The sequence below is a fragment of the Cinclus cinclus genome, chromosome 15, assembly GCF_963662255.1.
Source record: "Cinclus cinclus chromosome 15, bCinCin1.1, whole genome shotgun sequence".
Classification (NCBI taxonomy): Eukaryota; Metazoa; Chordata; class Aves; order Passeriformes; family Cinclidae; genus Cinclus; species Cinclus cinclus.
In genome coordinates, this window is record NC_085060.1 from 1,208,852 (window position 1) to 1,277,946 (window position 69,095).

General features: G+C 50.5%; 3 protein-coding genes and 1 non-coding gene across 7 annotated transcripts; 1 reads left to right on the forward strand and 3 right to left on the reverse strand.

Annotated features, from left to right (window-relative positions):
• Window positions 1-755: 755 nt before the first annotated feature.
• KLF8 (KLF transcription factor 8) lies at window positions 756-5,914 on the reverse strand. 3 transcript variants are annotated; one of them, XM_062502625.1, is made up of 5 exons: window positions 5,874-5,914; window positions 2,402-2,948; window positions 1,668-1,770; window positions 1,436-1,569; window positions 756-1,264 (listed from the first exon to the last, which is right to left on the reverse strand). In XM_062502625.1, the coding sequence occupies exons 1-5, from the start codon at window positions 5,898-5,900 to the stop codon at window positions 1,083-1,085; spliced, it is 993 nt and encodes a 330-aa protein (XP_062358609.1). In that variant the 5' UTR covers window positions 5,901-5,914; the 3' UTR covers window positions 756-1,082. The 3 variants fall into 3 exon arrangements, with proteins under 3 accessions (XP_062358609.1, XP_062358608.1, XP_062358610.1); XM_062502624.1 differs by having other exon boundaries at window positions 1,668-1,794; XM_062502626.1 differs by lacking the exon at window positions 5,874-5,914 and adding an exon at window positions 3,818-3,863 and having other exon boundaries at window positions 1,668-1,794.
• A 3,265-nt stretch (window positions 5,915-9,179) lies between these two features.
• On the reverse strand, window positions 9,180-19,502 carry LOC134049903 (ras-related GTP-binding protein A). Of its 2 annotated transcripts, XM_062502644.1 has the most exons (10): window positions 19,192-19,502; window positions 18,689-18,722; window positions 16,756-16,855; window positions 15,737-15,803; window positions 14,917-15,139; window positions 14,411-14,506; window positions 13,531-13,653; window positions 11,643-11,734; window positions 10,740-10,855; window positions 9,180-9,647 (listed from the first exon to the last, which is right to left on the reverse strand). In XM_062502644.1, the coding sequence occupies exons 2-10, from the start codon at window positions 18,713-18,715 to the stop codon at window positions 9,550-9,552; spliced, it is 942 nt and encodes a 313-aa protein (XP_062358628.1). In that variant the 5' UTR covers window positions 18,716-18,722; window positions 19,192-19,502; the 3' UTR covers window positions 9,180-9,549. The 2 variants fall into 2 exon arrangements, with proteins under 2 accessions (XP_062358628.1, XP_062358629.1); XM_062502645.1 differs by lacking the exon at window positions 19,192-19,502 and having other exon boundaries at window positions 18,689-18,727.
• A 265-nt stretch (window positions 19,503-19,767) lies between these two features.
• Window positions 19,768-19,839, forward strand: TRNAE-UUC (transfer RNA glutamic acid (anticodon UUC)). The gene has a single exon. It is a non-coding gene; the product is annotated as a tRNA-Glu (tRNA).
• A 36,778-nt stretch (window positions 19,840-56,617) lies between these two features.
• Window positions 56,618-67,313, reverse strand: C15H8orf48 (chromosome 15 C8orf48 homolog). The gene is made up of 5 exons (XM_062502969.1): window positions 66,326-67,313; window positions 65,564-65,707; window positions 59,816-60,027; window positions 58,343-58,495; window positions 56,618-57,280 (listed from the first exon to the last, which is right to left on the reverse strand). Exons 1-5 carry the CDS (start codon window positions 66,540-66,542, stop codon window positions 57,164-57,166), a joined length of 843 nt encoding a protein of 280 aa, XP_062358953.1. The 5' UTR covers window positions 66,543-67,313; the 3' UTR covers window positions 56,618-57,163.
• Window positions 67,314-69,095: the final 1,782 nt, after the last annotated feature.

Below are 69,095 nucleotides of genomic sequence, written 5' to 3' on the forward strand. Positions count from 1 at the left end.
GCTGGAAGGCAAGCAGAGGAAAAGCACTTTCCCACGCAGCTGGGAGTTGTTTTCAGCTCCCTGAAGTGCCCCCCCCCCCCAGCCCATCCTCACACCAGTTTCCTCATGCCCACACGGCCAGGGCCAAAGCACCAGCTCAGATGGAGTTTGGGAAGCTCCAACTCCCAAGGAGCCCCCGCAGGGACTTCCCGAGCATGCGAGGTGCTGTGGTCCCCTTCCCACCACCCATCAGCTCAGAGCATCCAACCCCAAATACTGACACCCTTCCCAGCAACCAGGGGGTTGGCTGGGGAGGGATGGAAGAAGCACTCCTCAAAAACCATTATTAAAAAGCAAAGCGTGTGGCCACAGCCGCTGGTTTAACTTAGAAACACTTCAGGTGTCCCAGAGTCTTCCAAAAAACCCGAGAGCTGCTGGCCCTCGTTTCCCTCCCCCCCCCCCCACCCAATCCCACCCCCTCGTAGAATTCCATAAAATCAAAGTTCCATGTTCCACAAAATTTCCCTTTTTGTGGTGCTGATGGTCTCGTTTGTGGGTCACTGTCGGGTTGTGTTTCCCCCTTTCTTGATTCCTCTTCTCCTCCGGGCTCCGTGCCCCCAGCACTTCCCACTTCAGCACGTGCTGAAGGACACACTGAGAGCTGATGTCCCTTCTCCTGCTGGGACAGTCTGGAGATGGAATGGCCAACAGCTCCTCCACGGGAGGCTCATCACTCCCTGCCCGCCCCCCCGCCCCCCCCCCCCCAAGACGTCCTTTCCACGGCTCTCAGATTTTGCCCGCAGGCACTGGGAGAGGTGGGGCACAGGGAACACAGGAGGGGCAAAACGTGCAGGAGGCTGAACGGCCGCTGGGTGAATTCCAGGTGAGGAGTCAAGGAGCCTCCAGGCGAGGACAAACCCAGGAATAAAAACAGCCGGGGACAAGAGAGAAGGGGCAACAGTCCAGAATCCATTGTTTCCCGTCCCCTCCTGCAGCTCTGGCCCCGGCGCTCCCGCAGTCCCCGCCCCGGCCCGCAGGAGCCGCGGGGTGTGGATGGGCGGAGGGAGGGAGGCGCAGCCGGCTCCCAGCGCGGCGGGCAGCGCTCACATCATGACGTGCCGCCGGCGGTGCAGGGCCAGGTGGTCGGAGCGGGAGAAGCTGCGGTCGCAGTCCGAGCAGCGGAAGGGTTTGATGCCCGTGTGCTTGCGGAAGTGCCGGGTGAGCTCGTCCGAGCGGGCGAACTTCCAGGTGCAGCCTTCCCACGTGCATTTGTAAGGCTTCTCACCTGTGCCAGGGGAGCACCGAGGGGTCAGCGGTGCCACATGGAGTCCCCAGACCCCCTCACAGCAATTCCAGACGGAGAATACCCTCGGAACGCCCACCCCTTTGTTCAGGGATCCAGCACCATCCCTCCCCCAGCCCAGGGGGAATCCAGGGACACAAATCCCACCCTCACCTGTGTGTATCCTCCGGTGGGCTTTGAGGTGGGAGCTTTTAGTGTAGACCTTATTGCAGCCCTCGAAGTCGCACTGGTGGATGCGCCGTTTCTTCAGGTCCGGGGAATCGGCTCTGGGTCCCCGTGCCGCCGGCCTGCCGGGAGCAGGGAGAGCTGCAGCCACGGTCCCGGGGGGCTCAGGGGCCATAAAGGGGGATAAAGGGTGGGGAGGCACAGGCAGGAGGACACTCACTCTCTCTGGAGGTCCTGGAAGGGAGCCGGGCCACTCTCAGAAGCGCTGTCCTCGCTGTCGCTGTTCATGTCCATGGGGTACACGGAGCCAGGGTCCATTTTCACTGGAGGGGTCCGGGAAAGGAAAGCTTTAGGACACAATGAGGCAAGGGGTGAGCACGAAACAGAGAGATCCCCCAAAACACCCAGCCCACATCGGGGGTTCAGCCTTCCCCCTGCTCCTGCAGTGCTCCAAGCACTGCCCGTCCCTCCAGAGATTCAAATCCAACTGGGCACATGGAGAAACCCCAAAGGGAGGAAACAACTCGGGGGCACTGCTTTTGGCTGCCAGCTGCTGCCCAGAGCAGGCCAGATTCAGGCCCACCCACCCTGGATAAAGTGGGAAATTAGCTGGGAATATCCTGGGAAAGGGGATTGTGGGGGGCACAGGGAGCAGCTGAGCTGAAACCAGAGCTGCTGGCAGCAGGCAGCCAGTGGGAAGGGCAGGGCGGGCTGCCAGCAGCAGGATGGGTGGAGGACAGGCAGTGCCATGGCCTGTGTGTCCCTGCCCTCCCCACGTTCCCTGGGGGGCACAGGCTGGGGGCCGGCTGAGGGACTTTGTACTAAAGCGGCACACGGTGGTGGCAGGAACACTCCACGGTGAAAAATAAGATCCCCTTCAAGGGTGCCACTCCACGAGGCAGGACAGACACCCTCCACCCCCCAGACTGCAGGGTTCCCCCCAGGTGCCCTTACCAGACCCAGCGTTCTTGCCGTCCCCCCCGATGAGGGGCACGGTAATGGCGGTGACGCCGTCCGTGGGCACGGTGGTGTAGACGACAGGGAGGGACTGCACCACCACGGGGATGGTCTGCAGGTTGCCCATCTTGCTGGGCAGGTTGACGGAGGGGATGGTGTGGATGACGTGAAGGATCTGCTGCCCGCCGCTGCCCTGCGTGGAGGCCAGGATGGAGCCGGGTGAGAGGACAGCCGGGATGGCCGAGGTGGAGCTGAGACCGGAGGGCGGGATAGACACGGTGCTGGGAGCGGGAAGCGGGGGAGCCACCAGCATGGGGGAAGACTGGACCGAGGTCGGGGGCGGTGGCGGCGGGGCCGAGGCCGGAGCCACCTTGGATTTATTGAGGGAGAGATCGACGGGCTCGGCCTGGGGCTGGCTGCAGTCGCTGGCCAGCAGCTCCTCGGGGGGCTCCGTCTTGATGTCAGCCAGCAGCACCGGAGGATCGAGGGGGCCCTCAGCCAGCAGCGCCGACGAGCTCATGGCGGGCGTCGCCTTCTCCTGGCCCTGCAAGAGACCGGCAGTCCGTGAGGAGCCAGGGAAACTGAGGCACGGAGCGGGGGCGCAAGGGGGGTTTTTTTTAACGGGCTCTCACCAACCAACCGACCGGGGCGGTGCCTCGGGGCGGCTCCGGCGGGGCGTGGGGCCAGCCGGGGGTCGCCAGGCCGGGCATGGCGGGGCCCGCCCGTGCCCTGAGGCGGGGCCGGGCCCGCCCGTCCCTCACGGACCCGCCCGGCCCCTCACGGTGACCGCGGCGCGCGCCAAGGGCGGGAACCGCAAGCCCCGCCCCCCCGCCCGCGCCTTTGTGCCGGGCCGGCCCCGCCCCCCGCGGGCGGGGCGGGGTGGGGGCGTGTCCCGCTCACGGGGCGGTGGCGGCCCCGCCCCGCTCCTCCCCCCACCCCCCCCCAGCCTTAAAGGGGCCGCGCCCCCTCATGCTCCCCACCCGTACACCGCCCCCCCCCCCCCCAGCCCGGCCGGGGTCACTCACGCACTGACCCACGGGGCTGCCACGCGTGTCCGCGCTCACAGCTCCCCCCGGCCGCCCGCAGCACCATCTCCCGGGCCGCGCCGGCCGAGGTGCGAACGGCCCCGCGGCTCCACCTGGGCTCGGCCGCGGGTGGAGCTTCTTAAAGGGCCCGGCCCGGCCCTCGCGGGAGGCAACGGGCACGGCCCCACCCGCGGCGCGGCCGGCGCTGCGCCCCCGCGGGACCTCGACACAACCGAGGGATAAGAGGGACCTCCAATCTCACCGCAACCCCGCGCTGGGTCCCGGGGCACGCGTGGGTACGGGGATACCCCTGCCCAAACGAGCCGCTCGTCGCCCCCAACACTGCCCCGGGACCCCCCGGCACTGGCCCCGGGCCCCCCGCACGTACCTGCCCACGCAAGGACCGTCCCCGCCCGCGGAGCCCCCACGCACCGGCCTCGCGCGGCGGCCCCGCCCCGCCACACCCAGCGCCGCGCCCCGCGCACACGGCCCGGCCCCGCCCGGGAGGGGCGGCGGCTACAGCGCACCCCTGGCACCGGCACCGAGCCCTCCCGGTACCGGCACCGAACCTTCCCGATACCAGCACGCAGCCCCCGGCACCGAACCCCCCCCCGGCACCGGCACGGAACCCCCCGCTCACACACGGAGCCCCGAATTCACCGTCCCCATAAAACAGGACCCCCGCTCCAAAGTACCTCCACACTCAGGGCAGGGAACCCCTGCGAGTCCCCCACGAACAGCCAGGGACCCCCCCCAAAACACGCAGAGAGCCACGGAACCCCCAAACACAGCACCCCACGTATCACCATGGGCTCCCGCCCAGATACAGCCGAGAGCCCCCCAAAACACCCCAAAAAGAGCCAGAGACATCCCCCCTCCCCAGAACCCACCTATGCACCTGGGGACCCCCCACCACACAGAGCCCCCTCCAAACACACATCGCACCCCAAAACAGAGACAGAGACCCCCCCCCAGTACCCACGTATTGGGAGGATCCCCCCAAAACGTACACTTAGCCAGGGACCCCCACCAAACACCCCGTTAATCAGCCAAGGACCCCAAAACACCCCCCTCCCTCACACTCACAAATTACCAGCACCCCAAAAACACCTCCACTGTCAGGTAGGGACCCCCATAGTCCCCCACAAAATCCAAGGACCCTTAAAACACGCCCCCAAAAAAGGAGAGACACCGCACGTTTAGTCAGGGACTCCCCCACAACTGCCCCCCTCCTGGCAGACCCGCCCCCCAAAAACACACCAGGGATCACCCCCAGACAGACACCCACCTGCCCCCCGCACCTGGGAACCCCAATGTCCCCCCAATGTCCCCCCAGACCCCCCCTCACACACGGGGGGTACCCGCAAACAGACTCATGGGGGGTGCAAAAAGGACACCCCGTCCTCCCCTGGTGGCCCTCCCCTCCCCAAATTTGGGGGTTCCTTGCACCCGGGAGTTCCCCACAAACAAACTCACTAGGGGGGGTGTGTGCTAAAGGGACACGCCGTCCTCCCCTGGGTGACTCTCCCCTACCCAAATCTGGGGGTCCCTTGTACCCCAAAGCCCCGGCTCGCTGCCTCCCCCGCCCCCCAAATTCCACCATCGCTGACCCCTCGCTTTTATGGGTGAATTCCTCCGTCCTCAGGCTGGTGCACCCCAAAACCCAGGCAGGAGTGAGGAGTGGGTGCTCCCCTCCTCAAACCCGCAAAACTTTGGGGTGCTCCCAACACTTCGTGTCCCCAGCACCCCGAGAAGAATCAGTGTCCCCCTTTTTTTACCCTAAAACAGCTTAAGGAGGGATTTCGGATGACCTTGGGCGGGGGGGGGGGAGCGTGGGAAAACGCCTTCCACAGCCCCCCAACTAATCCCCTTCCCCCCGTTTTGTCCCCAGCGTGTCCCCAACCCCTCCCCCCGCTGCGTGTCCCCCACCCGTGGGCGTGGAGGGGTCACACCCCGCCGCCGCCGCCACACCCCCCCGTGGAATTTCCTCCGCGCTCCACCCTCCGCCAGCGGCCGCTCGGGATACGGCGTGGGGTAGGGGGGGGGGGGGGGGGCACGGAGGGGATACAGAGGAGGGGGGATCCCCGCGGGTGGGGGTACGGGGAGAGGGCTGGAGCCCAAATGGGGTCTGGCCCTTTAAGAGCAAAGGGCGTGGGAGGGGGGAGGGAAGGGCGGGGCCGCCGCCCGGTGTGACCTCCCAGCCGCGGGGGGGCGCCCTCCCCGGAAGCGCACGGTGCGTGAGGGAAGGGGGGGGACACCCCACGCGCGACCCCCGCGTGAGGGGGCGAGGAGGGAGGGGAGGCCTGAGGGGCCGCGGGACCCTCCCCCTCCATCCCTCCCTCCCTCCCTCCCTTCTTCGTACTCCCCTCTCCCCCCCTTTGGACCCCGCGCTCCCACACCCCCTCATCCCCCCACGCGCGTCCCGAGCCCCCGGCCCCACGCACCGTCCCCCGCGCCTCCTCCGAGCGCATCCCCGGCCGCCGCCGCTGCCCCCGGGGCGGTGCCGGGTGGGGCGGGGTGGGGCCCCCACGGGCGGGGAGGGGCCGCGTGGGGCGGAGCTCCCCTCCCCCACCCTCTTTTTTTTTTTTTTTTTTTTTGGGGTGGGGGTGCTGCCCCGCCCTTGAGGTGACATCATCGGCAGCCAATGGGCGGCTCCCCTCGCATCCGGCGTTGCCATAGGAACGCGCAGGATTTGGGGGAGGGGGGGTGCTGCACCCCAGTTTGCTCCCACTCCCCCCCCCAAACGGAGGGCACCCCAAAATCGGGCTGGGGGTGCTGCTGGGGGGCTGAGACCTGGACAACTTGTGGCAGTGATGAGGGGGAGCAGAGAGGATCCCCCCCCTCCATTTGGGGTCCTGTGGTCCTCCTGCACCCCCATCCACAGGGGCTTGGGGCACCTCCAAATCCGAGCACCCGCGGGTGTCCTGGGGGGCCACTGTCTGCAATCCTCCCCCAATCTCTGCCTCCTGAGCCTCCTTCACCACACAGGTAAGCCCCCAAATACTTGGGGTCCCCCAAGGTGGCAGAGCTGGGGGAGCCTCTCCAGAAGGCTGCAGCCGTGGGGGGCTGTGGGGGTCTTGGGGAGACCCTGGCCTGGGCTGGAGCTTCTCCCCCACTCATCCCACACTCCCTGGACCCTGCTGGTTTTCCAGCCTCTTGCCCCAAGGGGACCTGGCTGCTCTTTGGGATGTCCCCAACCCTGAGATGTCCCCACCCTGTGCTGAATTTGCCAGGGGTAGGCCCAGGCTGGGTTAATCACCCCATAACCGCCCCCCAAGTGCAGGACCCCAACCCCCAGCTCTGCCCCAGCTCATCCCCAGGGATGGGAAATCCTGGGGATGGGGACTCAGCCAGGTGTCCCCTACTCATGATGTCCCTGCCAGGGGTGACTCAAGGAGCAGGTGATGGCCACCAAGGTGGTGACCTTGGCACACACAGAGCTCATCCAGGGTGAGGAGGGGACCCCTGTGAGCCCCCGCTTCTGCCAAGCCACCACACCTCAACCAGGACCAAACTGACCTCTTTTTTTGTTAAAAAGCCCCTTCCCCTACTCAGGAAACAGCCAGAGAGGCACCAGGACAGGCTCAGGTAGGGACCCTCCCTCAGCCAACCTCCTCTGGGGAGCTTTTGGGGACCAGAAAAACTTTTGGGGGGGGGGGATGAGTGCACCCTACACCCAAAGGCACCCCCACCCCAGTGTCACCGAGCTGAAGGAGGCACAGGTGACCTCCCAAAAACCACAGAAGAAAGGGGAAGTAGGACAGGGGTTCCCCCAAGGTCCCGTCTCCTGCTCTCCCTGGCAGCTGCACATCCCCGAGGATGGATTTGGGCAGGAGGGGTTGAATGGTGTGGATGCTGCTCACGAGGTGCCTGCAAGCCACAGCTGAGCAGTGACAATCCAGGGTGACTTTGGAGAATCTGCCACTCCCTGGATGTGTTGGAGGAGCTGGTTCCAGCTGGAGAGCAGCGTGTGGCCACCACAGCCCTGTGTCCATCCCCCCAACAGCTCCAGGGGACAATTCTGTGCCACAGAGGAGCAAAAACAAGTGGAAGCATCCCCAGAGAAACCCTCAGGAATTGTCGCCCCTAAACAGCTCATCCTGGGGGAAACAGCCTGGAGCTGACCCCACTGGAGCCATCCATGCTCCGAGGCAAGAAAGAAATGATCAAAAAATCCTGGAAGTAGCTCCAAGACAAGCCCCGGGAGCACAGCCTGCCCTGGGGACCCACAGCAGCTCCAAGGGGAAAGGAACTGGGCCAAGAGGGGATTTATTCAGGAACTTGGTGACACATGGCATCAAGTTTCTCCTCATTCCAAGGTCAAGTGCTGAAGGAAAAGGTTGGATCACAGCCACCTCATCCAGGTTTAGGATGATGTTTGTGTGAGAAACATCTGGAGCAGGCATCTTTTTTTTTTTTTTTTTTTTTTTTTTCCTGAGGAGAAGAGAAAGGTGGAAGAGTTTTCCAGGAGGTGGGATGAGGGTGCTGAGCCTGACCTCCCAAATATCCCTGCTTGGAATGGAAGGAGCCAGAGCAGCCCCCAACCCAGGCTCCCAAAAAGGCCTGGAATCTGCTTTGGGAAGGGACAAAGGACACAGCTCAGTGCCATCAGAGCAGGCAGGGCAGGTGCTCTGACACAGCCACCCGTGTTTGTCACAGGCTGTCACTTAATGAGTGCAGTGGCACCTTGGCCACAGCAAAAGGATCAGGCTGATTCCCAAAGAGCCCCCAGATCCATGCACCTCAGGAAAAGGGATTTGAAGTAGAACAGCAGAACTTCGCCCCAACCCTCGCTGGGTCACTGTCCCAGAAGGCTCCAGCCCGGCCAGGATTTGGCTCCTGACAGCTCTGGCCACCTGTCCCTTTGTCACCTCTGCCCCACTCCTCATTCCCCCTTTGACATCATCCCACTTCCATGCGCTGCTTCCAGGTTTAATCCTTGAGGAAACCCAGCGGCAACTCCTGTCACCATGGCAATGAGGCAGCATTCCCACCGTCCCTCCTTCTGCTCCCAAATCTCTGCAACTGCGGCCTCTCCCGAAGCCCTTCCCAGTGGGATGGGATATTCCAGAGGCTTCAACACCCGCCCCATCCTCCTGCTCCGAGGGCAGGCTTGGAGTGTGGGAAGCCGTGACATTCCCAGCAGGGTCTGATCCCAGCCAAGTTCTGTCGGGGCTCGTTCCACGATTCCCACTCCAGTTATTCCACACCTGCATCCCGGCAAACAAACACAACCTCCGCTCATTCACAGCTCTCCAGCGGCTCCCTCGGGAGCAGCTCCCGTGGCACGGGGACGATTCCCACGGGAACTCCCCCAGGCCGAGGCACGGCAGCTGCCGGGTGGGCGGTGCGAGACGCGGGTGTCCAATTCCAGGGGGATGGAGCAGGGCTGGGAGCTCCTGCGCGGAGCCCCCAGGTTCCCCAGCCCTTTCGGCTCGCCGCTCCCACTCCTCGGCCTCGCCCCGGTGGATTTCTCCCCTCCCAGCGGGTGTGTGGGTAGGGATACAGGGAAGAGCCAGGCACGGAGGCACCACACCCTTTTTTACACAGCAATTCGATGGAACAAGAGGGAAAAAAGGGAGGGAGACGCTGCCAAGCGATTCCCAGTGAAACTCTGAAACGGCTTTCAGCCAAATCCCCCCAGAACCGCGAATGGAGCCATGCAGCTCCTACAGCTCTGCTTCCCAAAGCCGCCTCAGGATTTGGGAGAAAGCAAACCCACACTTCGCAAAGCTCTCGGATCTGAAATCCCTGGTAGCAAAAATTTATTTCCATGACCGAAGACGAGGAGAAATTTATAAACTTATTCTAGCAACCATCCAAGGAAGCTGTAAATATCCCATCACCTGGCAGCCACGCATCCACGAGGGCTCTGCCACACCCCCTGGGGGCACATCACCCGTGTCCTGCCTCCTTCCCCACCTTCCCGTGCCAGGGAACTCCAGGAAGGTCCTCAGCACATTCAGCCAACCTCCAGCTCTAGTGTCCAACGTGACAAGGAGAAAAAACAAGCAGCACACTCATTTCAAAGCCCAACAAAGACATGGACAGTGTTAGATTCTCCTAAAAAGAAGTAGTCCCGATGTGTTTTTTCTCCCCCCAAAGCCCCAGTGCCTGGGATCAGCGCATGAGCAGGCTGTGCTTTGGTCCATCCACCCTCTCCAGCTTCTCAAAGTGTTTCCTGGCGTTCCGGATGTTGATCAGCGTGGCTGCGGAAGCTGCGACGGAAAAGGGAAAGGGGAGATAAAAACAAATTAAAAAGGGGGAGAGTCACCACATCCAAATTCTGCCTGGCTTCAACAGCTCTGTCTGCAGGGTCTGGGGGCATCCTGCTGCTTCCCAACCAGGCAAAATCTACACTGGGATGGGCTGGACAAAATGTAATGGGAGATGGTCTGGATAGAATTTAATGGAGGAAGATTTGGGCAAAATTTGATGTGGGATGGTCTGGATAGAATTTAATGGGGAGTGGTCTGGATAAAATTCAGTGTGGGATAGTCAGGACAAAATTCGATCTGGGATGGTCTGGGTAAAATTTAATGGGGGATGGGTAAAAATTAATAAGCATGGGAAGGTCTGGGCAAAATTCAGCATAGAATAGTCTGAGCAAAATTTAATGTGGGAAGGTCTGGGCAAAATTTAATATGGCATGATCAGGGCTGTTGCTGATCCCAGAAGAACATGAGGAAAAGCCTCTCCCAGGGAGAGCTGCTCATCCCAGAGCTGCTCCCCAGCCCAGGAATGCCCAGCTGGTGCCTCACCCCAACACTGTCCCTAATTCCAGAAGTGAGGAGGGCAGGGAAGCCACAGCAGCAGGCCTGAGGAGCCCTGGGCAGTGTCCCTGGAGCCCCTGAGCTCCCAGCAGGAATTCCAAGGGCTGTGTAAACAGGGATCTGCTCCCAGGGGCTGCGGGCTGGCACTGCTGCACTCCTCCTTGGGATAAATAGATGCTGCTAAAATTAGAGCCTGTCCACCCCAGACAGCCCAGGCAGCCAGAGCAACACCCAAACATGAGCCAGCTCTGCTTCCTCCCCAAAAATCACCGGGGCTGTCAGCTCCCAGCTGCCCAAAATAGGTTTTAGGCACGACCTGCTCAGCCAGGTCTGGTTTGGTGGCTCCCTGTGACAGCAGCAGCAGCAGCTCAGCTGTGCCACCACCTCTGCAGGGTCCTGCTCACCCTCAATCCCTCTCTCTTCATCAGTTCTGTAATTAAAAACTATTTTTTAATGAAAGAAACACGGTTTGAACTGGGTAATTTCACCTTTTTTGAGGTTTTTCTGAGTTTTTTTTTATTTTTGGCTCTGACTTACGTATGGAGGGGTCTGACATGACCACCATCACGTAGGTGTTGGATGTGAAGATGTCAATGAAAGCAGCAAAGTTGGAGTTCCTGACCTCCATGCTCTGGAAAGAAGCTGCCAGCTTACTGGAAAACAAGGAAATAAAGGGGAATAAAAAAAGTAAATGAAGAGATTTTGTGCCCACGTGGCCAAAATCCCTGGTCTGAGCTGTTGGGAAGAAGGAGGAGCTGGAATTCCCACTTGGCAAGGTGTGGTTATAGCAGGGCTTTGGCTGGCCTTAGTTTTAAAGGGAAACTTCCTCAGTTTTGGGCCAAATGAGAACAGTATCAGCTGATTGTGCATTGAATGAAGGAAATTCCAGACACAAGCCCCCTGAGCAGGCCTGCTCCCTAAGGATACCAGCTCAGCCATTCCCAGCTGGATACTCTGGATGAGCAGCAGAAATAAGCATAAACAGGGAACAGCTGGAGACATCAGAACATCTGTAAACCCCCCCAGAAACTTCTCCATCCTATCCAGCTCCACACAGCCTCAGGATGAACCTGACTGTGCAGCTTGGGGGCTGCGTAAAGCCCAGCTTCCCACTTTTCCACTGAAAATAGGGATAAACCATGTCTACAAGCCCTGTCCTCCCCCCTGGAGCAGAGCTCTCCAGTTGCCATTCCCAGTTTGCAAGAAAAAACACTTTTGATCAGTTCAGCCCTGGAATTCCTCTGCCTTGATCCAACATAAGGAGGCCTGGAATAAAACAGCACCAAACCTCTCCCACCAGAGAGGTTAAATTAATGTTTCATGATTTGTTTTCCAACAGTATTCCACCCTGGCATTCCAGCTGCTGAGGAGTCAAACTGGGATTCTCTGGAAAAAGCTGGGATAGCCCTGATCTCCTCAGTGCTGATGAGAGCAGCTCACCTGCAGCTCAGCTTGAACTGTTTGATGATGTTGCTGATCTTCTCAAACCTGTGCACGTCCCGCTGCTCCTTGCACTGATAGTGGGAAATCACCTGGAAAAGGGGCACAGCCAGTCAGGGATTCCAGCCCAGCTCTCCCACAGCAATTCTGGGAAAGGCTAGGGAGCAGGGCAGGGATTCCCTGTGCCTGACTGCATGTTGGGAAGTGTTTACAGCAATTCTTGTAGAGAATTTCTTGTGGAGAAACTCAGTGACAGGATCAGCACACACAAAGGATGGCACAGATCTGCCAGGTGACACCACTGTCCCCTAAGGGCTTTGCCTCAGCAGCAATTTAAATCTTGATCCAAAAATAGGTGGAAACAGAGGAAAAAAAAATGTGTCCATCACCTTAGGAACGGGCTAAGTGCTGTGATAGATTTTCCCTCAATTTAACAGGTTTTTTAGGGTTTTTTTTTCTTCTTCTTCTTTCTCTTAACCATCACTTTTTAAGCTTTCCCAGTTATTCCCACAAACAGCTTTAGCCACATTCAAGACTTGCAATTCCCAGTGTTAAATTTCCTTCCTAAACTTCCCAGATGAGGTTTTTTTCACTACAATTTAAACACCATTTCAGAATAAAATTTTTGGAGTAAGATTTCCCAAAGAGATTTTCAGAGGAAGATTTCCCTTCAAGAGAAAAGAGTCCTGGGAATGTTTAAATACATGAAAATAAGGAAGGAGCTTTTTAAGAAGTCACCATTGCACTTAAATTAGGCACAGAATTTTTGTAGCAAAGATAATTTCTTTCAGTTAAGAATGTCCTTTTGACAATCACACTGTCACACACCCCAAGGTGGAACCATTTGTTATCTCCAAAAGGTCAAAAAGCAGAACTTGCCAGGCATGGCAAGTGTTTGTTTCTGATAGTTTAAGGAGGAAGAAAAGTCATGGCTCCTTTCCCAAATTCCCTCCATCCTTTCCAAATCACCAGCAAGGAAAACGCTCCAAAAAATTCAAATATTTCCTTCAGCTCAGCAAGAGTGAAGAGCCCAGCCCAGCAATCAGGAATATGGACAAACACCAAGCTGGTTTTATCCAGCACCTCTGCAGAAGGATTGGGAGCACAAGGACCTGGAAAAGCATCACAATCCCATGGCTGATCCTCCAGCCATGCTCTGCATTTGCAGAGCATCAAAACTCCAAAGAAATGAGGTCCAGCTCAAATACCCCAGCAGGAGGAAGTGAAAAGGTTTGGTTTTGAAGCTACAAAAGGTTCCTGCCTTGTGCAGAGAGGGATTCTCAGGGCAGTCCTACCACAATGAGGACATGAAACACTCCCAGTTCCTGCAAAAGGAAACCCCAACCAAACCAGCTCAGCTGCTGCAGGGGGGAATTTTGGAATGGTCCCACAGGCCCCAGTGGCTGCCTTCAGAATCCCAAGGTCTGGATCAGGGCATTCTGCACCTCCCAGCTCCCATGGAATCCCACAAGGGCTTGGCTTGGAAGGATCTCAAAGCTCATCCAGTTCCAACCTGACACCTCCCACTGTCCCAGGCTGCTCCAAGCCCTGTCCAGCCCGGCCTTGGGCACTGCCAGGGATCCAGGGGCAGCCACAGCTGCTCTGGGAATTCCAGCCCAGCTCCTCCTTATCCGAGCAGCCAGGAATTCCTGCCAAATATCCCACCCATCCCTGCCCTGTGGCAGTGGGAGCCATTCCCTGTGTCCTGTCCCTCCATCCCTTGTCTCTCCAGCTCTCCTGGAGCCCCTTCAGGCCCTGCCAGGGGCTCTGAGCTCTCCCTGGATCCTTCTCCTCTCCAGGTGAGCACCCCCAGCTCTCCCAGCCTGGCTCCAGAGCAGAGGGGAGGGAAAGGGAGGCTCCATCCAGGGAATTCATCCCAGGAACTCACCAGGAACGTGGCTCTCTCAAACAGCAGCACCTCATCTGCCTCGATGATCTGAGCAAAGTTCCTCAGGTTCATCTCCAGCTGCTGCACGTTGGGGATCAGCTGATAGACAATGCTGGACCAGGCCTGGACATGGAGACACAGAAAGGTCCCATCAGCTCCTCTCCTCCTCAGCCTCTCGTGACAAATCTGCTCCCAGAGGGATCTTTGGCACTTCTGGGTGCTGACAGCCTGGGCAAGGCTGAGAAGCTTCTCCCCCTCTCCGTGCCCAGGTCCCAGAGGGAGCCCAGACCTGAGGAGACCTTTCCCTGGCTCCAGTTCTTCTCCAGCAGGCAGAGAAACTACAGTGCTGCTGAAGAGACTTCACTCATCCCTGGTTTAACTTGGGAATGCTTCTGTGTCTCTTTCTCCCACTCGAGTTTCCAGAGATTTTGAATCCTGAGCAAGGTCAGCACACAGATGGACACTTGGCAGCTCACCCCTGATCCAAACAAAGTTCCACCTTATCCCAGAGGGCCAGGAATAAGCCCAGGAGGGACTGGGGGTGCTGGGATCAACATCTGTGCTCACCCACACTCGGATTTTCCAAGCTCAGCCTCCCCTCCCTGCCCAGCTGCTGACCCAGCTGTGGGGCAGTGCCCAACCTCACCCTTCCCGAGAGCCAGGGGATATCTGAGATGCTTGTCTGCCAAATTCCTGATATTTACCACACGCTCCTGACTTTTTAAAATGAATTCATTAAACCCAGGATTCATTTGGGTTTAATTGACACCCTGCAGAAGCAGCTGCTGCAGAGCTGAACACACCAGCAGCAGCTACAGGGATCCTCCTCCTGCTCTTGCTCCAAGTGGGAAGGCAGATGTGGAGAGGAAGGTGCACCAACCTTGTAAAGTGTCTCATCCCAGATGGAAGTTCTAAAACAAACACATTCCAAGGGCCGGGAAAGGCGCTTCAAGTCTTCCTCACGCTCCTTAAAAATCTGGGAAACAAAGAGAGTTTAGGGATTGAGTGTGAATGTTCCTACCTGTGCTGTAGCTGCTGTATGCATTTATGGGATGAGTTTCACATGGATCTCTGGGATACAGCAGGGGACTGGCCAGGAACCTTCCCAGGGAGCAGCAGGGCCAGGGATGTCTTGCTGGAAGACCCTAAAATTGTCTGGGTTGGAAGGAGCTGAGGTGTGCTGGGAGCTCTGGAACCAGGCAGGAAAGGCTTCTTTTGTCCCTAAAAATCACCACTGCTGTTCTCCACTGGATTCTAGGATGACACACTTTTAAAAAAGGCAGGAAAAGCTCTGAGCATATCTGAGAAAACCTTCGAGGAACAGCCCTGAGGTGTGACCCACATGGCACAAGGGATGCATTTCCATGGCAACCACCAGCTCCTCACCAGATCCCGCTGGTCCTCCTGCACCAAGTCCATCTTGTGCACCAGGCAGAAGATCTTGGCATCGGGGGAGTTCTGGAGAATGGCCTCCAGGCAGGACTGGTAGTAGTGCATGTCCTTCTCCAGCTCCCTGCTCTCCACATCAAACACGTAGATCAGCACCTCCACGTTGCGGAAGATGTTGTCCCTCTGGCTGGTGAAGTAGTTCTCCATGAAGGTGTCCTGCCTGAGGGAGCAGAGCAGGACATTCCCTTTAGAGCAGCTCCTGCCTGGCATCAGGAGTTTGTGGGAAATGCCTCCTGCCAGCAAGGCAAGGCTGGGATTTGGAATTGCAGCTCCAGGCTGGAGCTGTGTGCCCTGAGCATTCCCAAAGAAAGCTGGAAGCTCCTGGAGAGCGTCAGCCCCCACCCAGTCCCACAGGAAGCTGAAGCTTCCCCCATGTCCTGCTGCTTCTGGCTTTAAGGAGCTGTCTGTGAAACCCCATAGACGTAACCCAAAACATCAGTTCAGCCTTAAATCCCAGGATTTAAATCTCCTTTAACTCTGGCTGAGCATGGCTGAGATGATGGAGCTGAAGAGGGGACAGCATTCCTTAAAAAAAAAGCTGCTTCCAGGAGCCACAGGATCAGCCTCCAGCATGGCCTCTCTGCACAAATCCCATCTGGACTGAGCTGGAGATGAGAAATTCCAGCACCTCAGCAGGAGAAGAGCATTCCCTCAGCACCACCTCATCCCAGGGAGAGAAGAATCCACTCTGTTCCATCCCTGATTCCCCACAGCCTCCCCCAAAAGCTGGGAAAGGCCAGGAATAATCAGTACCTACCCTCCACAGTCCCACAGGTTCAACACCAGGTTTCCCAGGAATCTAACGTGGGAATGCTCCACATCAACTGCAAAGAGACAGGAATTCACTGCCTGCACCACACACCCGGGGCAGAGCAAAAAATCATGGGAATCAGCACAAAATCATGGAATGGGTTAGGTTGGAAGGGATTAAAGATCTCATTCCAGCCCCTGCCACCTTCCACTATCCCAGGTTGCTCCAAGCCTCGTCCAGACTGGCCTTTGACACTTGCAGGGATGAGCATTCCTCACAAAACAGCCCCAGTTTGTAAAATGCCACAAAAACACCATTTCCCAGAGGAACTCAGGCCTCCCTGCCCATTGCTCTCCTGAGAAGTGCAGCTCCCTTCAATCATACATTCCTGATCCCTGGGATATTGTCTGAATGACTCTGCAGGGCTTGAAGCCATCTTTATAAACAAAGCAGGAACACAGGGAATGTAAACTTCAGGAAGAGGCCAAATTTATGGCAAAGAGGAAAATTACACCAATCCCTGACATTAAATCCTCCCAGACCCTTCCCAGTGAGAAGCACCAGATCCCAACAACTCATCCCCTTCTTCCACAGGAATCACTTCTCGCTCTTTCCCAACAAAGGCTTTGGAAAGGGAAAAAGGCATTCATTAAGCCCAGTGCATCATCCTGACACAACCATGGGGACATTGCAGGATCCCTGGATACAGCAGCAATGTTCCACCAACACAGAGGAGGCTCTGACAGCTGTAGCTGCACCAAAGGCTGCTTCCTCATCCCAAAAAAAGAGGGAGTTAAGGATAAGAGTTGAACAATAAAGCAGCAAAGCCAACCCCAGCACTGTCTTTCCCTTCCCTCCTCTTCCTGCCTGTCCCTGGCTGATCCCGAAGCTCCCAGCAGGGTGTGGCAGCTGGGAGGACCTGCAGGGACACACCCGACCCAGGGATGTCTGCAGGGAACGGCCCTGCCCCTCTAATGAGGGGGTTGGAGCCCTGGCATCTGGGAATTGGGCCGGGAATTCCTTACTGGTGGCCCCCAGGCGCCGCGTGTCCCGGGCGATGTAGTTGGCAAAGATAATGGATCTCATGCTGGTCTTCCCAGACCCACTTTTACCCATCAGCAGCACCTGCAGAGAGGGAAAGCAGGAAAAATGAGTTCCCACAGAGCACTGAGTCCTTCCCAGCTCCCTGGAGTTGACACCTTACTGCCAAAGCCACCAAACACAGGAGTGGCACATTCCAGCTGGGAATGCACCTGGAGAGAGGCAGAGAGGAGCGCGTGGGAATCAGGACAGACATCCCAATCCTGCTGTCCCTGTCCATCCCAACCCTGCTGTCCCTGGTCACTGGGCCGTGGTCAGATCCAACACTTTTTTCAAAAAACATGGAAAGGACTCAGGAAATTCCCAGCTACCTGATGGCTTTGGTGGCACCAAAGGACTTTAAAGGTGAGGAACAGCTTTGTCTCAACCCTTCCAGACCATATACAATCCTTCACCCCCTGGTTTTCCACCCCAAACTCTCTGTCCTGACCAGAAAGGGTTGGGAGGGACCTTAAAGATCTTCTAATGCTGCTCTTCCCACAACATAACTGGTTTTCTTTTCCCCAAATACCAGGGACATTCCCAGTTTCAGGTGCCAGAAGACCAAAACAAAAAAATAAATGGAAAAGTAGATGAGACAGCCCAGGTCAGGGTCCCCAGAGCAGGGGAGACTCTTTATGGCTCCAGTGACGCCTCTCCAGAGGAGACTCTTGGCTCCATGAGGTCCCATCCCTGCAGACCTCAGGGGAAAGGAGAGGCAGCCAAAAAGTAGGGAATGCAGGGGGTGCGGATGAGGGGACACAGTCACACCAGAGACAGTCACACCAGGCAAGGCTTTACATTGCGATCTAAAAATAAAAATTAAACAAAACAAACCCATCGGCGGCAGCCAACGCAGCCTTGCTCACAAAACCCAGCTGTTCAACGAGTTCCAGTTACGAAGCCAAAACCAGTTTTTGGCAGCAGCCCTGCAAGTCTCCCATCCAGGAGGGATTTCAGGAGAACAGCCCAGGTTCCCTCCCACCCTCACCCTGGGACAGGAACTGCCACAGGCTCAGGATAAAAGCAAGGCAGAATTCCCCAATTCTGAATGCTCAGGTCATTCCTGCAGCAGCTCCAGGCTGGGAGTACCCTGGCCAGAGGGAAGCTGCCCACAGGCTCCAGGATTTGGCAACAAGGAGTGTTCCTGGCTGTTCCACATCCAGGAAGGCTGGGGAGGCCATCCCAGCATGCTGCCTTGTCCTGTCCTGTCCTGTCCCCTGAGCTGATCCCAGAGAACAGCCAAGATCTTATTTCACAGCACCAGCACAAAATCCCAAGCAGAAACTCGATGCCACCCTGAGGCATGGCCCAAAGCAACCCAAATTCCCAAAGTTTGGGCTGCAGAGGCCTTGCAAAGGGGTCGGCCAGCAGCACGGAGAGCCAGGCAGGGAACCCAATCCCACCTCACTACGGAAAAGCAGCCAGAGATTCCTTTAAGAATTATTCCTTTAAGAGCTCTGGATGTTCTCCTGCTTGGATACACCCACCCCTGCCATTCCCAGAGCTGCTGCTCCATCCCCACTGTTAAATTTCATCCTGCCGGGAGTCCTGAGGGAACTGGGGGCTCCTGGGACAGGAGGGTGCCCCAGGCACAGGGAAGGGCTCGGAGCAGATCCTCCTCCCTGAGCAGGGAGGGTTTTGCAACAGCCCCAGCAGCACCCGGGGAACAGCAACTGCCAGGGAAGGCTCTGCACTGAGCCAGCCCACACCCAGGCCGGGATTAAACCCGGTTTCAACTCCTGGCACTTCCAGCAGAGGATGCAGCGCTGACCCCGAGAGGCTTCCGAGGCACCGGAGCCCCAGCCCGAGGGATGGATACAACAAATGGTGTTCATGCACGGGGATAGAAAACGGAATCTCCCTCCTTCTCTTTACCTTTTTCTTCATGGCTGTGCTTGGCATCACACACCTGCCGAGAGAAGGCCACCTTGGATCGCTGCTTTCCACATACACAGGCTCCAATCCCAATCCCAATCCCAGTCCCAGTCCCAGTCCCATCCGCGGTACTGGGGAAACGCTGACACAGCCCCTGCTCCCTTCCCTTGCTCCGGGCCATGGGGAACTCACACTGCCCCTTCCCCGCGATGTTCCTCAGCCCTTTCCTCTGGATGTCCTTCCATTCCCCGGGGATGTCCTGCAGCGGCACCCCCAGGATTCCCCCGGGATGTCCCACAGCCCCATCCCCACAGTTCCCCCGGGATATCCCGCAGCCCCATTCCCGGGATCCCCCGGGGATATCCCACAGCCCCATCCCCGGGATCCCCCGCGATATCCCGCAGCCCCATTCCCGGGATCCCCCGGGGATGTCCCGCAGCCGCCCCCGGCCCCGCCGGGCCCCGCAGTGCCCGCGCCCCCCGGGCCGGGCCGCGCCCCGCTACCTTCGGCGGCGATGGGCGGCTCGGGGCCGGCTCGGGGTGCGATGCCGGTGGGACCCCGGTAGCTCCGGCGGCTCGGGGGGCGATGCCGGTGCGAGCCCGGTGGCTCGGGGCGGCTCGGGGGACGCTGCCGGTGCGGACCCCGGCAGGCCGGGGCGGCTCGGGGCGGTCGGGGGGCGCTGCCCGGGGCGGTGGCGGTGCCCGGTTCGGGGGGCCGGCCTGTCCCGGGGCTGTCCCGGGGCTGTCCCGGGCCTGTGGCGGTGCCCCCGTCCCGCCCCCCGCGCTCACGGGACCCAGCGCTCGGCCACCGCCGCCGGTCACGTGAGCGCCCGCGCGCGCCCCGCCCTCCCGACCCCTCCGGCGTCACGTGACGCGGGCGCGCGCGGGGCGGCCGAAGGCCCGGCCGCCATGTTGGGTGAGGGCAGCGCCTTCCTAGCAAGGCCGGGGGCGTTTACTGGGGGGCTCCCGGTGATTCCCGGTGATTCCCGGTGACTCCCATGGAACGGCGGGACCGCCCCAGCGATCGGCGGGGCGGACACCAGCGCTTTGGGGCGTGCGGGTAGGGTGCTTTTCAGCGCCTCCCATATGGTCTAGCGGTTAGGATTCCTGGTTTTCACCCAGGCGGCCCGGGTTCGACTCCCGGTATGGGAAGTTCAATCTTTTCCGTCCCGACAGGAAAATCCTCCTCTTCTGCCTTTTTACCAAACCTTCCCTCTCAAAACCCCTTCACGCCTTTTTTTCCCTCCCACCTCTACAGTAAATTTTCTCGGCGTCAAGAGCGTTCTGAAGCGCTTTGCCACTGCAAACGCAAGTGCATTGGAGTTTCAAGTGCATCGGAGCACAGAGCCCGCAGCTAATTAACAAGCTGTTAATTGGCTTCTTCTCTAAATCAAGCAAGGAAATTCCTGCTGGTGTCCCACGGCGTGTTTTAAATCGCCCTGACTTGCTCAAGGCAAACAGGATTGTGCTGAAGATACAGATATAGAAATTCATACATGATATATACATTTATACACGTGGGGGCTCATTTACTGCTGAAGGGATTCCTGGCAGCTCCCCAGAATCTGTGGGACTTGGAGATCTGCAGAGATCTGCTGGGGTTTCTTGGCTTCCAGAGATCCTGGGAGCTCCGGGGCTGCTGCTGCTGCTGCTGCTACAGAGCTGGGGCCATCACCTTTTGTGTCCCCTTAGAGCCATCACCTCGGGTGTCTCCCTGAGCTTTGTCACCTTGTGTGTCCCCTCCCAGGGCCATCAATCACCTCGGGTGTCCCCTTTGAACCTTGTCACCTTGTGTGTCCCCTTCCAGGGCCATCAATCACCTCGGGTGTCCCCTTTGAGCCTTGTCACCTTGTGTGCCCCCTCCCAGGGCCATCAATCACCTCGGGTGTCCCCTTTGAGCTTTGTCACCTTGTGTGTCCCCTTCCAGGGCCATCAATCACCTCGGGTGTCCCCAGTCACCCTGTACTGTCCCCCTCGAGCTCTGTCACCCTGTGTGTCCCCTCTGAACTTTGTCACCCCTCTCAGAGCCACCAATCCCTCGTGTGTCCCCTCTCAGAGCCTCATCACCCCTTGTCACCAAGCCTTGTCACCTCGTGTATCCCCCCTCAGTGCCTTGTCACCCCCTTCCCCAGCTCTGGCACCCCATCCCCTCCCTCCCTCTCTCCCCTGGCAGTTTCAGCTCCAAGGAAATTCCAGCCTGGCAAACCTTTAACTGTTTAATGGGTGGCAAAGGCAGCAGTCCAGGTTTTTAGGCTTTCTGAAGCTTTTTTTCCCCCATCCTGTTCCTTAAAGTTTTTTAATCCAACACGGACCAAAAAAAAGGGTTTAGATTTCTTCTTTAGAAACCAGGAAAGATGTCAGGAGAACACCCACACCCCCTTCCTTTTGGTATTTGATCTTAACAAATATTTTCTATTTACATTTTAAATATCCTTGTCATACCTCAAATTGCAGAGTTCTCTCTGTCTCTGGGTGTGTTCATTTTATATTCACACAAAACAAATCCCAGGAGCAGCTGTGACAATGACTTCGTGTCCCCTAAAACTGGGCCAAGGTCCATGAGAGTTTGGAGCCATTTCACCTCTTTGTTACTCTTGAACTCTCAGATATCCCAAATAAACAGAAAAAAAAAATCCAAATCTGATTAGCTGTGAAGTGGGAAGATAATAAAATGTGGTTTGTTTCTTTTTTCTCTTCCACCACTCCCCTCCCTTCCTTCTGGACCTCTCATCAATTTTTAAAGCAGACTTTTGAAGAGAATTGTCCAAAGTCAGAATATTCTGATGAAATCTAATTCCCTGATGTTCTTGTAGAACAACTTGTCTCCAGTTTTGGAAGTGAGTTTCTGAGCTGCACAATGACAACATTCACTTGCTGCCAGCAGCTGCTCTGAGCTGTCCTTGTCCTTCTGCTCACAGATCCTCTACACTCAAGTTGCTAATTTTTGAAGTTTTATAGGCAAAATTTTCACAAAAGCTGTAAAAAGTGCAGCTCTGGGGGTTGTGCAGAGGTAACCCCATGCTCCAGGAGCCAACTGCAACCCCAGACAAGCACTGAGCACTTCAAACTCCTGTTTTTATAATTATGGCTGCACCACAAAGAGCTGAAAGGGGTGGAGCTCCACTCGCCCTGTATTTGGGATTTAAGGCTGTTTGCACAAAGATTAAAAAATAAAGGCACCAGCACGCCCATCACCTTTAGCAGCAGCACAGGAAAGCAGACAGGAAATTGTGCTCAATCCCAAAAATATCCCGATTTTTTTTAAACTCAGCCCACAGGATCAAAATAGCTCAATCACCAGGTATTGTTTAATTGGCTTCAGTACTGCTCTCAAATAAATCAGTGACCCCACAGAATCCTTTCTGTCAAGGAGAAAAAAAGCCCAAACTGAGCTGCCAAAACTCGGAAGACCAAAACATTTTTGTGTGAAATGCTTACAAAAAGCAGCCTGGGGTTTGCTGCTCTCAGGTAAAAGTTGTGCTCAGGGTTCAGCAAATGCCAAAACTCTTTGTTCCAAGGCTCTCTCTGCCTCCTCTGCGGGGTTTTCTTCACTGAATGTTTTCATCTCTTTTATGGAACAGAGAGCCACAAAATGAGCTGGAATGTGTTTCAGAGCTGTCAGTGTTGCCCCTTATCCGTGGCAAGGGAATGAGGCACCTTTAGAGCTCTGGGCAATTTTAAACTAGGAGAAGTCACCAGCCAGGCCTTCCTTTGTCTCCTTGGCCCCACCCTGACTACAGGGGAGCAATAAATGCTATTTAAATCCAGGGCAGCAGTGCCCTGTGTGTAACACTCGCTCCTTCCAATGCTCCAAAAATCAGCAAAGTCCTCTGAAGGACGCAAGGTGTGCTGACGGGGTGAAATCTTTGTGCCAAATTAGCACAAAATCATTAATTAAAAAATCCCAGACTGGTTTGTGTTGGAAGAACCTTAAAGCTCATCCAGTGCTATCCCTTCCACTGTGCCAGGGTGGCATTCCCTAGGAACACGTGGATGTCACAGAGCTCAGGCTGACAGGAACTGCAGCCTCTGCCACCCCCTGTTCAGCTGGGGGTGACCTCTTGTCCTGCAGTAACTCCAAGGGATCACACAGTGCAGGGGAAAAGGAGGGAACCAGGGAATGGCCAGAGCTCTGTGAACAGGTGAGAGCCTCCAGCACCACACAAATTCCCAGCTCTGCTTGCAAAGCTGCTGCATCCCCAGCCTTAACCATCCTAAATTTCCTAAACATTCCTGTCTTGTCGCCTGCTTTGAAGGCTGCAGAATCCTTCCCCAAACCTGTGGGGATTACACAGGACAAGTGGAGATTGCACAGAGCTGCTAATGAGCTTGAGAGATCTAGATGCCAACCACAGCTTGCGCTTTAACCCTCTGTGCTGTAAATCAGCAAAATATTCACCCCAGCTCAGGGGCAGGGCTGGACATTCCTCCTCTGCATGCTGCCAAGTGTGGGGCGTGTGCCAGCAGCACAACATGATGTGGGGAAGTTCATCCGTGGATAAATCCCAGCCTGGAGCAGCTCCTTCTCTTGCCCACCTCCGACTCTACTTTTGGAGATCATTTGCCACCGGGTTTCTGCGCTTTCTCTGTTGCCTGGAGCTCCAGGACACCGCAGCCGCCTCCTCCACATCCAGCCTGGAAAACTCACCCCGGCACCAGCACCGCACCAGCCTCTTCCACAGCACGTTCCTCAGGGGAGACGTTCCACCCACAACAAGGCTCCTTCCTTTCACCCTCCTAAGGGCCACCAAAGCCACCGTGTGACCACTGGGATCCTTTGGTCTAAGTACCGGAGCCCAAACCCGCTCCCGGACCCCAAAATCGCTCCCGGTTCTTTCGCCGCCTCTTCCCGGAGCACGCCCCCCCTCAGAGCCCCTGTGACTTCACGGCCGCGCCGCCGGCTGCGATTGGTCGCTTCTGTCCCCGCGCCTGCGCACTGCCGCGGCTGAGGCGGCGCTGCTTCCGGGTTGCTGGGGCCGGTACCGGCGTTCCCGGTGCCCGCGGCGTTCCCGGTGCCCGCGGCGTTCCGGCCGGGCAGTGCAGTGCAGTGCAGTGCAGTGCAGTGCAGTGCAGTGCAGTGCAGTGCAGTGCGGTCCCTTCGCTGCCCGCGCCGTGCCGGAGGCGGGGCGGTGCGCACGGGAGCGGGCGCTGCGCATGCGTGAGGCGCGCCGCTCCTGGCGCCCCCTGGCGGCGGCGGCGGGCGCCCTGAGGCGCGGGGCGGGAGCGGCGCCCGGAGCTCCGTGAGGGAGGGATGGGTGAAAAGCAGCGGGATCGGGCCTGGGAGGAGCTCGCTGGGTCTGGGACGGGTTTCCGAGGCAGGAATGAGCACAGACATCAGAAGGAAGAAGCTTTGCCGGAGCTGCCGTGCCCAGCCGGGCTCGGGGGTGTTCCGGCAGGTCACCCAGAGCCGTTCAGCAGTTTTTAGTGACAAAGTCCCTCTGCAGTGAGTGCCCAGGTGCCGCAGGCTCTGTCCGGCCCCACAGCCCAGAGCAGAGACTGGAGGTGAGGCAGGAACATCCCACGGCTGGAATTTAGCAGGACTTTTCCTTCTTCTGCAGGTTCTGGTGACATTCCCCAGACTGCCTTGCTGCTCCATTGTTTCATCCGGTTCACCAGGGATCACTGAGACAATCCCGTTCCCCTCCTGGCACCATTTGTTACCCTTGGTTCCATCTCTAGACCAAACAGGAACTTTTAATTTAATTCAAATGAGATTCTAAAACACTTAAGCATCATTTCACCACCTTCTTTTTGCTTTTCATCTTTTCTTTCCTCTCTCTTTCTTTCTTCATTTTTTCTTTCTTTTCTTTGTTTTTATTTTGCTTTCTCTTTGTCTCTTTTTCTGTTTTTAAATTTATTTTTACATCTAATTTTTCCACCTCTTTCCTACCTCTTTCCCTTTCTCTTTCCCACCTCTTTCCCTTTCTCTTTCCCACCTCTTTCCCTTTCTCTTTCCCACCTCTTTCCCTTTCTCTTTCCCACCTCTTTCCCTTTCTCTTTCCCACCTCTTTCCCTTTCTCTTTCCCACCTCTTTCCCTTTCTCTTTCCCACCTCTTTCCCTTTCTCTTTTCCACCTCTTTCCCTTTCTCTTTTCCACCTCTTTCCCTTTCTCTTTCCCTTTCTCTCTTCCTTTCTCTTTCCCTTTCTCTCTTCCTTTCTCTTTCCCTTTCTCTCTTCCTTTCTCTTTCCCTTTCTCTCTTCCTTTCTCTTTCCCTTTCTCTCTTCCTTTCTCTTTCCCTTTCTCTCTTCCTTTTTCTTTCCCTTTCTCTTTTCCACCTCTTTCCCTTTCTCTTTTCCACCTCTTTCTCTTTTCCTTTTTCTTTCCCTCTTTCTCTCTCCTCTTTTCCCTTTATTTTTCTTTTTCCTTAAGAAAATATTTTTATCTCGCCGCTTGCTGTTTAATGCACAACTCAAATCTTTTTGAAAACAGTAAATTCCATATTTAAGCTCTGATTGCTGGATAGGGAATCCCCCAACACCCTTTAGGTCAAATCTCTTCATGTGATTCACATTTATCTCTAAAAACCACAGGTTCATTATCCAGGGTTCAAGTTCCACCCTCATTGCTGAGAAGCAAAACTCTCAGACCAGTCCCTAAAATTTTGCTGGAAAATGCAGCTTCTCCCTTCTCAAAGTGCTGGAGCTGTCCCATGGGAAAACCTGCCAGAAACAGGGAGCAAAATAAAAATAAAATATCCCCTGGCCCTGAGGTAGGTCAGCACACGCAAATGTCCAGCATCGCCTTCCCAGGCTGAGAGAGCAGCTTTGGCCAAGGAAAAACCCCTTTGGTGCTTTCCCTCCCATCAAAAACACCCCAAAACCCCCCAAATCTGAATGGGATGAGCTGCATAAATCAGGATTAAAATCACATTTAGGGCATTTGCGTCTTCACCCGCTCGGGTGAGATGGAATCCTGAGTTCAGGGAGTTCACTACAGGCACCTCCCAAATTCCCTGGAGGTGAAGGGTTGAGCTGGATCCTGCTGTGGGGGGCTGTGGGGAGAACCCTGGCTCCCTCCTGATCTCTGAGCCCAAAGGGGCCATGCAAGCTGCCCAAGGAGGATCTCCTGTGGATTTTGGGATTCCCTTGTGCTCACACGTGTCCGGAGCTGCAGGGAGCAGAAATTAAAGACAGAAATCCCCTGATTTTCCCTCACCATCCTGAAATCCTCTCCCAAACCACCTCAAGGAATGTTTCTGGTTTGTTTTTAGGGGTGCAGAGGGAGGCTGGGTTAATGCTAAAGGACTTCTGTTATTCCCAAATTCCAGAGCTCATTCCCACTGATTTTTAACCTTTCCACACCGATGGATTTTCACCTCACCCCAGCAGCACCTCTTGGTTTGGCAAATTGGGAACCTGAAATCAGAGTAACCAGCAGCCAAGGGCTCTTTGATCTATGCCACGGGAGACAGGAGGGAATGAAGGGCAGGCAGTTTCCAGCAAATGGGCAAAATTCCTGCTCCTGATCCCTAAGTTTGCCGTTAGCAGCTCATTATTTAAGCAGTGCCTTCCTTCCCCGATTCACTCAGACACTCCCGAACCTTTCTGGAAAGCTCCTCCAGTCTCAGCAGGTCTGAGTCACTTGGAATATTTCCTTCTGCATTCCTCAGAAGAGATTTAAACAAATTACATTGTAACCTCTGGATTTTAATAATTGCAAAAGCTGCAGGGGAAGAAGTAAAAGCAGAAGTAAAACCACTTTGCACTTATTACGAGTTTACCAACATCATCCATAACGTTTAAAACCCCAGCAACAATAAACCCACACAAACACTCTTCCCCTAAAGAACAACCCCCATCCTTCCACAATGCTTTTCCTCCAGATTTAGCAGGGTAATGACACGAGATGGAATTAGCACAACTCCAATAACAGCATTATTTCTGTGTTCTTCACCAGCCCGGGGCTCTAAAACGATTCTGATGTTGGGAGGATGGAGTTTAGTTTTCAAACACACACCAGCAGCAGGTCTTGAGCACATGAGCCTGGAGCGAGGCATTCAGTTCCTTACTTGTGCCTCTTGAGGGAATTTTGGTTCACTTGTCATATTTGGGGCTTTTCTGGTCGACGAGACATGCCAGGCTTCTCCCTCCTGCCAGGTTCTTTGTTCCCCCCATTATTCCTGCCAAGCAGCTCAGCTCTTTCTTAGCCAGGGAATTGCTCTGGAATTCAAGCACCTGGCAGCTCCAGCTCTGTCTTCCCACACTGATTTAAGCCTGGCCTATCTCCTGATCTTCAGTCATGGGCTCTGTCCTTCAGGAAAAACCAAGCCCAGCTACACCTGACAGGAGAGTTGAGCCCAGCCTTGAGGGCAGAACCGATTTCAGGCTTTCTTTGCATATTTTCTCAGCTTCACATGAGCTGGACTCACCCGGACAACCTCAAGCTTCCACCCGAGGGGAAGGAAAATGAGCCCGAGCTCTGCCCTGGTTTGGCTTGCTGGGGCATTGTCAGGCTGGTGAGCTGGGAAATTCAGGATCTGCTGGGGGCAAAGCAGCTCCAGGATGGATCCTGAGCCTCTCTTGAATTTTGAATTCTCCTTGTGCAGCAGCCACATTAAAAAAAAAAAAAAAAAAACAAAAAAAAAAAAACCAAAAAAAAAAAAACGGGTTTGAAAGCTTTTCTTTTGCAGTCCTGCTGAACAAGAGCACTGAGGGAGCTGCTGGGTTCTATTTTCCAAGGATTTTATAGCCATAGAAACCATGAAATCCTTCAATATCCTTCAGCCCCTGCTCACTCTGAAGGCAGAGCTGAACACCCGTGGTTTAATTCTTGATGCTCCAATTCTGCCCAGTTAAAAAAACCCAAAACAAACAAACAAACAAAAAAGGACACTGGAATATTTATCCCTTTAGAAAACAAATTAACCAGTAATGAAAGCAGTGGTCCCTGAAAACCTTTGAACAACATAAATTAAAGGCACCCAGAAGGTTGAATCAATAAAAGTGAGCCCAGAAACTGAAGGAGATAAAAGCAGGGAGGGAAATGAAGCTGCAATATTCCAGCTCTCAATCCAAGGGATAAACAAACACATGGCACTAGAGGACGTGGATTAACGTGACCATGGTGGGGGCTCTTGTTTGGATTTCATGATCTTAAAGGTCTTTTCCAGCATAAAATCACATTAAAATCACATTTCCCTGTGATTCCAGTAGTAAATAAATTAAATTAAGTTAATTCCACTGTTTAAATAATGATCATTTCTAGAAAATTCCAGCATTTTCTGCCTTTTTCTCCTGCTCTGGGACTGAGACCTCTCTTGACTGGAGCAGCACTGGGAGCCACAGGCTGCACATCAGATAATAGTTAATATTAGTTAGTTAATTTAGTTAATATTTAACTTAAGTAGTTCTTGGATTGTCAGCCACCTACTAAATAACCTGACTCTTTTACCTCCAGAGGCACAATACAAACTAACAACTTCCAAATTAATTTACTTTCTACTAAATTGTCATACTATAGTATCCACAAAAGTAACAAAAACATCACAAAGGAGACAAGATTTTCTAACTATAAACAAAAAAAAAATCACATTTTAATGCTTATAGTTTTTCCATCTATCATTTCAACCAATCACAATAAAAAATAAGTTTTAATACAAGCGTGGAGCCCTCTGCTTATTGTTCCAACAAGAACTCCAATAACCACAACTATTACTTTGCCACCTAATATAATAAAACACCTCATAAAAGACAAAAAAACCCCAAAACTAAAAACATTTAAACATCAATATAAAAACACTCTGCAGGTGTTTTTAATCCATCTCTCTCTCCATGTTTATGGAATTTGGAATCTCGGCTCCAAAGCATCTCCCCAGTTCTGCATCTCCAGGCCAGATCTGAGGTGAATGATCCCCTCCAAGCCATTCCAGTGGCAATCAGTTCCCAGAAAAATAACTCCTATCAAATTTAGGAGCCTTCCCTTGGGGAGGGAACAGCCATTTCCCCTCCTAGCTGTCATTCTTTTTCATTTATGGGCTGAATATGCACGAAATCTGGCAGGCTTCAGGTAAAAAATGAGCTGTTCATGGCAAAGAGAGCCTCCGTGGATAAAAAAAAAAATATATAAAAACCACCACAAACTGTTGGAATCAAGATGCAGTTAATAGGAGCAAAAATGAATAGAAACAGACTCTAAATGTAAATGAACATTACATCACTGCTGGCATTTCAGCTCCTTTTCAAACACAGAAATAGAAGCAGATTTAACTTGCAGAAGGTTGCTGTGTTCACACAGCCTGAGCTGCTTTGGGGGCACAGCCCCGAACCTTCTGCTCCCCAGAACAATTCAAGATATGAGAAATGAGCAAGAGGTGGAAAAAAAAATCCCAACTTTCTCGTCAAAAGAGGTTGAGAAAAATATGATTCTACTCCTTAACCCTGTGGGGATGGGATTTGTTTGTGCTTGCCAGCTCCAGTGCAGCTCACTCCACCTCAGGCAGATTGGAGGTGAAAGGAAATAATTCAATTGAAGCCCAGGAGAAGGCTGGGCTCTGAATTAAGTGACAGAGATGACAGGAAGAGGCAAATTACCTCCAATGCGATTTTAGCAGCAGATTTCCCTCCCAGCTGTCACCTCAAATCCTCGAGATCCACGTTGGCCACACGAATTCCTGGCACAATTTCCAGCCTGGAAATAAATTTGGAGTGCTCTTGGAGTGAGATCTTAAAGCTGGAGCACTCCAGGAGCACCTGCTCAATCCCTACCCCCAAATACTGCAAATCCCACCCCAACTCGGGGGCCAGAACCCTCCAAATTCCTCTGAGTTCCCAGTTCCATGGGACCCTTCCCTCTGAGTGAACTCCTCTGCTCCTCGAGCTGTGCCAGGGGAGGCTCAGGTTGGATATTGGGAATAATTCCTTCGTGGAAAAGGCTGTCAAACACTGGGACGGGCTGCAAGGATCCTGACATGCTCAGGTCCTGGAAAAGTCCAGGGAAAAAGGAAAATTCTGCAGCTTTTAACATGGTGCCTCATCCTCCAGGTATTTTGAGTGATTTCAGAGAATGAAGAGTTAAAGGGCAGCAAGCACAGAAGACTTGAGGTGATTTTCCCTTATTCTTACCCACCTCAGACATTCAAATCTGTACAAGTTGAGGTTTCAAACCAAATTCCTCCCTGTGGGAAGGAGGAGATGGATGCTGGGCTCCCAAAGGAAGAGTGACAGAGGGAGGGATGTTAATTTAGGAAGGATGGCACACTGACATTTCATCGTGTCTGATATGGCAGAGAGATCTCTTTTTTTTTTTTTTTTTTTTTTTAAGCAGGAAGAGCTTCGATATTTCACAAAATCTGTGTTCCCTGTGATTATTTGTAAAGCATCGTGGATGGGCTTGGCACTTCCCTGACAGAAACACTGGCAGGTCCCTGCCTGGAGGGATCTATAATTGGAGCAGAGCAAGGGAAGGTGGTGGGAAGAGTGGATGGGAGGGCAAGGATGCAGCAGAGGGAGATCAGGAGGAGAATTAAGGATTTTTTTTATTCCTTTCTGATTTTTTTCTTCTTTTTTTTTGGCTTAAGATCTGAGTCAACTTCCGATTTTATTTTTTTCTTATTTTTTTGCTGCCCCAAACTTTTCTCTGGCCGTGACTGGAACAGAAAATCAAAAATGTTGAAATTCCTCATGGAATAAATAGAAGGATGATGTGGGAACAGCCTCACTTGGCCTGGAGGAAACATTTCCCTGCAGGTTTTTTTTTATTCTGGAAACAATTCTGGCCCAAAGAAGGGAAGGCAGAGAGGGACGTGGCCAGTGGGATGGGATGTCCCCATGTCTGGTTGTGGAAGGCTTGGGGTGGGATCCTGGGAGGTGCTTAGGAAATCAATCCCTGAATTAATGGAATTTCTGCTTTTTCCTGCCTGGATAATGGAGCACAAAACCCTTTCCTGACCCTGCAAGGACTAAAAAAAAAAAAAAAAAAAATCCCTGAGCAACCACCCCTCAGAGCTACACCCAGCCAGAAGGGGAAGGTGCCTCCAGCTGCTGGCTGCCAGATGGGGGAACATTTTGGGATTTTGGGAAAAGCATTCCAACTTTTCCCTGCCCATGAGGAGGTATCTGCCCCCAGGGAGCTGAGCTGGGACAACCCCACTACTCCTGGAGAGAAATCTTTAGGGTTAGCTGGGGGACGACAGCACCCGCTCCATTTCCTGCCCTTGGGGACACCAGCCTGAGGTGTCCTGGAGCCCCAAATCCCACTGGAACCACCTCATTTTCCACCCCCTCGGATCCAGTTCCAGGGCAGGATGAGCACGTGGAGGACAAAGCTGTGCTGCAGCCCAGCCCTGGGTGACAAACATCCCAACAACAACCGTCAGAAAGGCTGAGCTGAGGGAGGTGCTAATTAGATTAGGTGGTAATTAGCAGTGCTGCTCCCATGGCTCAGCCTTCAGCTGTCACTCACCCATTCCTGGGCGAGGGAAACTCTTCCACCTCCCTCTTCCTGCAAAAGCACAGGAATCCTTGTCCCTGGATGTCCCCTGGGTATCCCTGGATGTCCCTGGGTGTCCCCTGGATGTCCCTGGGCATCCCTGGATGTCCCTGGGTGTCCCCTGGATGTCCCTGGGCATCCCTGGGTGTCCCCTGGATGTCCCTGGGTGTCCAACCCCAGGCTGTGGCTGGAGTCCTCATCCCTGGAAGACTCAAAAACTGTGGATGTGGCACTGGAGGACAGGGGTTGATGGTGGTTGAGCACTGGGCCTGATGATCCCAAAGCTCTTTTCCAGATATTCTCATGCAAATGGAATATTTCTGTTAAATAGCAAAGAATTTAGAGCTCATTGAGCAGTTACATTTCAGTCAAAACTCTGGAAACAATCTCTTTGTGAGGTTTTTTAAATTCCACCTTCCCTCTGCAGCATCGATCCAGTGATTCCAACATGGATCTCGAGTCCCCTTTCTGCTTTTTCAGTCCCATTTTCTGATTTCCAGGTGACATCTCACAGCTCCAAAAGCTTTTGTAGACTTACTCCAACTTAGACTGAGCCTAAAGTGAACTCGAGCACAATGTCCAGGTGCACTGGATGCTCTTGGAATGGCACCAAAATCTAATCCCATGTGTCACATCCCATTAAACTTCTGCTCCCTGAATTAGAAAGGAACTTGAATGGTTGGGAAAGAAATCCCCAAACCGTGAGCTGAGAATGAGTTAATGACTTGGAAATCATCAAAACTGGAAGTTAAATGGATTCAGAGCTGGTCTCAGGGGCTGGCACAAGGAGGGGAAGTGATTCTGCACTGGTTCCTCCACTAAGGGGGTGCAGGAAAGCTGATGGCATTCCCAGCTCGTGTGAAGTGCAGGGAAAAGAAATCCAAAATGCAGCAGCAGGTCAGGAGAGCCAGCAGCTGCCTGGGAACACTAGAGGGAGCAGGAAAAGGAGGGAAGGCAGGAAAGGAAAAACCACTCCAGCTTCTGAGAGGGCTTCTGGGGAAAAGGGAAAGGCAAGGGAAGGGAGCCCTGAAATTTGGGGAGCACAGGAACAAAGGGATGTGCAGGACAGGAGGGACAACTTGGGATCTCCTTTGGCACAGCTGAGAGGAATGAGGGATTTGTCTTTACAAACAAGAGATAAAAGAAACAATGGGAAGGATTCCACTGATTGATGAATGAAATATATATTATATATATATTTGCCTTTACAAAAAGGTTTGCTGATGAATGAAATTGGATATCGAAAGATGAAAGAAGCCATGGGGGAAACCCACGAATTCTGTAAGAATTCCAAATGAGAAGGGAGGGTTGTACATTAGAGGGCAATGTCAGGTACCAGGTGTTCTGGGAAGTCTGAGCCTCCCAAGTACCTCGGCCCATGGGGAAAGAGAGGGAAATGTGGCAGGAAATTGGGATAAAAAGGAGGCTGCATCCTCCAGAAATGTGAGAGATCCCAGGGGAAACACCCGTGGCTCTCCCTTTATTCCAATAAAGGACTCCTCTGTCTCCTTTTTGGCCATAAACCTCTGGTGTTTGTGGCTGAATTTTCCTGACACAGGTGAGCTGGATCCCTCTGGGCACACAACAACTCTGCTGCTCCTCTGGAAAAGATCCCAGCTCTCTGTGATACCTTAAATTTTAGCTTTTCTGCTTTCCAGACTCTGTACTGCATTAGTTTATAACTCTGAACATTCAAAGTGTTCCAAGTTCTGCTCACAGCTCAGGCACACAAAACAATCCTTTTCCAGCCCCACAACCAAGGACACCGCTGCAGCTTCAGCCCCAAAAAAGTGCAAAGAGCAGAGAATTGAGGAGAGAATCTGGGGGGGTGGGACTGCAGAACCTGGAGCTGGGATGGGACAATGAACCCAATGTGGGAATGGAGAAAAACTGATAAAAGTGTGAGAACTTGTAACCAGGAGTGGAGGCAAGAGCCTCAGCTGGGCTCTTGCAGTGCCCAAGGTGGATCCTTGGAAGGATTTTAATAAATCCCTGCTTTATTCCTCTAACCCTGTCCAGCCTCCATTCCAGGGAGCCTCTCTGGGCATCACAGCTGGCAAAAGAAAAGCAGGAATGAATTTTGCTGCCTCTTGGTGAGGCAGGCAGAGCCCGCAGCCCCGGGAGGGACAGATCCACCTGCTTCTATCTCAGGTTTGGGCTGGAATTTCTCTGAACATCCCAAAGCAATTCCAGGCTTTCCCCACTCTTTGTCTCTGTGAAATGCAAACATCTGCACCTCCCTCTCTTTAAACAATCAGGGTATGGCAGGGCTGCTCTCTCCACGGTTTAATTCTCTTTTCTAGAGGCATTAGGAGTTGTTTGCACCTCAGTTTTTCCCAGCTCTGTGCTTTGCTCCTGTGTTTCCAGCAGTTTCCAGGAGCTCTCCCTGAGCTGCTCCCTGCCTTGTTCAAGAGTTCATTTTTTTTGGAAGCAGCTCCAGGCACCGAGGAGATGCTAATTAGTGTCCAGGCAGTTAATTTGGAGAGGGGCAGGAGAAAGGAGGGCTTTAAACTGCTCCAAGCCTTGTTCCTCCTGCTCTGGGAAATGTGAGCAGCACCTGAGCAGGGTTTGGGGCGCAGGAGGTGAATTTGGAGATGAATTCTTTCAGGTGCTCAGCAGATGCTGGCCATGCTGTGAGGATGGAGCCTTCCTCAGCTCCTAATAAATCTCAAACCACTCCACCACAAAGGTTGGCACAGCCTCCTGAGAAGCGGCATTTTAACAGGATTTTTTTTTTTTTTTTGAATCATTAACTTTTGTTTGCAGGAGCGTTCCCCTGCAAAGTGCTGGATCTGCATCCCAGCTCTCAGCACTGAAACCCCTCAGTGCTGCTTCTCGTCCCAAAAATGCTCTGGAAAAAGGAGATTTGTCTTCTTTGGGTACATTCTGAGAAAGCCTTTGGAAAGGATTTATCCCAGTCTTAACATATTAATAGATATTTTTATTATTATTATTATTATTATCATCACTAGAACTTGTAAATAATAATAATAATAATAATAATAATAATAATAATAATAATAATAATAATAATGGAAAATCTACATATTAGCAGCTAGCAGGGGTAGCCCACACAATTCCATGGAGGTGACACCAGTCCTTTTGTGGGAATCTCAGCCCAATTCCCAGCTTTTAGTGCCTTCTGCTGGCACTCATCCCACTTTTGGCAGAACTGTGCAGCTCAGTGGTATTAAAGTCAGCAAAACTCTCAAGTATAAACTAATTTTCCATTTTTTTTTCCAGGAGGGAACGTTCCTGAGGTCAGCCCTGCACCTTTTGCTGAGGCAGGATTTCATCCTCCCTTGCTGGCACAGAGCTCCAAGTGAAGGAAAGTGCCCCAGGAAATCTGTTTTGGATAAATCCAATCAAACTATGCTGGGGGAAAGCAAACACCACAAAACCTGGGATTTGCTGACACAGGGGCTTGGCTATCCCACAGCTTTTCCTGCTCCCGGGTACCAGAGTTATCCGAGATTTCCTGAATAGCTACACTAGTTAAAAAAGGATTTTTTTTTTTTTTTTTTTTTTTTGCCAGCCCAGGTGAAGCTGCATAAAGGTTTGGAGTGGCAAAATGAAAAGAATCTCAAATCCCACCTTGGAGTGAGATGGTGCCCTTGGATCACAACCCCAAGGAATGCTCCAGGCTGGGGAAGAGGGGCTGGAAAACTGGGAAAGGTCCTGGGAGTGCTGGGGACAGCACTGGGCACGAGCTGGGTGTGCCACAAACCCCTCAGTGACACTGGCTCTGAAGTGGCTTTTCCCTCCCAAGAATTGTGAATCCACAGCCCAAGCCACGTGCACACACAGCAGATATAAATTGTATTTTTATTCCCAGCAAGTGCTTGGGAATTAAAAAAAACAAAACAACTCAGCACTAAAGCTTGATATCCAAACAGCAACACAGAAGTTATCAAACAGCTGTGGAGAGGGACAAAACAGAACAAAAATAAAGCAGAAAAGGAGTAAAAAAAAAAAAACAAAAAGGAGAAAAAAAAAAAAGGCAGAAAAGGAGCAGAAATTCATCGTGCTTGCCTCGATTCCGAGGGTGACAGGGGCTGCTGTGCAGGGAAAACTGGGAATTCAGCACAAACCTCAAATATCCTGCTGCAGCTCAGGAAGGACATGGAAATCCCCCCGCAGGAATCAGCATTCCCCCAGGAACAGCCAGGTTTAGCCCATTTTGTATTTCCAGCTCCATTTCCTTAGGGCTGCCCAGAGAGGTGGGATTTGCCCTTGGATCCCTGGAATGTGCCAGGTTTGGAGCAGCCTGGGACAGTGGAAGGTGTCCAGGCTTTAAGGTCCCTCCCAGCCCAAAGCACCCTGTGAATTCTATAATCCTGGAATTATCATCATGGAGGTGGAACTGGAAGAGCTTTAAGGTCCCATCAACAAAAAAAACCAAACCAAAACAAAAAAATAAGTAAATAAAATAAAAACCCAAAAGCATTCCTCGCCTCTCTGTGATCTTGGAGCTGTTGGTGAGTTGAAATCCAGTTTCAGAAAAGCTCGGAGGGAATTGTGTTTTGGGAAGAGCAGAGTGGATGGAACAGAGGCACAAGAGCAGTCTCCTTGGGCCACCCCTTGTGACAAAGAGCAGGATCAGCCTGGCTTAGCACCTGGACACTCACACCACTGGGGGATGGAAACGTCCCCCCGCTCCTAAAAAACCCCAAACCCTTCCCAGGAGCCTGGGGTGGGACTGGGGGGTGGCCGAGGGGCCTTGGGCACAGCCTGGAGCACCAGGGGCATCCCAGCGGCGTTCCCAAAAATGAGCCTTGACTTCCTCAGGGAGCTCAGCTCCGTCTGTTCCCAACATCCACCGGCAGCCCTCGGCCACTGCCTCTTCCCCGGGGGAAACCCCCCTGATTCCACTCTGTGCCTGGAAATGAGGCTAAACAGGGCAATACTGGGCAGGACCCGAGCTGGAACGCTCTGGGCATTCTTCTCTTCCCAATCCTGTTCTTTGTGAGCCCTCCCTGGAAGGACACGGCTCAAGGCGCCAGCTCCTTTTCTGGGGGGATTTTTGTGCCCAGAGCTCGTCCCAAGGTGGCTCAGGTAGCCTGGGACTCCCCACACCTCATCCCTCCACATTCCTGTCTCAGGGGATGGCACAGCCCTGCAGCAGGCAGCGCGGCCTTCGGGGATTCCTCCGCTCCAGAGGAGCAGGGAAGGGAACATCCCACCCCAAAAGGGAACATCCCACCCCAAAAGGGAAGGGCTGGGGTGCTTGTTTGTCCCAGAGAAGGCAGCACAGCTCTCTCTCCCAGCTCTCATCCCGTTCCAATAAAAGCTGCCACTGGGATGTCAGCAGCAGGGATGTGAGGGGCTGAAGCTGGGGATGCTCCCAGGATCTCATGGAATCGTGGCAGGAAGGAGCAGTCCTGGCTGGAACCTCCGGGGTCACCTCCAGCCACACCAGCCCCTGCTGGATGTCCTGCAGGACCCTCGCCCCTCTGGGTGGGTGGGAGGGTGGAGGAATCCGAATTTAGAGCAGCAATCCCATCTCTGTTCTCTCTTGCCCTGCAGCCCGTTCCTGCTGCCTTCCCTCCTCAGAGAGAGCTGAACACCTCCCTGATGGAAGGTTTCCGTGCAGAACAAGACTTAACCCACTCCTCACCACCAAACTCGGGCTCTGCTCTGAGCACGCGTTGCTAATTTATTCCTGGTTTTACCAACAAAATGCATTTTTGATTAACTTAAGGTCCCAATTTTATCTTGACTGACTGGTGAAAAAATTATGAGGAAGCCGCTGTGCTGTTAAAAATGTTGGTTAATTTGGGATATGCAGTTTGGCCTCGGCAGGAATGGGGACAGCAGGACAGAGTAAGGGACAGTGGGAATGAGAGCAGAGATGGAGGCACAGCAAAGTGGGGAAAACAGGAATTTTCTGCCGCAGAATCCCTGCATGGGTTGGGTGGGAAGGGAGCCCTGGGACAGCAGGGAATAAAAGGGAATTCCAGGAATCATCCTGGGATTCCAGGAACCCTTTCAGCACTATAAAACAAGACCTGGTGTGCTGCCTGCTCTCTGTCCCACACTTCCAGGATCCTCATCCTTTAACCCCAGCTTTTTCCAGGAGGTTTTTGATCCAGCAAAGGAGGAAACCCATCAGCTCTCCAGTCCTCAGGACTGGGGATTTATGTAGACGTGCACAGGAGTGGAGCTCAGGGGAAAATCCAGATTTATCTTTCTGTTGTGGTGTTGAATTTCACGGACCCAGAAATGTTCATGGTGAGGAAACAAAAGTGTCAGCACAGGATCCAAGGTTGTTTGTGCAGCCCCAGCTCCTGACACTGGTCACCCCCAGCTGCCTTCAAGCTGCTTCTGCACACACAGAGCAACAGGAATCCAGGAAATCTGCCCCAAAAGGGAATTTCCTCTTTGCGCTGCTCAGTTACAGCCCCACAATGAAAACCACTGCTGATGGTTCTGGGTGATGGAATTCCCAGCCCCACAGGGATTCCCAGGAATCCTTCAAGGTTTTCATCCTCAGAGCACACCTGCAGCAAGGAATTCCTCGAGGGAATTCTGTTCCCTGTGCAGCAGCATTTCTGTGCATTAATATTACCTGCGATGCCTTTCAGTTCCTCTGGATTTCTCCCCACTCTCCCCAAATGGCAGCTGAATTAGGAATTCAGGTTTGTGTCTTTTCTGTGCCCCTACCACACCCCCCTTGCCTGCCTCCTTCCTGGAATAAAGAATTCAGGAGCTGCCAGTTTTCCTCAGGAGCCATTTCAGAGATAGGGGAGCAGCCTGAGAATTCCAACAATGCCTCAGAAATCTCAGACCTCATTCCACATTTCATGCTCAGGCTGAATGCAATTAAAATCAGCGAGACTGATAGATCAGCAGTGCTGGCTAAGCCACTTTTACATTATGAGCTCTTAACTGATTTTTTTTATTAGGTCAATTTTATCTCTCCTAATAAATCCAAACCTTCCACTTAGGATGGAAGGAAGAGCAACAACCCCACACAAACTTTCTGCATGATGAGCTTTCATTTCACTCTGTTTGCCTCTAAATTTTGCTCTTCCCCTGCAGTCAATATTTATAACTTTATCCAATGAGGAGGAATTTGATTGCCTGGTGTCGATGGGAAATCTTGCTTTTAATAATTCTGGTTTTAATGCCTCCCTGCTCAGCTGGGATTAGGAAAAGCCAAATTCCTGATTCTCTGCTCCAAGGGGAGATGGGGACCCATTAAAGGTGAGGAACCTGCTCCAATCTCTGCAACCTTGACATGGAAAAATCAACATTTCCCTGGGAATGATCTCCTTGCATCACCCACCTGCATCCAGGGACACCTTCACAGTCCCAGCTGCTCCAGCCTGGCCCTGGGCACTCCCAGGGATCCAGGGGCAGCCACAGCTGCTCTGGGAATTCTATTCCAGGGCCTCTCCCCACCCTCACAACCCAGAATTCCTTCCTAAAGTCTTCTTGTAGTCAAGGTTTTCCTGATTTTCTGGGAATGGTAAGTTTTCCTGGAGGAGGCAGAGCTGTGCCATATCAACACTGCCCCTGGTCAGCAGCTCCCCGAGAGCCACAAAATTCAAATTATTGATACAATTCCTGACCTGTTGCAAGCCTTAAAATAGAGGAGATTCAGGAAGTGGCAAATCTGATAGTGTGAGGAATTTGAGTGGATTAGTCACAGTGGATTAAGAGCAAGCATTTGAAGAAAAGCTTAAATGTGGCATAAAAATATATTAGAATATTTTCAGACATTCCTTATGGGCTTAGCTCATTGGCAAAGTGTTGGGGAGAGTGAAATGTAATAAAACCAGAGGAAAAACTCCCCTTGCACCAATGCAAACAGGGAGGAATTTGCATTCCCAGGTCTTTGCATATGTATATGGGTGAATTTATATAAATATGCATTTAGACACACATTATATATAGATTTTTCACTTGACATCAGACACTTCAGCAAGAAGCAGCATATAAAAATATATAAGGAAAGTTTCATGGAATGCAGGAGACAGAAAACTTCAGCCAGCAAGGAAGAAAGAACTTGGGGATAAAATATAAATCAGGGGTGACCAGGGCTGGAAAAGCCTTTGGCAGGTCTGGTCCTACCTGGCAATGCAGAGATAAAATCAGATCAATGCAGAGATAAAATGTCACAAAATAACCCCAAACACCTGGAGCTGCTGGGCAGAGGGACAAACCCTTCCCGTGCTGAAATCCAGGCCAAAAAGTTCCACACCAGGGCACAACCCCCAGGTTTTCCTGGGGAAATCTCCCATTTCTCTGTGCTGGAGCAAAGCTGCCAAGAGCTTTCCCTGCACTCACGGATTTGCCCCACAAAAAAAAAAAAAAAACAAAAAAAAAAAACCAACAAAAAAAAACCAAAACAAAATTCTCCCTCCAGCAGAAGCAGATGTGGAAATGTGGTAATTTCACCACTTAAATAGTGGTGCATTTTCTTCTGTCTTCACTCAAAGCCAGGATGAAAAACACGAAGGAGATGAATTTTCTCGTGTTGGGGCTTGGTTGTTTATTAAATCTTACCTAAAGTACAAAGAGTTCTGCAACACTTCCAGCTACCAGCTAAAAGTGAGAAAAATGGAGCTGAATTTAGCTGGTTACAAGGTCTTTTAAAGCTAAACAGCCCAACAGAGAACTAACACCTATATTGTTAATAATTTTGACTCAACAACCAAACCCCTGTGACCCGCAGTACAGCACTATCCAACCAAAAACTGCCACCTGAAATCATGAAGAAGGAAAAACATAGAGAAAGAAAACACCCAAAATCTTCCACCTTGTCCCATACCTATTACTATATTGTAAAAACCTCCAATGTAAAACCCTTCACCGTGTGAAATCATTCACTTCTGTTTAACCACACACCCCTGATTTTAACTCCATCACTCAATTTTGGAAATCTTCTCCAAGGCCTCAGGCCAAAAGCAGTGTTCTCCTGGGGGTCAGTGTCAGAAAGCTCCAAAATTCCAGCTTGGAGGATTCCAACAGAGCTGCATTCCCTGGATCTTCTGGGAGCCACGGGAAGCAGGAGCCTGGGACAGCTTCCCCCCTTTTCTGGGGAGAGGAAAGCAAGGGATGGGAATTTGTGTCCCAGCCAGGGACTCAGCTTTGCCTTTGGGTGCTCTCTGAGGTGAGGGTTGTGCTCCTGGTGTGATGTCCTCATTTACATCCTCTCTAGTCCAGAGGCTTCATTAAGGAGCTGCCAAGAATGAACATTTTGGCTGTTGCAGCCTTCCAAGTGCCAAGGCTGGATGATTTTCTGCGAGCTGAAGGAAGGGAAGTCCCTCTGTAGGCAGCTGCCACTTGTTCCAAACACCCTCCCCTGGGTTTTTATCCTCCCTGGACACACCAGTGGCACTTCCCCTGGTTCCCAATTCCCTTCCATCCATCAGGTGTCCTGCTTTGGGATGGATTTTCTGTGGGGCAGGATGGAATTTCCTATGGGCAGCAGAGGAGGGAGCCAGCCTATTTTCCAAAGCTCATTTCTGTCTCAAAGTGTGGACATGAGGAAGGTGGAGAGGGTGGGATGTGACTCCGAGGCAGATGGAAATGCACAAGAACAGTTGCTTAGCACCTATAAAAGTCAGGCCCACTCCTCCACAAGAGATGTGTGTATTTAGGGATCCACACTTCGGAATCCACGCTTGAATTCTGCCCTCTGAATAACCCAAACCCATCGCAGCTTTTTGGGAATGTGTGGTGAGGAAATAAACAATGATATTAAAATCCTGCTGCGGCCCTGGCAGCAAGCAGGGGATAAATTTTGTGTTACCTAAAAGCTAGCCATAAATGGATGAAAAAGAGCAGGAAAAACCCAGTTCCACAAGGATTCCTCAAGGAATTCCACAAGGATTCCTCAGCCCGTGGGACAATGGGGATGAGGCAGCAGCTTCCAGCCTTTGTCTGAGCAGGAGATGCAAATTAAAGATTTGAGAGCAGAGGATAATATTCTACCTGGCCCTTTGGACGTGGTGCTTTGGGATGGGTCGGGGACATCCATTTCCGTGGGGCTGGATCAGCAGGACAGAGGCAGGAACGGGAAAAGAAAAGGATCGGTGCGCTCGGAGGCTGAAAACATTTCCTTCACATTCCACTCTTATTTCTTGATTAGGAAAACTCACCTGATGAAAGGAGGGCGAAATCACCTTGTTTAATGTCCAGGGAAGGGGAGGGAGCTGAGATCGCCCCCGGCTCGTCCCGCCTTTGTCTCGGGATGCTCTCCCTGCATCTCAGCGCCGCTGGCCGTGACTAACTCGCCTTTCTGCCGTGACCTGATTCCGCACCGCCAGCTCCTCCCAGCTCGCTCGGGCTCCCCATGTGATCCATTCTTCCCCCTAAATAAAGTTGACAAATTCGGCCGGGCTCAGATAGTGCTGCCGAGTGGGTGTGGAGCGCTTCCACCCTCGCTGCAGCTGCGGCACCGCCGGTCGGGGGCTACCTGCCCGGGGCTCGGGGGCTACCTGCCCGGGGCTCGGGGGCTACCAGCCCGGGGCTCGGGGGCTACCAGCCCGGGGCTCGGGGGCTACCTGCCCGGGGCTCGGGGGCTACCAGCCCGGGGCTCGGGGGCTACCAGCCCGGGGCTCGGGGGCTACCAGCCCGGGGCTCGGGGGCTACCAGCCCGGGGCTCGGGGGCTACCAGCCCGGGGCTCGGGGGCTACCAGCCCGGGGCTCGGGGGCTACCAGCCCGGGGCTCGGGGGCTACCTGCCCGGGGCTCGGGGGCTACCTGCCCGGGGCTCGGGGGCTACCTGCCCGGGGCTCGGGGGCTACCTGCCCGGGGCTCGGGGGCTACCTGCCCGGGCTCCCCCCTCACACAGCCCCGGGGAGCCGGGAGGACGCGGCCGGAGCAGGTGAGTGAGCGGCTGCGGAGGGAAGGGAGGGGAGCGGTGATTCCCAAATCCAGCCCCGTGCCCTTCCCCGCTGTGCCCCTTCCCGGAGGGATGCGCCCCTGGAGCCGATTCCCGCTGAGCAGCGGCGATCGCGGGGCTCGGGCAGCGCCTGCGGCAGAGCCCGAGGATGCTCCGCTGCAAACCGGCCCGCAGCCCCCGCGGGGACACGGCACGGCACGGCACGGTACCGGTGTAGGGGCTGGCACGGCACGGTACCGGTACCGGTGTAGGGGCTGGCACGGCACGGAACCGGTACCGGTGTAGGGGCTGGCACGGCACGGAACCGGTACCGGTGTAGGGGCTGGCACGGCACGGTACCGGTACCGGTGTAGGGGCTGGCACGGCACCGCACGGCACTGGTACCGGTACTGGTACACGGGTTGGCACGGCACGGTACCAAACGTGCGGGCTGAGTGGCACGGCACGGCACCAGCGTGTGGGACTGGGGCAGGCTGGCACGGCACTGAGGTACCCGGGGTGTGAGGCTGGCACGGCACGGCACGGATGTGCAGCCTGGCACGGCACGGTTCCCGCGGTCCCTGGCACACTCCAGGGCTGCGCTCCCATCCCGCTGTCCCCACTCCTGGTCCCCAGCGAGGGTCCTGCTCCTGTGCCAGGTGTGCCAGGTGTGCCTCTCCGGGGTGGGTCACCCCCTGCTCCGGGTGCCACCCCCGAGAGCTCCATCCCGCTGCTCCCGGAGCTGTTCGGGCACCCCTGAGCTCAGCTGCCCCCTCCTCTCCATCCCTGGGCTCTGGGGACCCCTGACCTTTCCCATCCCTCCCACGGCTGCACCCCCGGGGCTGTCGGGGCTGTCCCTGTCCCCGTCCCCTCGGGGCTGTCCCCGTCCCCCCGGGGCTGTCCCCGTCCCCCCGGGGCTGTCCCTGTCCCCGTCCCCCCGGGGCTGTCCCTGTCCCCTGCCAGCGCTGCCATCTCCAGCACCTTTCCTGATCCCACATGGCTGATCCTGCCCGGAATGGGACTGGGAGCTCCAAGGAAGGTCAGAGCTGGAAGCTCTGAGTGCTCCAAGCCTTCGTTCCCTCCCTGGCTCGCTGCTGGGACCAGTTCAGTGCACAGCAGCTCACTGGTTCACTCACACTCCCTGGGTGCACATGGGGAGAGGGGGGCACTGAACGGTGCTCCTGGAACTCCCAAATCCCACAGAAACTCTTCCCAGCCTGTGCTGCAGGAAAAGAAATGTGATTTTATTCCAGCAATGTGGAGACGAAGTCACTGCCTCTAAACTGACACTCATCACTCCCCCTCCCAGCCCCTGCTCCCTCCCACACTTTAACTTCTTATTTTCCTGCACAATTTAAAGGTGAAATTCCCCGAGTAGTGAATTTATTGCAGTTCTAGACTGGGCCTGTTCATCAAGAGCAGGAGAGTTTTCTTTTGAAAGGAGATGGATGAAAACTGCAATGTTCAAACAGTCTTTTGCTCTTTGCAATATTTTTTTTTCTTAAAAAAAGAAATCTCTCCATGCAGGAGACTGAGTCAGAGTTTAAATCCAAAAGAAAGGCTGCAGTGTCCCAGCTGTAATGGCTTTCCTTGCTCATGGTAGGGCAGGAAAAAATGGGAAAGGAGAGATTAAATAGGGAAGGGGACACAAAACCAGATCTAATTTGTTCATCCCTTCACAACTAGGCCAGAATTAAAACCCTCCTTCACCTGCACACAAAATAAGAATTGAACCAAAAGGCCATTCGTTATGTTTTATGAGGGTTTGGGGTTTTCATTTGAATTCAGCCCTAAACAGCTTTCAGTTTTCATTTCCCTACCTCAGCAATTCATCATCCACCTGTACCTGCACGACCTGGCCTGGCTTCTAAATCCTGTGACTTTGGGGCAAATTGAGCCCAAAAAACAGCAAAGGGGGAGGGGAAAAAAAACCACTGAACAATTCAAGCTCAGTGTAGGTTTGGGGATTGCTCACTCCAGGGTTTGTGTTTGCACAGAATAACATCTAAAATATGGACCAAGGAGAACTGTGCCTGATTTTGGTGGGGAAGAGCTCTTTTAAAAAAAAAAAAAAAAAGAGTCTGAACTAAATCAGTAATGAGTGAACCACAAAATAGAATTTCAGGGGGACAAAGAACCCCCATTTTGCAGTGTGTACCCTTGAAGTGGTGCTGGAAGCCTGCTGCTGTGGCAGGAATGGCTGAGCAGGAAAATCTGTCCTCCAAAACCAGGCATAGCTGGTGCTGCTTGGAGAAAAACAACCTCAACAGAGCTTTTGGGAGGCAGTGAAGCCCCTTGGGAAGGGAACACCTGGAAGGAACGTGCTCAAAGAACATCTGGGTACAGCCCTGTTCTCCAAGCTTAGAAGGGAAAAAAATCCAGACCCTTTCCTAAATAGAAATTATTATTAGTCCTGCAAAAAGAATAAACACCAGTTTAACAAATAATATACCAGAATAAATCCCAGTCTCCTCCTCACATGTTTGTGCCAGCTCAGTCCTCACACCTCTGGGGAACATTCCAAGGAGATTTCAAGCCACCCTAAAAACGGCATCCAAGAATTCCACAGGTCAGGATAATAAACTTTCACCACTCATCCAAGAGTCCCAATGCCCAGAATAACAAAATTTCCTCGCATTTCCTGGACAAGAAGGTTAAAATGTCTATCCCAGGTAGCTTCCAGTGGCTGCTTTAGGGAGGGAACCCCTCAGGGCTTCAGTTTGGTCCTGGGAGCAGGAACCATTCCAGGAGGATTTGGACTTTGCACAGAACAAAGCTCAGATCTGCCAGCACAGGCAGTGACAAGGAGGCTGTGATCACTCCCTAAAAGCTGCTGCTGTTCACCAAATCCCACTTAGGCTAAATTAACACATTCAACTATCAGAGGTCACCAATATAATCAGTGGGATGGAAATCAGCTTCAGAGAGAGCCAAAAACCAGACACACCTGTGGTTTTAATTAATTTGCACTTCAGGGATTGCGCCATTAAAATTAAAACCACAATGAGCCTCACATGGCTCCTGTGTCAAACAAATGCCCAGGAAAGCAGCACCTTACATTTATGGCCCTGCCCACATGTCTGAGAGCTCCTCTGGACCCCAAAAATGTCCTGAGCAGTGGCACGGGATTATTTTCCTCAGGATTTCCCAAGCCAGAGGGAAGGTGGGATCAGGTTCTGCTCTAAAATCATCTGGTTTTGTTGTACACGAAGTTCTCCAAGCCCAGGAGAATCAGGATCCCACCAGATATTGATGTTTTTATAGGAACACAACTTTCCCCTGGCTCGTGGAAATGGAATGAGTGATCCCAAAAATCCCAGCCCTTTTTTTTCTTCTTCAGGAATAACAGAGAACACACTGAACAACAACAGCAGAGATTTCTTGTTCATTGGGATAAAAGCAGGGCTAGAGTTTTGTACACTTAATTAAAGGATTAATTGGCTTGCTCCAACCTTTCTAAGGTGCCAGTTCTAGCACTGGATGTAATCACAAGGGGTTTATGCAAATGATGTTTCTAGGGGTGGAAAAATCAAACACAGATCATGTTTCCTCTTTGGAGATTACCAATACAGAATAAAGAGGTTTAATGGGAGGATTTTGCAGGTAAATCTGTGCTGTTTAACACCCACAAATCTGGGGGCACTACAAACACACCGTATGGGAGCAACACAGATCCCAAAGGACACAGAACCTCCAGGAATTCAACTGAGCAGCACTTTGGAGACTTCAAACCTGCAGATTTCCAAAAGCATTTCGAGCATCTGAAAATGAATACATCTATATTTATGGACCTGTTTTAAATACTCTTAAAGCCTGGCCTTTTGTTCCTCTGAGTTGACAGAAGATGCAGCGAGGCTGAAACATCTCACTGTGTTTTTTTCCAAGCGTTTTCTGCCTTCTCCCATCCCTTCCTCCTCCCCTTTCCTCCTCCTTGTCCCCCTTCCACTGCTCCCACTCCCACTGTGCCTTTTATCTGAGCACAAGTGCTGGAGTTGATGTCTCTGCTCCCGGCTCTGGGGGAGGAGGAGAAAGAACCTTTTCCAAAGAACCTTTTCCATATCAGGTTTAAGCATGAGGGACAACTTTCATCCCAGTGTTTTCACATCAAAAAGATGCAAATGCAGAGAGAGGAGCTGCATTCTTCCCTAATGCAATTAAAATGGAAGAGGCAATTTGAAAGGCAGAGGGGAGATTTGCAAGAAAGCTGAAGGCAAAAGGGAAGAAAGCAAACCTGAAAATGTTAAAAAAAAATCAATATATATTTAGAATAACATAAATGCAGGGAGTAATTCAGCAGTGGGAAGAGTGGTGAGTGGAGAGATGAGGACATGAGACACAAAGACAGAACCCAAGGTTCTCCTGCTATCAAAGAGATTTTTTTTTTATATCATTTTATATCCCAAGGAACAGGTTTGTGGTTTCAGGGCAGTCACCTTTCCTTTGGAAAGCTGCTTTGTGCTCCTTTGAGAGCAGGGCTGCTCCTTCTCCTCACTGCTTGGTTTGATGTGCTTACAGCCTGTTCTTTATCAGCCCCAATTTCACAGGAAATGTGAATTATCCCAAGGGTCAGGGATGTGCCAGCAGCTTCCCTTTGGAGCAAGGCAGCTCCCGTGGGATTCCTGCCCTTCATCCTTCCAATAAACCTGAAAATCCCAGACATTCACTGAACTCAGTCACTTGGACTGGAATAAAAACCAGACTTGTAACTATATAAAAGACCCAAACCATATCCAATAAGACTTAAGTCTGATCTTCCACACAGTACTTTGTTTTATTGATTTATTTTTAGGAATGCAATGCAAATCATCGTTTCTGTCTGGAATGTAACACTGATAACATCATTTTACCAAGTCTGGCAAACAGAGGGAAGGTTTGCCCTCAGAGAAGGGAGCACTCTCTGGGAAATCAAAAAGCTGTTGGTGAACACTCTTCTCTCTTTTCAGTAATTCAGTATTGACAGGTGCCAATACCCTGAATTCATCTTGAGACACTGGGGTTTTTTACTGTAATTTCCTTTGCTCCTCTCATATAAATTGCATCCAGCCCTCTCTTACTTCCCACCCTCAAAAACTACAAAAAACCCATCAAAAAATCTATTTCACTCGGAGGTCCTCAAAGGTCAAACTTGGAGGACAAAGGGAAGACAATGCCTGTCCTAAGGATATTACAAATCAAGGAGCAGATTTTGTCATCCCCATCTTGTACTGAGTTGTACTTTACTTTATAATTTGCTAAAAAAGACAAGGGAACGTGAAACAGGGTAGGAAAGTCCATCCCAAGGCAAGCACGTGCTACACCAAGAGCCTGAGCTTGTAAAAATACCAAAGTAAAACATTATTATTTCACTAACAGCTTTAAAAATGTGTTCAACTTCCAGGTAGTCTAATGTGCTTGTACGAGTTTATCCTAACAAATTTCCAGATTAAAATAATTATATTTCTATTTTATATTCTCATTATATTTGTCAATACTTGAATCTTTCTAATATATTTTAATGGGAATTAAATTTAATGGGAATAAAACTGAGCTCCTGACTGCAATGTTTGCAATGCTCAGGCCACAGCCACTGAAGGTTTATGACTCACACAAACCCAACCAAACAATCACAGCGCTCTTTGTTCTCTGCTGCTGGAATTCAGCTGAAGCATGGAAAAGGAAGGGGTTTGGGGGATTTTAATGGGGTGTTTCCTCCTGGGGATGTGGTGCCAGTGAGATCCCAGTGGATGGGATGGGAGTTGATCATTCCGTGGGTTCCCCTCCGGAGCCCAGGAACCACTGCCTGCTCCCCTGCCAGGGCTGTGCTGGGAGCTGCTCAGCACTGTGCCATTCCCACAGGGGGATGGATCTCAAATTCCCAAGGGAAAAGGCAGCCTAAACTCCTTTTTTTTAATTAGCTATCAAATCCTTTTTAAACCACCCCTACCACGGTGTGTTTCTATTTCCATAGCCTGTCCTGTGATGTCACAGAGAAATGACAGATTTATTGTGAACAGCACTTCTAAGTAATCTTTTCTAAGCGACTGATGGGTGTAATATGAATAAATGTCATTGTTTTATAAAGTAGAAACCATGTGAAGGTGCCACCAGCCCCTTGCTCAAGTCTACAGCTTGCTGCCCTGCCAGGCACACGGGATCCAGCACGGAGCTTCTCCCTGGAGCTTCCCTGGCTCTGCTCCTGCCAGTGCCCAGCCCAGGGGAGCCCTCCAGACATGGCTGGCAGCGTTTGGGGTGTCCCTCACCCTCTGCTCTCCAATCTGCTTCTCCAATCCCTCCCTGAGCAGCAGCAAGGGCAGTGCTGGCCCTAAGGCAGCAGAGGTGACACTGCTGTCACCCACAGGAGCAGAGGTGGCACTGCTGTGTCACCCACAGGAGCAGAGGTGACACTGCTGTGTCACCCACAGGAGCAGAGGTGGCACTGCTGTGTCACCCACAGGAGCAGAGGTGACACTGCTGTGTCACCCACAGGAGCAGAGGTGGCACTGCTGTCACTCACAGGAGCAGAGGTGGCACTGCTGTCACCCACAGGAGCAGAGGTGACACTGCTGTGTCACCCACAGGAGTAGAGGTGGCACTGCTGTCACCCACAGGAGCAGAGGTGACACTGCTGTGTCACCCACAGGAGCAGAGGTGGCACTGCTGTGTCACCCACAGGAGTAGAGGTGGCACTGCTGTCACCCACAGGAGCAGAGGTGACACTGCTGTGTCACCCACAGGAGCAGAGGTGGCACTGCTGTGTCACCCACAGGAGTAGAGGTGGCACTGCTGTCACCCACAGGAGCAGAGGTGACACTGCTGTGTCACCGTGGGTTTGTCCCTGGCACTCCAGAGGTCACAGTCCAGCCACCCCAGCACCTCAGGGTTTTTGGGGATGACATTTGCCCATAAAAGCCATTTCCTTCCCCAAATGCAGCTGAAACACGAGCAGAACTTTGCAGATGTGGGATTTCCAAGAGTTTTGGATTGGAATTCCCACCTCCCTGCAGCCGCACAGAACCAGCTGCTCTCACTCTGACTCTGGATTTGTGTTCTCCCCCAGGAATGTGCCAGCTGTGGACACAGATGAGATGAGATCCAGGTCAAGGCAAGTACAACAGATGAGATTTCTCTCAGTGCTGAGCCATGCCCCCACGGGGAGCTGACACTTGGCTGCTCCAGGAGCTCACAGGGACATTTCTCAGCTTCTCAAGTGCTTTTATTGCAGTCTCTGTCTTCAGGCTACTTGAGAGGGATGTTGAATACACGGCCAAGGAGCACTGAAATATTCTGTTGTCACCCCCTCCTGATGCATGACTTGCCAGCAGTGCCATTGTAGCCATTAATAAACATGGGACCTTCTGTAAAACGAGCTTTCAGTCAGCTCTCCCTCAACCACAGCAAAATCTGAGTTCCAAATTTCCTTGAGAATCCCCATTTCTCTCTGACTCTGTGAACATATTGTTCCAAACTGGCAGAAAATGCTATTTACATCTTTCAGCACCAACAGAATGCTGAGCTATATAAACAGTGGTTATTACTAATCAGAACGTGCTGTTAATTAGGAAGAAAGACCCTCAGTTCTCTGTGAGACTGAGTGGGATGAACTTTATTTCTATAAAGAGGATGAACTGCATCCTCTTAAACACAGCATCTCCAAACAATGATGCTCCAAGATCTCTGAAACCTAATTTTGGCCTCCAAGCATTTCGGAGGAGGATGGAGAGGGTTTGGAGCAAGCTGTTATTTGAAATAAATAGCCCTGAAAGAACTTGCAGCTCCTCAAAGGAAAATACCCCGGAGCAAATCTTCCTGTCCTGATTGGAAGCAGGAATCAAGAGCAGAGCAGCCTTGTTCCTCAGGTTGAATTCCAAAATTGGATTTGGATCAGGGAAGGAACGGGGAGGGCAAAGCAGCTTTGGGTTTCAGAAATGCTCAGATGAGTGAATTTTTTAGGGTTTGTCACACACAGCACGTATCAAAGGCAAAGGACTTAAAAGTCTTTGAAATTCCATCAGAATTGTGGAAGGGTGGGGGGGGGGGGGGTTAAATTCCAGTTTACAGCTCAGTGCCTGTAGGGGAGCTCACCTCTCCAATAATCCAGGGTGCTTTTTCACCCAGGACCTTTCTCCAGATCCCAGACGTGCAATCAGTGAGGAAACCCCCTCAATTCCACTATAACCAAAACTCCAGAGGATTAAAACCCCAAATTCAATTTTGGACCCCCAGTCCAAAAGCAGACACAGAGAAAAGGGGAAATTAAACCCCTTCATTAATGGAGAACTCCAGTTTACAGCTGATTTTGTTCACGTGGGTCATGTGCAAAACAGGCCTTTGATTTCCCTCTCTTCTGGGAATATTTTGGGAAAGGAAAAAGAAATCTTTCACCAGAACAATTCCGCTGATAGAAAGTTACACTTGTTGCACACTTGCTTTGCTTTCAGCCCCAGGACAAGCTCCTGATTGGATTCTCTCCAATTATCTCTTGCAGAAAACAAGGAATCCAAAACTGGCAGCTGGCTGAGCCTTTCCTGCTCTTTGATGAAGAAAGCAACACATTCCTGTCCTCGACACCTGGCATCAAGCTGACCTGAGCTGGAAAATCTGTGCCACAGGCTGTTGTTGCTGCACTGCCTGGTACCACCAAACCCCACTGCTGAGCTTCCCTGGCATCACCAAACCCCACTGCTGAGCTTCCTGGTATCACCAAACCCCACTGCTGAGCTTCCCTGGTACCACCAAACCCCACTGCTGAGCTTCTCTGGCACCACCAAACCCCACTGCTGAGCTTCCTGGTATCACCAAACCCCACTGCTGAGCTTCCCTGGTATCACCAAACCCCACTGCTGAGCTTCCTGGTATCACCAAACCCCACTGCTGAGCTTCTCTGGTACCACCAAACCCCACTGCTGAGCTTCTCTGGCACCACCAAACCCCACTGCTGAGCTTCCCTGGTATCACCAAACCCCACTGCTGAGCTTCCCTGGCACCACCAAACCCCACTGCTGAGCTTCCTGGTATCACCAAACCCCACTGCTGAGCTTCTCTGGTACCACCAAACCCCACTGCTGAGCTTCCCTGGTATCACCAAACCCCACTGCTGAGCTTCCCTGGTACCACCAAACCCCACTGCTGAGCTTCCCTGGCACCACCAAACCCCACTGCTGAGCTTCTCTGGTACCACCAAACCCCACTGCTGAGCTTCCCTGGTATCACCAAACCCCACTGCTGAGCTTCCTGGTATCACCAAACCCCACTGCTGAGCTTCCTGGTATCACCAAACCCCACTGCTGAGCTTCCTGGTATCACCAAACCCCACTGCTGAGCTTCCCTGGCACCACCAAACCCCACTGCTGAGCTTCTCTGGTACCACCAAACCCCACTGCTGAGCTTCTCTGGTACCACCAAACCCCACTGCTGAGCTTCCCTGGTATCACCAAACCCCACTGCTGAGCTTCCCTGGTATCACCAAACCCCACTGCTGAGCCTCCCCTATGCCTGCAGGACGTGCAGAACCCAAGGGAAAATCTGCCTCCTGGATGCCCCAGGTGAAAGGACAGTCCTAATTCTGCTTCTCCAGGAATTCTGAGAACGCTCCCCAGTCCCAATGAGGCCCAAGTTCAAGGATGCTCCTGGAGCTGCACTTTTGGCCTCAGCAGATGACGAGAACTTTGCAGAGCTCAACTCCACCAGGGACACGGAGAGCCAGCAGCTGGAGGGGCCCCTCTCGTCCACCATCGCCCTCATCATCGTTCTGGTCATCATCTTCTCCCTGCTCATCACATCCCTAATCACCTACTGCTTCCACAAGTGGAAACTCAGAGGGAAAAGACTGCAGAAAGCACAAGAGGAGTATCAGAGAGATCAAGAAAAGAGTGTTTGCCAAAGCACACCTGGACTTGTTTCATAAAAAGAGGAAAACCAGGATCCACCATGAAGTACTTTTGAATTACCTGAAAATGAAAATCATGAGAGAACTGCAAATTTGAAATTTCCAAGCAAATACATTCTTGTTTTATCTTATTTCTAGGAGTTGTCAGCAGTTTGGAGATTTCCTACAGCTTTATTATATGTATATATATATATATATATTTATACATTTAATCTCATTTGTGCAAAGTAAAATCAATGCAATTACGAATTTTTAATCTCTTCTGTCATTTTAATCCTCGCTGGGCAAATTGTGGCAGTGCCTGTGAGGGTGGAGTGGCCCTGGAACAGAATTCCCAGAGCAGCTGTGGCTGCTCCTGGATCCCTGGAAGTGTCCAAGGCCAGGCTGGAGCAGCCTGGGACAGTGGGAAGTGTCCCCTGGAGGCAGGGATGAATTTTTGGGTCCAGTCTAACCCTAACCCTAACCACAATTTTGTGTATTACTGAACCAGCAAATTTCAATCTGTTGCTTTCACTCTTTTAAAGAACCCCCACAGGAAGGTGAAGAGGCAGATTTGGGGGATCCCAGAGCAGCTCAGCTGCTCCAAACCAGGGGAGTTGTGCTGCACTGATCCCCCCAGGGCTTGGGAGCCCCTTGGAGCCAGAGTAAATCCCAGCTCCTGAAGAGCTCCTCGTGGGCCAAGGCTGACATTCCCATGTTTGCTTCCCACCAGGGCTGTGCTGGGAGCTGCTCAGCACTGTGCCATTCCCACAGGGGGATGGATCTCAAATTCCCAAGGGAAAAGGCAGCCTAAACTCCTTTTTTTTTAATTAGCTATCAAATCCTTTTTAAACCACCCCTACCACGGTGTGTTTCTATTTCCATAGCCTGTCCTGTGATGTCACAGAGAAATGACAGATTTATTGTGAACAGCACTTCTAAGTAATCTTTTCTAAGCGACTGATGGGTGTAATATGAATAAATGTCATTGTTTTATAAAGTAGAAACCATGTGAAGGTGCCACCAGCCCCTTGCTCAAGTCTACAGCTTGCTTGCAATTACCAGTACTGCTGTATGTATTTTTAAACAAGCTATAATACTGTGATGATGCTGTAAACTTACCTCTGTAGGCAAAAAAAATGTTCTATTTCAAAATGTCAGGATGAAGGATGCAAATGTTCTGAAAGTGCTATCAACAAGAACAAAAAAAAAATTTTCACAGAATATTCTAAAGGATTCTGTTACATGCTACAAATCTATTTTACAAGGGTATTTATGGATCATACAGCCTGGTCTGTGAGAACAGTACTATTTTATTACAGAATAAATAAATGAATAAATGAGCAGTGAATATCCATGCCCAGAAGCTGGAAAATGTTTGGTTTTTTGTTTTTGAAGTACCCTGATCAATTCTTTAGGTGATCTGGAAGATGGAGGACCCTGACAGAAGGAATCCACTCCCCCTCATCTCCCATCCACATCCTGCTGCTGTCAGTGCTGCCAAAGATCTTAGAAAAAAAAACAACAAAAAAAGACAATTATTTTCATGAAAACAATGCAAATATGGTGTTTCTAGGATTAATATCTGTTCTGCCACCATTTACACCCAGAGCAGTCAGGAAAGCAGCCCTGGGGCAGGCAGGGCTGATCTGCACACACCCAGTGCCTGCCTCAGGGGCACAATCAAAACTCACTCTCTGAAAAATTCACATCCCGTGGTAATAAAATCACAGCTTGAAGAATGCAAGGAGATAGGAAAAGGCTTGAAGAATGCAGAGCTGGGAGCACTGCAGCCCTTGCTGGAGGATTTGTGGATGGTTTGAGGGAACTACACTCAGCTCATGGAGCAAAAACCTTGTCCTTGATGCCACCAGCTGAACATTTCTGTCAAGTTTCTAATAAATAAATGGGTTCAGCTCCTCTTCTTGGAACCTCATCAAATTGGCTGCTGTGGTAAAAAAATAAAGCTAAAAAACCACCCCAGCCTCACCATACCCCAACCCCATGAGGGGAATTTCTGAGGAGACACTGAGGGACCTCAGGGGAGCCTGGAACATTTCAGATTTTCATGTAACTTCAGAGGAAAGGTTCAGGATTCATGGAAGGAGGTCACAAAAATGCTCTGAGGGCTGGAGCCCCTCTCCTGGCAGGAAAAACAGAGTTGGGGGGAGACCAAGGGGGGGAAAAAAGCTCTCTGCAGGGCCCGTGCCCTCAGGACAGGGGAGAATGGTTTTTACCTGCAGGAAGGTTGGTTTAGATCACACACAAGAACACTGAGGGTGGGGAGGCTCTGGAACAGAATTCCCAGAGCAGCTGGGGCTCCCCCTAGATCCCTGGGAGTGTCCAAGGCCAGGCTGGAGCAGCTGGGACAGAGGAAGGTGTCCCTGCCATGGCAGGGTGGGTGAGGTGGCCTTTGGAGGGTCTCTTCCAACTCAAACTCTTCTTCTGGACCAGTGGGACCACAAGAGATTCCTTCAGTAGATGCAAATCCAGACTCAAATATTCCAGAATCACAGAAAGTTTGGGTTGGAAGGGACCTTAAAACTCATCCAGTGCCACCCCCTTGGCAGGCAGGGTGACCTGCCACCACAGCGGGTCACTGGGCAATGTTCAGCTTTATTGCCAGCTCACATCCAGGGAAATTAATGACACATTCATTAATTCATTCCCACTCAGAGCTGGGCTAGCAGCCTGTTGGGATTGAGATGGAAGTTGTTCCTAGAGATACAAATTCCCAGAGCCTAAGAGATGGGTGGAAAGGAGACTGAGGAATGAGGGAGCCTGGAATGCAGGGTGGATTTTTATAAAGCAAATATAGAGCAAATGAAAGGGAAAGTCACAGTCCTGCACTTCATGGGAAGCTGATTTTAATGATAATTTGAGGAATATAAGTTTCTCCAAAGGGTCAGTTATAAAATCCAACATCCCAAAAGTGGGTATCAGCATACACAGAGCATGAAACAACTGAGGTGGGAGAAACCTTCTCAGTTAGCAGAGTTCAGAGCAATGAACCCATCACATCAGCATCCATGCAGAAGATTAAATCATGCAACCCTGGGTGGCATCAAAGCCACAAAGGCAAAGCTGCAGAGCACTTCTGAAGAGGCAGAGGGATTTGTTTCACAGCCACAGCTGCTTTTCCCAGGGAATCCCTCCTGAGCCATCCTGCTCCTCTTATGCCCCAGCAAGCACAAAGCAGGGAGCAGATGGGTCAATACCCCTTGACCAGAGTTCTGAGGTGTCTTTGGATAAAAAAAAAAAATAAAAAATAAAAGTAAAATAAAAACAAAAATAAAATCTGCTGCTGGAGGGAGGAAGTCCTGGAGTGGGAAAAAGGAAGATACATCATCCACCCTCTTTCCCACACATCCTCCCTGGCAGAGTTTTGGATCTCCAGCCTCAAAAACTACAGGATTAGAAAATAAATTATTTAGGGACTCAGATCATTCATTCCATTGCATATCTCCAAGAGCTGCTGAAGAAAAAAAAGCCTCAGAGTCATTGCTGATAAAAGAATGAAACAACTGTAGTGAGCAGCAGGAAAATGCATCCAACAGCCATCAGCAAAATTTGCTTTGATTTTCCTGAGGAGTTACCTGAGTTCTGTTTGTAACATTTATGCAAACAAACAAGATCTGTGCAGGCACTGTGTGCGAGCAGGATGCTGTTCCACAGACAAATACTGTCAGACATAACCCAAATAACTCACAATTTAGGATTTACACAAAGGCTTCATGACAGCTGCAAAGAAATTTCAGTAGCTCTACAAAGCTTCCATGTTCTGAAAACAAAACTATCAACATGTGCACGGAAGTCACTTTTTGTGGGGCTGAAATCTGTGCTACTAAAGGACATTTTCAAAGGATTCAGCTCCTGATCACCTCCTGTACACTTGACAGCTCTTCCAAGGCGCCACCTGAAATTCTGGGTGCCTTTCCCATCAAAAATCAAGAGACTTAATGGATTTCAACATTTCTAAGGATTCCAGAGCAACAGGAAGGAGCAAGCAGAGTTTATTCATTACCCAGGTGCTCTTCAGGGACAATCCAAAAGGGGATGTTTCTAGGAGAATATTTTTGATGGATTATTAAAGCTCTTTGTAAGGACAACCAGCACCGGGCTGGGTTCCCACCTGGTGCTTCACCTACTCAGGATCAATTCCCAGGGAAATCACTCAGATTTTTAGATTTTGAAGCAGGAGAAGGCAGATGTTTGCTAACACTTCTGTTTATGTCCCAGCAGTTCCCTCCAGGTTTTCTGGGAAGTGAGAACAAGAGGCTAAACAGCTCTCAGGGACTCTGACAAACAACACAGAGCACGAGGAGGGAACAACCATGTGGAATACAAACCCCACTTCAGCACTGAGGGCTCTTGTCCCAAAACGGGGAAAGAAAATGCAACAGGGGGACAAAAATACAGTGTGGCTTCAGAAATAGGGATATTTCTCCCAGATTTCCAGAGGGATGTGAATGCAGAGGAAGCAGGAACTGGGAGGCTGAGGAGAGGCAGGCCATGGCTGGGGCTGAGCCCCTGCTGTCAGCTCTGAGCACACAGGTGCCCACAGGGCAGCACCAGGCTTTGGAGGCCACAGTGAGGATGATTTCACTGTCCAAGCCAAAGATTCCCAGCACAATTCCATTTTATTGGGATGTATACTGAACCCCAGAGCCAGTCTTGGAACAGCGACCTCCTCATCTTGAAAAATTACAACAAATTCCAAAATATTTTCTTATCATTCTTATTCCAGTTTTAATCTGTTGTTTTTTTTTTTCTCTCTATCCTAATAGATTCCATGATTAATTTATTGTCATTTCTCAACCCATTGGCATCCCCAGTCCTGCTGATTAATTTCTGTAACAGCCTCATTATTTCCCCTCTATAAATACTGCATTTCATTTCACTGCTTTCTATAGTTAACTTGGCTTTTTGTCCTCCACCTGGGGCTCTCACTTTCAATTTACCATGAGACAGTGGGCAAAGACTGAGCTGAAATGCAGTAATTACACCTCCCTGGCCTGACAAACAGAATCATTTATTTTCCTTATGGATGGAAGCAGTTGGGAGCTGCTCTGCAATCCCACAAAAAAAATAAAATAAAAAAAAAAAAGACAATACATCTGCCTTGCCAGATTAATAATGGAAACTCTTGGCTTCTAGAATTTGAGAAACCTAGGGAGATGGATTACAATATATTGCAACATTTGCACTGAGGAAGGAGAAAGGGTTGACTCACACCGCAGACCTAGTTCCACCTGCAGGAATATTAAAGCAGCACCCAATCCATCACTGCCAGAGCAGCTCAGATCCAAAATCATTGGAATTCTGGAGGTGACTGCTCACAGGAGGCTCTCCCAGTTCTTCATCCACTGGAGTTATGGTTGATTGTGGTTTTCCATTTCCTGACCCTTCAGCCTTTGCCACAGATCCCTGGGATCCTCTGAAGGTTTGGGAAAGCTTCTGAGTGCTTCTCCTAGAAGTGTGAGCATGTCCTGAAACAGAAAGGAAACATGGAATGGTTCAGGACTGTATTCCTGCCAGTTCTCATGGATCACACCCCCAGTCCCTCAAAGCTCACCAGCTAGGCAGCACTCAGCCACACAATTTGGTGGGTTTGGAAGGATTCTCTTTAAAAACTCTGTCCAACAGCATGGCCCAGAAATCAGGATTCTTCCCTCACGAGGGACAGGGAAAAGCAGCTGGCCTTGCAGGGAAGCAGGGGACAAAGTGGGAAAAAGTGAAGCCGAAGCTCTCAAATGTTAGGTATGGAGTGAGGAAGAGTCAGAACTCTGGAGAGTTCCCCTTGTTCTCAGGGAAGGCAGGAACTGTGGTACAGCACAAACTTCCCTGCTCATCAGCATGGGAGGAGAGCTGGGAGCTGCAGGAAGGCTCCTGATCCCCCAGAAGGAAGGAGAGAAGAGCTCTTCCTTCAGGAAGACCCTCCTGAAGAACAGCCACGGGAGGTCCAAGGAATTCTGCAGGTTTCACTGCTCACCCAGGGGCACTTCCCACCAACAAAGCTTCGACCTTTGGCACAGAGCCAGGAATTCCAAGAAGAAATCTCAGAGTATCCCAAGGCCTCAGCCTCCATCACATATTGCTTTTCTCAAGGAATCCTTCCTGAGCCACCCTGCTCCTTTTAAGCCCCAGATGAGTCAATATTCCTTGACCAGAGTTCTGAGGTTTCTTGGAGAATATTCCAAGATTCCCATGGCAAAGGATGAGTGAGGAAGCCCAGTATGGGCAGTTATCCTCTACCACATCATTTCATTTGCTATTTCAGCTTGGACAGCCCAGCAGAAAACAAACTGGGGAGTCAAAACCAAAAGGGACCCAGAAACAATTCCAGGACATCCTGGGAAAGACCTACAGCTTCCATAAATCAGGCAGCTCAAAGACTTGAGGACAATGCTGGTGCCAAGCATTTTATTAAAGATATGGGCCCAAATTCTGATCTCACTGCCAGAAACCAGGAGGAATCTGAATTATAGATTCTTTCATTACAGCACCTATAAACTGTAAGCATGATTTTTTTTTCAACAACATTTGCTTACTCTGGAGTAAAGCTGTTTCTCCAACTTCTCTTGGATTAAAGCACCTTCCAGCAGAGTCTTTTTGTGCCTGAGAAAGGCAGCCTTGGCCAGCTCTGCTTCCTTCTGCTGGCAGTCAGGACATGTTGAAGCCTCATGGATTTCAGCTTCTGTCACCTGGGAGAGGAAATTTTGATGCCATGAGCAGTGTTTGGCCTGGCAACTTTGAGAACAAATTATAAACAGAGGTAGTGTCTAAAAACAAAAATTGGCTTTACATGTGGTGGTAAAATAATTCATAATCACAATTCCATCATCTCTAGCTGTCCCTGTGCTAAGGCCTTAAACACCAACCAGAGGGGTTACAATTATAAATTATATTTCTATTTTATAAATAAATTAAGAGGCAAATAAACTGTGGAGCAATTAGTTCCAACATGCAGCTCAGAGCCAGGATCCAACCTAGACTCTGCAGTTCTATCTGTAAGATAATCAGTGATTCCTAGGTTAGTTTATCCACCATGAAATCTTATTTAACAGCATTACACAAATCCCAGGGTTTGTGCTTTTATGAAATATCAGTGGTTTTATCTGATTTCATTGACACAGATTCCATCTGGCTCCATAAACACATTAAATTGCTACAAAAGCAGGGGAATCAACCCAAAAAAGTCCCATCCCAGGCCTCTCTGTCCTCTTTTCCCAGACCTTCTCTACATAAAAATGTTCTGTGGAGCTACAGACAGAACTAAGCAGAAGAGCAAATGAAGTTACTTTTCTTAGGGAATGGATTCCCACAATGCAAGACAGATAAAGAGGAAATAAAAACTCCACAAATATTGCAAGGTGGGTTAACATTAGAAAATTAAAAAAAGCAGATGGCTAAAATGTCAAAATCGTTTTAAAAGGCAGGAAGTCTGAAATAATTATCACACCAGAACTGACTTTATAGTGGTATTTTTAGGTGCAGGGCTGAGGGGAGGAGCTGGGACATAAAACCCATCCTGGGGTAGGGAAAAAACCACTGGGCTGGTGACAAAAAAAAAAAAATAGCTTTGAATCCCAATTCAAAGAGATCTCACTTTAAAGATGAGACAGAGGCTTCTTAATCAGGGACTGAGGTCAGCAAGGTTTTACTGGAACTGTTTTCATCAATATTATCTAATACCCAATAAAACTGGGAGCACAGGGAGGTTTTGTCTTTGGAATATTTCTAGTCCTGGAGCCACAAAAAATTCACAACAAATAATATGCATAATAATTTGATAAATAAATGGGGCAAACACAACCCAGAAAAAAAAATAAAAAGGTTTTTTCCTTCAGCTGATCCAGGGCTTCTTGTAAAAGAAATGATGATCCCAGCCTTGCTCAATGACACAAATCAGGATTTCTATCGGCAGACAACAGTTCTGACTGACTCAATCCTGTTATTATGACTCTTTTCTCCAGTGGTTCTCCCAGAATTTAGGGAAAATCCCCTTTTCTGTCCCTCAGTACCTGTTTCACAGCCTGCCTGGTGTTTTCCAGCAGGATCCTGTTCATCAGCCGGGCAGGAACAGCACAGGAATTTCCTCTCTCACTCTGCCTTGCTGGGATTCCCCAGTGCAGCTTCCTGCACCTTTGTGCCTGCTCCTGCTGCATCCTGCTGATCCTCCTGCTGCAGAAACACCTGAGAGCATCCAGCTCTTCTTGGGAGAATTCAGGAATTCCTGCCAGGCACAAATCAACAGGACAAGAGCATCAGTGGCTGTGTCAGGGAAAGAGGAATTGCTGCTCTTTATCTGCGTGACCTCGTGTTAGCCAAGGAAAACCCAAAGCCTGGGTCAGGCCCTGCCTGCAGCAACAGAATTTCAACAAAATTTAAATGGGAACTGGAGGAAATTGCACAATAAATGGCTCCAAAAGCAGAATTTAAACACGAATTTGGACATGAACAATAATTGGCTCTAAAACAGGCTCCAAAATCAGAATTTAAACACAAGTGTGATTAGGAAATTGCACAATAAATGGCTCTAAAACAGGCTCCACAAAGAATTTAAACACAAATTTAAATGGGAACTGGAGGATCCTGAACAATAAATGGCTCCAAAAGCAGAATTTAAACACAAATTTGGACATGAACTTGAACAATAATTGACTCTAAAACAGGCTCCAAAAAGAATTTAAACACAAATTTAAATGGGAACTGGAGGAACTTGCACAATAATTGGCTCTAAAACAGGCTCCAAAAAGAAGAATTTAAACACAAATGTGGTTGGGAACTTGCACAATAAATGGCTCTAAAACAGGCTCCAAAAAGAAGAATTTAAACACAAATGTGGATGGGAACTTGCACAATAAATGGCTCTAAAACAGGCTCCAGAAAAAAGAATTTAAACACAAATGTGGATGGGAACTTGCACAATAAATGGCTCTAAAACAGGCTCCAGAAAGAAGAATTTAAATACAAATGTGGATGGGAACTTGCACAATAAATGGCTCTAAAACAGGCTCCAAAGATGGGAGGAAATAAAAAGACAAAAGGTTAATGGCACAGGATAAACAGATCAGCAAAGCAAGCAGTTGAACACCATGACACTAAATAAACTGGCTCTCAGTAATACAGATTTAGCATCTCACTGCCTGAAACTGCAACTGGCTAAACCCAAATTAATTAATATTTCAAGAGAGCTCTTCATCAATAACTCTAAGGAACAATTTGTAAGAAAAATTAGAGGCAGCGACCACTGAAGTCACTCTGGAAACACCTCCAATAAATTCCACAGACTACAGAAAAGCAATTTTTTCTGGAGGAAATGCAACTGGAAAACACTTTTCCTCTAAAGCTTCAACAAAAATTTCCTAAATTCTTCATAAGATCTCATTTAAACAATATCATTCCCTCTTTCATCTTCTCTTACCCTTCCCAGTGGCACATAAAAATAAATAAAATAGAGATTAGACTTCAGCTGGGTGGGTTAGGATGGATTTACAACTTCATTCTGGGCTTTTGGGGAGATTTTCCTGAGGCTTAGAGCACAATCAGGGCAGTATTTTATGGGTATCAGCAGAGGATGGGGCTGGCTGAGGTGGAGACACCACAACCCTCGAGGTTTCCGTGCCCACATTTCCCCCAAAATCAGGCAGAGGGTGGCTCCAAAGTGTGGCCAGTTTAACTGCAAGGATTCACCCCCAAATTCCTTTCAACAACCCCTCCATTTTCTGATTTTTCAGGATTAAATTCAATTTTTGGACATTCCAGTCCCACAATACAAATCCTCAAAACGCTGAGCAACTGGAATATAAAATTTCCCCTAAATTCCTTGGCATTTATTTAGTTCCTGAGTGCATAAGACACAGTTGTGAAATTCTGCAAAGAATTCTGAGCATCTCCTCAGAAATCCAATGTTTATAAAGGATAAGAGAATCTATAATTAAAACTAAGCAAAGCAAGAATTTTGTGGCTTCGTGGACAATGTGGTAAATACGTTCAATTTTTTGCAATTCTTAAACAAGTATAATTCAAAACAAATTCTGCAACAGTTCAGAATTGAGCATCACAGAGCAATTTACTCTTCCTAAGAAGATGATGCATCAAACTGACTAAAAGGAAAGATATGATGACAATTTATAGACAGATATTTTAAGGTATTGCTCATTCTTATTTAATTTTAATTAAAAAAAAAAAATAATTGAGGGACCATCATCAATGTCTGAGTGGAAACCATCATTTCAGTCATCAGGTGATTTTCCTTACAAGAATTGTGTGAAAAACTGGAAATCATGTGCTACTACTGGGCTTAATCACACTAATAAAATATTCCTGGCAGATTCATTTATGCTGAACATAGAATGAATAAAAAGATTAAAAAGTTACCATTGTGAGGGAGGAGAAAAAAAAACCCAGAACAAAAGCATTTGAGTACTCAAAGGGAGAAATAAAACACATCAAGTCCACTGAGCATTTAGTGACAGTTTAATATCAGCCTGAATAACTCACTTAAGGTTCTTCTGACATCCACAAGTGCAATTTTATTAAGAACTGGTTTCTAATAATGCATAAATCCTGTGCTGCCACACACCCACCCATCTGCTCATCTGCACCTCCAGACTTCAGAAGGAACACTGGCAAAGGGAACAGCAATTTTTAAACCTCACTGCACGACTCAGTGCTGGAGTTACTTCTTCATATTAACTCATGTTTAACAGGAATTTCAGAATTTTTTCAGGAATTTCATCAATTAGGGAGCAAGGAGTGGGATTTTACTGAAACAAAACCAAACCCAAAAACATAAGAGAAGTTTGGCTTTTACCTGGATTATTTCCACTTTCAGATCTCCCCCAGGTGTGGGAGGTTCACCTGCCCAGGGGATCTCAGCTCTTGCTTTGGGGTTGGTTTATTCTGTGTCTCTCCCCAGCTCCCACTTTTCCATGTGTGATCCAGACATGCTGCACTGCTCCTTCTCCAGCTGCGGTGGCAGATCTAAGGTGTTGTGATTCCAGCAGCCCAGGAGAGACAAAATAAAATAATCCCCATGTCTGCATCCCAAACCCTGCTGAGGGGCTGGAACTCAGTGACCTATGTAGGTTTTGCTGCCTGTACAAGTCCAGCCTCAAGTGTGACATTTGAAAACCATGAGGGAGTAAAAGAATATCTTTTTGAGTTTCCTTTTACGTCTAACTTTGATTTAACAGGAAAATTAGCAGGCATTTTGTTGTTACTATTCCCTACTAATACTCTATTTTAAAGGAGATAAGTAAAAAGAGAAAAGTGTGAAAGGCAATAATCAACAACTGCTCTTCAGTAAAGTTTTACCTCTGCAGCTCCAGAGAACATCTCCACAATAACCTAAACTGATTTTACAGCTCAGATGAACATGCTGCCAGGCTGCCCAGCAAAGAGCATGAGAAAGACCCCTGCAGGTGACACAGAACTGACAGAAACAGGCTGACATGTCAGGCTGTTCATCACAAATAGGAATTTAAAGTGAGTAAAACTCCTCCAGCACAGTGAATCATCCCAGAGTCACACAAAGACCTGGGTTGGAAGGATCTTAAAACCCACCCAGTGCCACCCTGGGACAGCTCCCACTGTCCCAGCTGCTCCAATCCCAGTGTCCAGCCTGGCCTTGGGCACTGCCAGGGATCCAGGGGCAGCCCCAGCTGCTCTGGGAATTCCACCCTGTGCCAGGGCTGCCCACCCTGCCAGGGAACAATCACAGGAACAGTGCAGGAGAAGAAACAGGCAAAGCATTTCTTGGAGACCCGTGATAAAAGTGAGAGGCAACTCAGTGAGCACAGCACCAGCCAGGGGGTTAAAGAGCCCCACCTGAATTTTCAGATAAGAACTGCAGTTTCCTGAGTGCATTTTCAAGATGACTAACATGGAGCAATCTCTGTGGAACTGAGAATTTATGGTCGTGTTGTGATGCATTTGTCTAATAACAGCTCGTGTACCACGCTGGGGTGGAGGGACAAAGACAAACTCTGATGAAAACTTCTCACTTCTCCTGAGGCCAGCGTGGTTTTCATCTTTCTGCCCACAAGGAAAACCATGAAAAATAAAAATGCCATTCCAGAGTGTTCCCACAGGCAAACCAGAACCTTTTGGTCTCCCCATCTCATTTAACCCTATTAGTAATAAGATGAGAAGGAAAGTCTTGAGGCAATAAAACAAATCCTAATTCAGAGTACCCTGTGTGCTCAGTGCACACAATTCACTGAGCTGAGTGTTCTGAGGGGACTCACTGTGCAGCAATCCACTTCTAGGTGAGCTCATCTTCTGCATTAAAAAAAAAAGATATATATATATATATATATATCACCCAGCTGCTAAAACAATACAAAATTTGGGGGCTATCAAGTGCTGAACAATTAAATCCAAGAGAGGCGTTTATGGATATCAGAAGACAAAAGCTGCTGTCCTTATTTGAGGATAATAATCTGCAATAAAAAATGTAGCGCATGGCTAATTCTGATTGATTTGGGGACAACATGGCACTGTGTTTGCATCCCAGAAAAAGCACGACCCGTATTTTGCGCTCTTCACACGGATCACTGAAGCACCGACGTACCCGAGGCTGCTCCAGGGCCAAGTGACAGCACAAGCAAAGCCAAGCTCAAGGTCCTGGCACAGACCTTGCTGCTCCAGCCTCAGTGACCACTCTGACCCTCCCTGCCATCCATCGTCCATCGCTCCCTGCTGCGGAACGACAAGGGGGTGCAAGGGATTCCATAAAATCCTCCAAGGAGAACTCCAGTCAGTGGCAGAAAGCACAGAAAACTGAAAATTCCCAGGTTTCTGGGTTCCAGCACCCCACCACTGACTGACTCCTGTGGGGAAGGAGCTCTGCACTTCCCAACAGCCTGGAAATGACCCGAGGTGCTGCTTTTTGAGGATGCTGGTGTACAAACCCCATGCCACAGAGCGCCCAGGCAGGAAGATCTCCTGGTTCATCATTCTTACAGTGACCTAAAAATTCCATGTTTGCTCACTTCCCACCAACAGGCACACTGAGGAAGATTCCCCGTCTGCTCCCATTATTTTTTTTTTGCTCAATTACAGCTTTTATGCTCTTTTTTCTTAATTAAAAATAGCAGCTCTGACCCACTTTTTGACAGACTTTAGCAGGGCTTGCATCCCACCATCTGCTCTCACAGTTCCTTGCATAACCAGTACATGGAAATGGATCCTTCCTTCCTCCTTTCCCTTCTCCTCCTCCTCCTCACACTCCAGCATTATTTGGGAAAAGCTGCTCCATTGTTCCTGCCAAAACTGGTGCCCTGCTGCCTCCCTCAGCTTGGGAAAGGAACTAAAACAGGGCAAACAAATAATTATCAATATTGTTGATTAGCAAGGGGGGAAAAATCCACTTCAACACAATCAATTCTGAACTCACGTTTATTTTAGAGGGGAAATGCCCAAATTTCCTAGTACCTCTACAGCTGGAGAGAAAAAAAAAACTCAATTAAACAATTAAATGTCTAGTGTGGGGACATCTTTTAATTCACTTTTCCAGGTTTTGTGGTAATGCATCACCAGGACAACGTCACTACATGGGGGGAGCATCAAAGCCATGAGTGATATGGGAGACAAGCTGCTCTCCAAGAAAGCATAAAAGAGAAACTTTGTACTTAATTACTCAACTAATTAAGCCAGGCTAATAAGATGACTTAATTGAATAGCCTGTGTATAAAATTTAAGTCAAGTTTACACCTGCTTCCAAAAGAAACAATTAAAACCTCTGCTGAAGTTACCAAATTCACCAGCAGGAGCCGAGATGACAGAGTTGTCTGGTCTAACCCCAGTGTCTTTATGTTTTATATCAATCCCTTTTCCCATGGCATCAATCCATTTTCCTATGGCAGCTCTTTCCACAGCTGCAGCATCCACTGCTTCAGACTCTTCCTCTGCAAGGAAAAAAGGCAACTTTGAACACACAGTGTGAGGAAAGCAAAGTGGGAGGCAAATAATCCTCAGCTTGAATGTGCCAGTTCACCCTGCAGAGAAAGGAGAAAACCTGAGCCACGGAAATACACAGATGAGGCCACAGATTTCAGCTTGTTTTATCTCTCCTTTGATGCAGCCTTTACCTGAATTATTTCCACATTCAGATCTCCCCCAGGTGTGGGAGGTTCACCTGCCCAGGGAGATCTCAGCTCTTGCTTTGGGGCTTGGGTTTATTCTGAATTTTATTGAAACAAACCCAAAAAACACACATTCAGATCTCTCCCAGCCCTCTTCAGTATTTCAAATTCTGGAAGTATCCCATGTAAAAATTGTTTTATGGCCTGGCCATGGTAAAAAGTAGCTTGGAGAACTGTTTTTCATGGTGCCAGCAGAATTCCAGCATCACAAGATTACTAAGGAAGGATTTCCCATGGAGCTGTCTGAAGCATGGATCTGGTCAGCACTTTTCAAGAAACACTGTATGCGATTTTCACACGTTTATTTTTGCTGATTCAAGTCCTCCCTGCACTTTTTGAAGCAGTGAAACACAGGCCTTGAGCAGGGAGAGCTCTCCATACCTGCAGGACTTTGGCCTGCCAGTGAAGATGAGCTTTCCAACACCTCTGACACAGCTGACCCCTCCAAATCCTCAGTGGAACACCAGGATCCAGGTGCTTGGCTCTCCTCCTCACTGAAGGACTCAAAGGAGTCTCCTGAATAGTCCAAAGCAGAGCTGCTGTGACTCTGGCTCAACCCCAGCCCCTCCCCGGAGCTCTCTGCTGGGGTGGTGGCCATGGGGCAGCACTGCAAATAAAAATAAAAACAAAAATAAAAATGAAACAAGGCCAGTTTCACATGATTACTTACAGCAGCACGGGATATACGTTGGGCTGTTCCAGTCAGAACACAACAAATTTAAGCACTGTAAGTGGGTAAAATCACAACTCAGCTGTGATCAAGCCTAAGCATGGATTAGTTCAGATCCACAGGGTAAATGTACAGGACCAATTAGCACTGTAGCTAATTGAACATTAGCTGTGAAATCTGAGCAGCGTTCCTTTCAAATCTCTAGCGGATTGCACTAAATGCTTGGATAGAATTCTTCATTTAGGAAAAAAAAAAAAAAAAAAAAAAAAAAAAAAAAAAAAAAAGCAAATTTCCCCCTTTTTAATCCCTGAAAGGAACTTACAGGAAAGATGAGGTAAGGCTGTTTACAATAGCGACGGGATAAAGGGGAAAGGGTTGAAATGGAAAGCAAGCACGGTCAGATGAGATAGTAGGAAAAAACCTTCCACTATCCCAGAGCGTTCCAATGTCCAACCTGGCCTGGGACACTGCCAGGGATAACCACGGACTCTCCGCGAGTTCCACCCCAGCCTAATTCAATTAAATATTTACCCCAGCATCCCAGCCACCCCTCCGGGAGCCATTCGCGGTGTCCTGTCCCTCCATCCCTCGTCTCTCCAGGAGCCCAGGCAGGCCCTGCCCGGAGCTCTGAGGGCGGCCCCGGCCCCGGCCCCGGCCCCGGCCCCGGCCCCGCACAGCTCCGGGCGCGCCCCTCACGGCTCCCCAGCCGCTCTGCCCTTCCCTCCGGCCTCTCTCCCCTCACGGACGAGCTCCAGGAGTTGTTGTTGTTGTTGTTTTTCTCCCCTCCCGAGCTCGCTCCTTACCCCGGCCCGGCGGGAAGGGGCGGCCCTGAGGGCGGAGCGCGGCCCGGTTGAGGCGGAAAATCCGGCCCTAAAATAATGCTGGCTTTATAGGATTGCTCTTCTGGGGTTATAGGATTGCTGTTGTCAGGAAAATTCAGCCACAAACACCAGAGGTTTATGGCCAAAAAGGAGACAGAGGAGTCCTTTATTGGAATAAAGGGAGAGCCACGGGTGTTTCCCCTGGGATCTCTCACATTTCTGGAGGATGCAGCCTCCTTTTTAACCCAATTTCCTGCCACATTTCCCTCTCTTTCCCCATGGGCCGAGGTACTTGGGAGGCTCAGACTTCCCAGAACACCTGGTACCTGACATTGCCCTCTAATGTACAACCCTCCCTTCTCATTTGGAATTCTTACAGAATTCGTGGGTTTCCCCCATGGCTTCTTTCATCTTTCGATATCCAATTTCATTCATCAGCAAACCTTTTTGTAAAGGCAAATATATATATAATATATATTTCATTCATCAATCAGTGGAATCCTTCCCATTGTTTCTTTTATCTCTCAGTGCTGGTTTTATCCACCAGCTTGTTTCTAAAGACAAATCCCTCATTCCTCTCACTGTTGTGGGTTATAGGATTGCAGTTGTTGGTTACAGAATTGCAGTTGTTGGTTATAGGATTGCTTTTACAGGATTGCTGTTGTGGGTTTATAGGATTGCTGTTGTGGGTTTATAGGATTGCTGTTACAGGATTGCAGTTGTTGGTTATAGGATTGCTTTTACAGGATTGCTGTTGTGGGTTTATAGGATTGCTGTTGTGGGTTTATAGGATTGCTGTTGTGGGTTTATAGGATTGCTGTTGTGCTGCACATGGAGTCCCAGCCATGCCCCACACCAAGTCCCAGGTGTAGCCCCCCCCAGCGATTTTCCAGCCCCAGGGATCTGATAAAGGGAAAAACATCTCTGAGGGAGGGGGGTTTGTTTAATCCTGACCACGATCAGGGCAATACATGTGTGAAAAACAAGGTTCACATTCCTGGTAAATTTTAAAAGGTTTAATAAGGGAAATAAGAGCCAAACAATAAAGCAAAAGGTTATAGGGCTGGGTGCTTGGCCTTCAGCCAAGAGCACACACTAACTCAGAAAACAATTTTAAATGCATCAGCATGTTGCATATTCATAGATCTTCATGCATTTTTCAAAATCATCCCCCTCTAACCTGTAAATCAACATTTTTTAATGGAAGATCAATAAATTCTTTCCCTGGGGTTCTGTTGTGTCACCGATAATCCAAGAATATGAAGAAATTCCTGATTTATTTTTTTAAACCATTCTCTGAGTTAGTTACACAAATAAAAGCTTTTTACATCACCATGTTATAGTAAAAAAAAAATTATCACACTGCTATTTCTAAGTTTTGTTAATAGCAGAACTAAAAGAAACTATATGCATACAGCAAAGTTTTTCAATATTATGCATATAGTATTCATTTGAATATCTGTAAAAAGCCAGTAATATAATATGTACTTATAACACATGGCAAAAGCACTTTTAAAGGGCTGGCCCAAGGTGTGACAGCGACTTGTGGTAAAAACATTGTAGGTCAGCTTTGCCAGAAGGACAGGAGAGCCAAGAGAAACTCTAGGGGATTTTTAAAATTGCTTTATTTACCTTTAGGACAGTGCATAATACCCAAAAA

Excerpts from the sequence above, each read along its gene's own strand:
- KLF8 (XM_062502624.1), bottom strand. The coding sequence starts at position 5,900 with ATGCGCTCGGAGGAGGCGCGGGGGACG. Across the intron at positions 1,570-1,667 it reads TTCCAGGACCTCCAGAGAGA|GCCGGCGGCACGGGGACCCA; the intron begins GTGAGTGTCCTC and ends TGCTCCCGGCAG. Across the intron at positions 1,265-1,435 it reads CCACCGGAGGATACACACAG|GTGAGAAGCCTTACAAATGC; the intron begins GTGAGGGTGGGA and ends CCCCTGGCACAG.
- LOC134049903 (XM_062502644.1), bottom strand. The coding sequence starts at position 18,715 with ATGCCAAGCACAGCCATGAAGAAAAAG. Across the intron at positions 14,507-14,916 it reads AGGAGGACCAGCGGGATCTG|ATTTTTAAGGAGCGTGAGGA; the intron begins GTGAGGAGCTGG and ends TTTGTTTCCCAG. Across the intron at positions 9,648-10,739 it reads CATGTCAGACCCCTCCATAC|CTTCCGCAGCCACGCTGATC; the intron begins GTAAGTCAGAGC and ends TTTCCGTCGCAG.
- C15H8orf48 (XM_062502969.1), bottom strand. The coding sequence starts at position 66,542 with ATGGCCACCACCCCAGCAGAGAGCTCCGGGGAGGGGCTGGGGTTGAGC. Across the intron at positions 58,496-59,815 it reads CCAGGCAGGCTGTGAAACAG|GTGACAGAAGCTGAAATCCA; the intron begins GTACTGAGGGAC and ends TTCCTCTCCCAG. Across the intron at positions 57,281-58,342 it reads AGAAACAGCTTTACTCCAGA|GACATGCTCACACTTCTAGG; the intron begins GTAAGCAAATGT and ends TTTCTGTTTCAG.